General features: G+C 47.9%; 2 protein-coding genes across 4 annotated transcripts; one reads left to right on the top strand and one right to left on the bottom strand.

Annotated features, from left to right (window-relative positions):
- Positions 1-29,774: 29,774 nt before the first annotated feature.
- LOC140917569 (BTB/POZ domain-containing protein KCTD12-like) lies at positions 29,775-41,868 on the bottom strand. Of its 3 annotated transcripts, none has more exons than XM_073360686.1 (2): positions 41,794-41,868; positions 29,775-37,566 (listed from the first exon to the last, which is right to left on the bottom strand). In XM_073360686.1, exon 2 carries the CDS (start codon positions 37,540-37,542, stop codon positions 36,664-36,666), a length of 879 nt encoding a protein of 292 aa, XP_073216787.1. In that variant the 5' UTR covers positions 37,543-37,566; positions 41,794-41,868; the 3' UTR covers positions 29,775-36,663. The 3 variants fall into 3 exon arrangements, with proteins under 3 accessions (XP_073216787.1, XP_073216786.1, XP_073216785.1); XM_073360685.1 differs by lacking the exon at positions 41,794-41,868 and adding an exon at positions 41,205-41,783; XM_073360684.1 differs by lacking the exon at positions 41,794-41,868 and adding an exon at positions 41,673-41,783.
- A 4,377-nt stretch (positions 41,869-46,245) lies between these two features.
- On the top strand, positions 46,246-48,052 carry LOC140916817 (uncharacterized). The gene is made up of 2 exons (XM_073358704.1): positions 46,246-46,923; positions 47,511-48,052. The coding sequence occupies exons 1-2, from the start codon at positions 46,341-46,343 to the stop codon at positions 48,050-48,052; spliced, it is 1,125 nt and encodes a 374-aa protein (XP_073214805.1). The 5' UTR covers positions 46,246-46,340.
- The last annotated feature ends 11,337 nt before the right edge of the window (positions 48,053-59,389 follow it).

Here is a 59,389-nt window from a genome sequence, read left to right as displayed (position 1 = left end):
GTTTCCTCGGAGACAGGAAAGGCCCAGCCAGGCCTTGCTAAGCCAAAAGGGCATTTTCACGTAGCACCACAGAACCACAGGGCTCCCTCCCAACTTCAGCAGTGCTTTCTCCCCTTCCCTCCCTCCCCCATCACCCGCTGCCACAAAAACTCCAGACTGTCTGACAAAGAGGAAAGATGAATGGAAAACATTGCTCTAAGCAAAAAAAAAAAAAAAAAAACCCTGGAGGGATGCATATGTAACCCTTCTGCCTGTCAGAGTTCGCAGAAACAAAGGCTGGGTTCAGTATCTAGGGGTTCCGTTCCAATAACACAATGCAAAATTGGCTCAAACCCCCACCCAGTGACCTGGGACAAATATATACCACCCCTGCTAGGTGCCTCCCAGAGGCAATACTTCCCCTCTCGCAAACACAGAGTCTGAGTGTAGCAAAAAGCCTTTTAATAACAGAGAGAAACAAGGTGGCATTATGTTGGGGAAACACCACCAACAGGATTCATAACACAACCCATGAGCAAAAAACCCACCCCAAGCAAATTGGGGCGTGCCCTTTCCCTTTGGTTCTTGAGTCCAGCAACCCAAAATCGCCCAAAGTCCCAAAAGTCCAACAACCCAAAAGTCTCTGTCCCTGTTCAGGGCAGCCCCAGAGTTCAAAAGTTTATCTGCAGAGTTTTACCTCCCAACCTGGGCGGAGATTGGGGGCGGGGGGTGGTTTAAGGGGCACCTTACATGGTGCAAGGCTGATGGCCCCACCTCTCCATGGGGCTCCACTCTGCCTGCCACCCCATGAGCTGCTCTAAGCATCCGACAAACTGCTCTGCTCCACCAGTTGCTCTGCTCGCCTTCCTGCAAACTGCTCCACCATATATCTTCAGGCTCCCCCACTACTTAACAGAACACTCAGCTCTAAGTAAGTTTAGCTCTTTTAGTAACTTCAGCTCGTAGTAGGGGAGCCTCAGTGCTGGTGCACCATTAGCCCAAAGCAAATTCAGCTCAGCAGCCTGTAACTAGACTCCTAATAGAATCAAAATTAGCTCTGATATTCCACAGTGGAGAGAGGAGGAAGTGCATTTAGCACGTAAGGCCCTCACCAGGAGGGACACCAAATATTAACACCTGTCCCCAGCCTTCCTCAATTCACAGTTTTGGAACCCATGTCCCTTACCTAGCGAGTGCTACTTAGTTGATGGCGAGTCCCTCCATCATGACAAAAGGCCAAGTATAGTTCCACTGTCCTTGATTCCCATAATCAGGGTAATAACAATTTATTCTTCCTGCCCCAATAACAGAGACACTGGGGATCCCACAGCAGCCAAAGTGACCATTTGGGCCGCTATGGCCTCATTCTAGGCGGGGTGGGGGTGCCTATGCAAATGAGATCAGCCCCTGAAGTTCTTTTCCACAACTTGCCACACCTCGCCACCAGATGTCAGGGCGGAGCTCATCCTGACTCTGCTTACACATAGCAGAAAGAGGGGGCTGTGGGCTGTGCAGGCAGCACCATTTATTTAGTACTGCTGGCAATATTACCAGCAGGGTTCCCCAGTTCCAGGGCCTGGAGCACCTTGGAGCTCTGCAAACTTACTCTCTCCTGCTGAGATGTAAGTGCCACCCCAAGGAAAAGAGATGAAGCAAAGTTAACCAAGCATGCAGGGGTGGTCCCTGTTTAACCCCTGCCAGCCTTAAAGGGGCACAATTCTTGTCCAGCTAAACAGACGCTACGCAGATATCCATCACCAGCTGTGTGCAATTTCATACCACTGTATCCTTTTGAGGCCCACAGAAGCGTTATCAAATCAGATCTGCCCCCAGAATTCTCCATCTGTGCGCAGTTGCAGGTGTGGTTTGGTTGAGCGGTCTCCCGTAGGATTTCCCAGCCAAGCCCCCTCATGGGCTGATCAGACAAGACCGGGGAGTCGTACAGGGCACAGGACAAAAGGCTGTTGTGTTAGGAGCAACAGGAATTATGAGTCTGGGCATAGGGGTGAGAAAGAAACCCTGGAGCTTTTCATAAAAGGTGGGCTGAGCAGGATAGAGAAACTTCTGAGTGCCCAACCCCTGGGAGCCCGGGATCGCTGTATCCTTTCACCACTGACCTAACCTTGTCCTCTTCTCCTTTTCTGACTCGTGTCTAGCTGCCGTCAGACCTCACTTCCCTTTGACTTTCCCCCTCCAAAAATATACATCTATCTAGCACTGATCCAGAGCAAAGCCTTCCACCTTCCGGCTTGGGTCCCAACCAACAGCCCTCCTTCGTTACTCCCATTCTCACACATGATGAGTGGATTCCAGAAACCAAAACATCATTTTGGCAGGCACTTTTGTCCTTTAACCTCCTTATCTAGGATCTGAGCCATAAATCAGTGAGGTGACGCAGACCAGCATCAGGGGCCAGGGCCAAAGGACACAGGCAGCCTCCCTCACACACAGCTCTGCCAATTCATGACAGTCCTAGCTTTCAGCATACGCTGAGAACAACCCCAGCTCTCATGATTTTATTGTGAATCTCACAATAATTGGTGTTTAAAGCCCCAGCTGCTGGAATCATGGGAATATATAGGAATCTCAGCTTTCCTTCTGAAAAATAAGGAAGTTTCTAGCTCTCAAGGTTTCAGAGGAAGGCATGAAAACGTGATCCCAGTGAATTTCAAAGCTCAGAATCAGAAGGCAGAGAAAACATACCCAATATATCTTTTGAAAGCTCATGACTTCTAAGCCAATCTTGTATTTTGGGGGAGCTGACTTGCGATTTTTGAACATTCAGGGTTGGCAGAACTGTGAATGCACCTCAGGTCTTATCTGCATCACCCCACCCACCACCTATCATTTCGCTCCTATGACCCCAGACAGCTCTGCTAATGCACCTCAATGCTAACCTACAACATTGCCTGATGTTCCACAATGCTCCTCATCCTGAGCTCAGCCCACACTGCAACTCTAGTACCAGGCTTCCATTACAGCTCTGCCCATATCCCTCAGTCGCAGCACCCTGGGGCTGGTTCTAGGGGCAGGCAAGCAACGTGGTCACCCTGGGTGCCAACCTGCTGTGCCACTTGGCTCCTGTGCCCCTTGGGATGGGTGAGGTGAGAGAAACATTTTCTGCCCTGGCCAGCAAAATAGCTAGGGCCGCTTCTGCAGCATCTCCTCCCTGCTCTCCAGTGCTGGGCCCCCAAAGCTCTGCCAGTACATCTTGTCCTGATGTGCAGCCCTCTGCTTTTCCACTACCAGGCTCTGCTGATACGCCTTAGTCCTTACCTGCAACCACCCACCTCACAGGACTCTGTCTCTAAACAGAGACTCCCAATGGCACAGAGGTTAGCAGTCAGCATTGCAATGTGTGACCAGTCCCCTGGGGATTAGATGCAGACCAACAAAATCCATTCCATCTGTGACAACCTTTGAACTCAGGCCATCAGATTACAAAAGGCTCAACTTGCACTGAAACCTGCTAGGCAAAGCAGCTTTCTTGGATCATGCCTTCTTGGAACACTTGGCTTCTCCCAAAATAAACCTTCCTGGCCAACAAGAATGACACAGCCTGCAATCTCATGTTTGCTGTCTGGAACACAGAAACCAGAGACAACAGGGCTCACGTGTTTCCCAAAGGTTAAAACACAGGGTACAGATGTTATCTTAGTGGCTGTCTGAGCCCTTTAAATCCTTCTGATAAATGGATACGTCCCTCCCTCCAGTCTCAGCCCAGGTTCAGTGCCACCATTGCTAAGAATGTCTCCTCCCACGAGAACGTCTCTGTGCTGGGGACAGATACAGAGGGGCTGTTTTGCAGGGGGTGCAGTATTGCTCTGGACCCGCTGCCGTAATAACTCTGCTAATGTAGATTTATTTCCTGGTGCGCAACATTGTCTGGGAAATACGGTTGGGAAAGCGAGTCAGGCTGCAGCTGAACTCTCCCCGACCCCACCAGGGTCAAGTTTTGTTGATGCAGAACAGACCGCCAGCGCCCAAGGTTTACCTTGGAATGGACGCAGACAAATACCTGGCGAGGAGGAGGAATGAACTGACTTTGCAAAGGAATAAATCAGCTGCAGGCGCCCAGCGCTGTCCGAGCATAACCAGTACAGGAACCCAGGCCTGCAGCTGCCTGGAGGGGGAAGCTGAAGGGTAGAAGCTAGGCTAGGTGGTCCCTCAACAGAGCAGAGAGGAGCTGTCACATGGCACAAACTTCTGCTGAAGCTGCCAGTGCTGCCATCCACCCCTGGCAGTGTTGACCCCAGCCCTCTGCATTATAACAGGGCCCATCCATTGGGAAGCCAAGACTGGGCTAGGACGCAGGGGAGCTGGGTTCAATTCCCATCTCAGCCACAAATGTTAGATGTGACCTTGGATGGGTCATTGAATTGACCCTGGGCTTCAGTTCCCCCAGCTGTAAATAGGACCATCCTTCTCTCCCTCATTGGGCAGTTGTGAGGAGAACATCCAGGACTGACTGTGAGGTGCCCAGACACTACCCTAACAAGAGCCGCAGAAGTATCTAGCGTGATGGACTCTGTTATGAGCCAGGGCATGTATCTTAGAGTCCCTATGCCCCTCCACCCATGCTAGGTCTCTTCATCATGAAGGATGCCTTTGGATTGAGACCCAGACGACCAAAACAATTGTATGAGGGGGTTGCTTGTGATGGTGGGCTCACTTCCCATTTAAGTCTTATGTTCCTAAAGTTCATGCTTCAGCCAGCCACCTGCAGGGGATCAGGAAGAGATTTTGTCCACCCCCTATGTATTCTGAGAGGGTCTTTTTGAAAAATCTCCTTCATCTGAAGCATCAGAAATAATCACAGCTGGAGATGTGGACGGGGCAGGCCAGGCCTCTGCATGGCACCTGCTATTGTCTCAGGTGCTTGGCTGCCTCGTTCTTTCTCACATGCCATGTGGGGGGCCGAGAAGGAGTTTCCCCCAGGGCAGCTTGGCAGTGACCTTGGGGGTTTTCACCTTCCTCTGCAGTGTGGGATGTGAGTTACTTGCCAGAATTATCTGGGTCTCTCTCACTTCATCGTTTCCCTGCCTTGCAGGGGCCTCAGGCACTGGTATCTCTCAGTCCCTCCTTTGCTCTGCCTGTGGCACAGAACAGTCTGATCTCCTGGGGCTGAAACATTGTGGTCTCCTTTCTGTGGCTGGATTTCAGGGGCAGGTGCTGGGTTGTGGTGGCATCCTGGACTATAGAAGAGGTCCCGCTGGATGATCTGCTGGTCCCTTTTGCCTTATATCCACCCCTATGAATCCTGGCTCTGCTGCAGCCTTCTCCTGTGATTTAATCTTTCTGGGCCTCAGTTCTACACCAGCACAAGGGGACACTAACCCTTCCTTTGTCTGGGTGGCTTGTGAGCTCTCCAGGGCAGGGCCTAGTGCAATAAAGCCCTGATCTCAGCTGGGGCCTCTTGGTGCTAGAGATCCACACACCAGGGTGGGGAGAGGAGAAGGGGGTTGGGTGGTGGGCAGTTTCGGGAGGTGAGCTGGTAGGTGGAGGAGGGGCTGGTGAATGGATTGCTCTTAGGGGAGGGTGTGGAGTGAGGGATATGGTGACTTTGGGTCAAAATTCCATGAGATGTCCCCTGGCTCCCGAGTGAGAGCTTGAATCCACAACCCAGAGCCCCAGCGGTAGTTGCTTGGGAGTGAGGGGGAGGCTATTCCCCACAGCCTGTGCACAGGATGAGGCTGTAGATCTATCTCCCCCTTCTGTGACTTGTACAAAGTCTTTTACAGTAGAGGCCACTGCTTCTGGAGTCCCAGTCCTAGACCATGCAGCCTGTGAGGCAACGGCATGCTCAGCCACTGAAACATGGTAAATGGCACACGGAAACATGCTCTCCTCTCTCACACACAAACTGATGTGACACAGACACATGCACATACTCACACACAGGCCCTGTGCACTGTATGAACTATACACTGCGCACCGGTCTGCCTAGAGACTCGCATTTGAGCTGTGCACCAACAATCTTCTGGAATCCAGAGATTTCAGCTTCTCACACCAACACTGCTCGCTCAATAAATAAAGTGAGAAGGCAAGAAATCTAGCCACAGCAAATGCCCTCTGGCAGCAGGGCCCAGGGAAAAAGGGCCTCCTAGCACTGTGGGGTTTCAAACAGGCCCCTTCACCTTCTGTCAGTGATCTTCCATCTGCACGCGGGGCCATGTTCTGAAGAGCTTCCTGGGCAGTTCATTTAACAGCCTTGCAAAAAAATCCAGCCAAGTATGGACCCACTTGTCACATGTGACCCTCTGTTTTGCAGTCCTAACACACTCATGAATGGTTGTGGTCAAGCCAAACCTTCTGCTCCTTTCGCCCATGAGCATGGAACATTGTCAGGCTTAATCAGGATTCTACTGCTCTTTACCGGTGAGTACTCTCTGAATGCGCAATAGCACTGTGGACACATAGGACTTGATGCTTTTGCCCTTCTAAGATGCATCGTGGTGCAGGGTGAACTGCAGTGATAGCCTGACAATGGCTTAGCAGCTGATGACTGTAATAAGCAGCAGCCACATTTTATGGCTCATGGGCACCTTGTGTTCCCTCATCTCTGTGGTATATCCACCTCTGTTGCGTTTCTCATGATATACACAGGTTGTAAATGCTTTAGAGTAGTGACTATTAAAGGTAGGTGAATAGCTGACTTTTCAATTTGGCCACCGCTCTGATAAAAAGCGGGGGGTGGGGAGAAGTGTTCTGGATCAAACCAAAATGTTGGTTTTTTTTTTTCAAATTTCTTGGTAAAGCAAAGAAGTCAAAAAAAAATTTAGTTTTGGGTGGAATGAAGTGTTTCGTTTAATCCACATTGAAGTGTTCCATTGCATTGGCTGGGGAGGGGGTGTGGGGGAGTTACTCAAAAAAACCCCAAAATCCTGTAGGGAAATTCTGAAATGAAACGTCTTTCTGAAAAGTCAAACTACTTCAGTGTTTCTGAAAAGTGTATATTTTTAGTTTACTGAAACTATTCACCATAACGGACCTGAATTCATGAATAGTCTTTGTCGCCTCAAATCTGCATTTTTGATACAAAAAAAAAAATTGGATGAAAAATGTCACCCAGTTCTAGTGACCATCCTTTTGTTTATATGTTTGTCCAGCACCTACTGCTATGGATTACACTATCCTTAACTCAGGCCACTAGTTCTCAACCTTTTTTCATCTGTGGACCTCTACAAAATGTCAAATGCAGGTGCATACCCCTTTGGAAAGCTGTCTGTGTATATAATTGTATTCTGTTCAGTCAGTTTGCAGACTAAGTCTGTTGCAGACCCCTTAGATGTCGTCCGGGGACCACAGGTTGAGAACCACTGCACTAGGCAATACTATAATAATTATAATATCACAGAGGAATGTGACAGAGCCCTGGGTATTTGGTGCTTCTGCAACTATGGAAATTGCCACATTATTCCCCGCTTTTCCCCAGAACTTTGCTTTAGAACAGTGCTCTAATGCTGGCAGCAAAGAATGCCTTCAAAACGTGGCTGCAGCATAACTGATGCAATGATACCTACCTCAGCCTGCAGCCAGCCTGAAACAACAGCTCTGAAAGCAGCTGAACAGCTCCATGCATCTCAGCGGGGTGGGGAGACTGAAATGGGCATGCTGCCAACTATTTCACTGCTTACTGTTGTAGCAGAAATATCCCCATCTCAAACTGTCACCTCCCCACCTCCCCAAGTGCCAACGCCTTCAACCACCTTCCCTCTCCCCACCCAACACAACTTAGATTGGGCAGTTTTGCACAGTTGTTGCAAAAAGGAAGTGACACATGCAAAACTGCAAATGTGAATAGCCCATTACTGCCAACGCCCAGCATTCAACTGCTAGCTTGCTTCCCTTCCCAGCCAAAACCATCAGATTTTGAAGAATGAGAAGTCTGGGATTCTTTTACTTGCATTCTGGTGGCTGAATCTTTAGGGTTCGTATTTTCAAGCTTCACTCTACAACAGCAAGCGTCAGAAACTCCCTCCCCCCTCCTTTTTTTTTCTTTTTAAACGAAATCTGAGATTCTGATGACTCCAGGACCTGGGGCTTTGAGCAGGAAATACAAAGAGAGAGCTGAGAATGCTGAATTAGCATAAAACAGCCAATGAAATATCACAGGGGCTGCTGTCCTGAGTATTAGGACTAGGAAAAGCAATGTGACCTAGTGGAGAGAGCCTGGGACTGGGGCTCGGGAGAGGTAGGTTCTATTCTGCAAGTCCCTTTGCGCTTCAATTTCCCTATGTGTAAAACAGGGATAACGCTCCTGCCTTCCTTTGGGAAGCCCTTTGAGATCCACTGATGAAGGGTCCTATGTAAGTGCTAGGTAGTATTAATCAGCTCAGTCTTTCAATTAAACCCATCATTTATTCAGTTAAATGCAGCTGCCTTAAATGTCCCAGTCTGTTGCCCCAGGAGGGCCTTTTCCAGAGTATTTCGGGCCAACTTTCCACAGTGAACATAGGGTCTCGACAAGAGGCATCATTTGCAGTTGCCCCCCACCCCAGACCTTGGTTTGCTCCCCTCCCCGACTTTGGACATGGTCATTAGGACAGCAATAGTTGCCTAGTTTCTAATTTGTGATGCTTTTCAGGACAGAGAATGTTCTAGATGCTGACACAGTTTTACCCCCATGCCCCCTGGCCTTGACTGGGGCACTCATTCACTTTGGGGCATTTGTAACTTGGAAAGGAGGCATCTACCCTTCCCGGATTGCTCTCTGAGGGTGCAAGCACAAACACAAGCATTATGGTATATTGCAGGGAGCACCTCTCGAGGCTAGAACAGGGCCTGAGAGGTTACAGCTGAGGAACTGCATTTCTCAAGGCTTTGCACTAGCGTATGGAGTGACATGCAGGCCCAGCACGCTAGTTTGAAAAAAGCAGGGGATGGTTGAGTGGAGAATGCGGCACAGTTCAATGCCTCTGCAGGGCAGCCTGCACTCCTGTCAGCAGAGCTCTGATTAACACCTCTGCTAGGGTCCATGCAGCTTAACGCCTATCTCAGGGCACTTTGGTAAGAAGCCCATGCTGCATGTAGCTAAGGGAGACAAAAAGCAGAGACGCTCTCTGCCCGGCCCAAGTCCCCCAGCTGCGAGGCAAACAACTCAGGGCCTCCCACTTCCTTTAAAAAGGAGGTCCTATCAAATAGCTGCGTGCTCTGCTGCTGACAGGCAGCTTGGTCCACGGCACAGGAGTGATTTCTGTAGCCTTAGGAAGGGAAAGCGGATGTAGAAGACGTTGAGCTGGGGTAGTTGAGCTAAAGGGAATACACTGATGGCAGTTAGACAGATACCGGTGAGAGGGAGAGGTTAGCTAGACAGCCTGGTTGCTCACTATGATTTGCTCATAACTGCCGACACAGAGGCCCTCAAGTACCCACTTCTGTGGCTTCGTCCTGACAGGTCCCCTTGGCATACACACAGCCGCCCGAGGCAGAGGAAAGACAGTTGGAGTACACGTGGTGAAAGACTCAGGCTGAGTCCATACCCCTGCAGCAGAAAGTGCGTTTAAATCTTATACCACGGTTGTACAGGAAGTAAAGAAAGGTCAGATTGTTTCCACACAGTCCCAAGGAGCGGTGGACCTGTTCTTGGTGGTGGATGCCTTGTGAAACCTGGCTGTCTGCACCGGTAGCATAACTGAATTTCAGCTGTCGTGGGGGGCTTTCAGCTAAGACCCCTCCGATTAAGAATGAGCTGTCAGCGCCCACGAAGGGGACAGCTGCAAGCTCTTTTGAGCATCAATCTAGATTGCTCTAGGAAGTTCTGGCGGTCGCTGCTTCGGGCTGCCACATGCAAAGTTGCTCAGCACAGGCAGGAGCCATGCCAGCTTCTTCCAAACCATGAGTGCGCCACAACCCTGCTGTGGACCGGGTCACCTCCTGAGCACAGAGGGAGTGCCGTCTCCAATGCCCAGTCAATACTTGGCCTCCGTGCTGAGATTGCTCATAATGGACCTGTTACGGCCAACGGTGGTGGGTCTTGTGATGACCACTGGGAAATGGACTGAAACAAAAAAATTGTGTTAAACCTTCAATTATTCAGTGTTTTGAGCATCTAAATATTGAAGGTCAAATAAAACTTGTCAGGTGGACTCATCATTGTATGCAATAATTCAGCAGCTATATGTGAGCTGTGTTGGGCCTCTGTTCTCTGCGTCATCTCATTCCGCGACTGATGAGTCCACAAAATGGATCATTAACCCCGATTTTCTGATCAGTTTTGTTAACAGAAAGACAATCAATTATAATTACAAGGGAAACCCTCTGAACAGCTTGCTATGATGCACCAATATTTTATCCTTCTGATCAGGGCTCTTCTCACAGAGCTCTGCTATTCTGGTCGGGCTCCCCAAACTTTTGTTTATTTTATGGTTCTCTTTGTATCTCCCCTGGTGTGGCACTAAAGCTGAGACCACTTTGTGCTGCTACAGCACCCTCCAGCTGCACTTTGCAGATGCTCATTGACTCTCTCCACATGGCTGTGAAGGTAGAAATGTATGATTATTCCCATGATAGACGTGGGGAAACTGAGGCACAGAGCCAATGAGTGGCTTATCCAATATCACACAGGAAATCAGTGGTAGAACCATAATGAGATCCCAGGCCCATCCTCCTAGAGCAGTGGTTCTCAAACTTTTGTACTGGTGACCCCTTTCAAATAGCAAGACTCTGAGTGTGATCCCCTTATAAATTAAAAACACCTTTTTATATATTTAACACCATTATAAATGCTGGAGGCAAAGCGGGGTTCGGGGTGGAGGCTGACAGCTTGTGACCCCCCCATGTAATAACCTCGCAATCCCCTGAGGGGTCCCGACCCCCAGTTTGAGAACCTCTGTCCTAGAGCATGGCGTTGGAAAACCGCAGCCTCCATGAACAGGACATATTTCTATTTCAACCTCCCCTGCCCAAGTTTGGCTCCAGGGGACAAAAGGGAAAAGTTCTTCTGCCAGCATGGCAGGCTATTCCTCTAGCGGGTCTGGAGGAGGGACTCAGAGGACGAGAAGGTTGCATCCTTCACTGAAAGGATTGATAGTGACCTAGAAGTTACAGATAGAAACATCCTTCTAGATGATCCAGTCCATCCCCTGGGCTGAGGTAGGCTTGGTCCCATAAGTAAGTTCTCCATGGCTTTGTCCTGGCTGCCTTGAAGTGACTGGAGCAATAAGGTCAATATAATTTCCCTAGGGAGACAGTCCCACTCCCCAACTGCTCTCATTGTTGGGAGCTGTCTCCTGATCTCCAGCCTACATTGCCCTTTGCTTAGTAGCATCCCATAATGATTGTAGCCTCCTTGAATGCCTCTTCTCCTTTTGTGCTGCTAGCATCCAGAGGCCTGCAGACAGCTGCAAGCTTGGCAATAAGCTGTGTCGCTCTTTACGCCTTCCCTTGTCAATCAGCCTCTCCAGCCCTTTGTTCCTCTCTGAACTCCTTCCATCCCCAGCATTCCTGTCCTCCAGGGACTAGGCACAGATTTCGCTGGGGCACATGGCAAAGGTGATTCTTTTAGCAAGTGTCCCCTGACTAGGCTTGCAACCCTCCAGGATTGGCCTGCAGTCTCCAAGAATTAAAGATTAATATTTAATTACAAATTATGTCATATGATGAAACCTCCAGCAATACGTGCAATCAAAATTGGCAACCCTACCCCAGAATCAGGCTCCCCAGGCAGCCTGAGGGCTCCTTTCAGCCAGAGGCCTCACCAGCTTGATCAGCTCCCTCTCTGTGCAACTTTTGGCCATCTGTTCTCCTCCTGATTACCGAAGCAAAGCAAGCAGAGCTAACAGCTTTGGAAAATAAAGGAAGAGGAAGGAAAGGCGAGTGAGTCACAGGCTATTGGCCTGCCTGTCTAGGCTGCTCAATCCAGCATGGCTGCAATCCCCATAACTCAGGCCTGAATCAGGGGAGCAGCTCCTTTGTGGAAGTAGAGAATTCCCTGACAAAGCACATACCACTGAGGCACAGATGACCTCAGAAGGGGAGGCCAGGCTAGTGGAAGTAGGTGCTCAAGGCCCACTGGGATCCAATCAAAGATGGATGCTGAAATCCTCTAAATTCCTTTAAATCTGAATTCCTTTGAAATTCCACCCCTTAGTTAGTTAAGGAGAGGGAAGAAAGAAAAGGGAGAAGACCCAGCCCTGCTTTGAAGTGGTAGGTGAGGATTGGATGTGGATCTAGAGGTTTCTCCACACCACTAGATGCTCCGGACACTCCTTGTGGCATGGCGCCATACACGGTACATGTCTCAGAGGAAGTGCGGAGGCTGAAGAGATGCGCTTGAGGCCCTCTCTGAATGAGACGTTGAATTCTGTCCCATCCCTCGGGCTGTTGATATAACAGTTCAATTAAGTCCCTATTAGTCCCACTGGAGACACCTTGCTACCTGGAGGCTATGGCAGTTTGGCCACAGGAGGTGGTTTGGTGGGGCTGGTTTTGCTGGGGCCATTTAGAAGGCTAGTGGTATTTAGGATGTGGTGGATTGGTGGCGTTGAGTTGATGCAGGACAGTGGGTGGCATGGTGAGGTGATTAGATATAAATGACCTCCCTCATACCATGCCTGACTGCTGCAAACCCCCAACTCTGCCAGCAGCCATCTTCACCCCCCTCCTTCTCACAAAAAACAGCAAACTTAATGCTTCCCTCTCCCCTCCATTTGCATCAATCTCCCTCACAATATCATTTACTGCCATGTCACACGGTCTCGCTCGTGGATTGTAAACCACCCACAGCTGTTCAAATCCCCATACGAGTCGCTGTTGGTGGCCTGGCCAGGGATCAAACTGGTGTCCTTGGAACCCAAACACATGGATCTTTACTGCTTGAGCGAAAAGATCAGATGCTTTAGCAAGGGGACACTAGCTGACTCCAATGTCTATATGTAGGCCAGCCACTAGTGGGGGACATAGAGCCACACAGGTTCCCATGGGGTACAAGTTCTTCATGCCAGGATCATGTATTTAACCTTTGTACTACACCATGAACAGCTGTAGGGCTACATTAAAATGTTAAAGGCAGGTCCCCCAAGGTGGGGCCTTTGGCTCCGAATCTCTCACAGCTGCTCCCTGCCTCCCAGCAGCCGTCCCCTCACCTGTCTCATCTCTTCCTCTAAAAAGGCTCTCCAAGCCGCTTAGTTTTCAGCAGTGGGCAGGTAATTCCCAGCATCCTTTGCATCCAGTGGTGCCTGTTAGCTCAAAGCATTCTGGGATGCCTCTGGGCTCCCAACAGGCCACTTTCGTATGACTGATGAGCTGCAACCAGGATCCCCTAAAACAGGGGGGCATGAGGGAACCAGGCAGGCAGAGCAAACTGCGAGAGACCGGTCAATGCGTGACCGTAGTGGACCTTGTACAATTCCAGTGTCTCATCCTCCACTACCACATGGCACTGCACAGCCCATCTCACTCTACGCTTGGACACAATGGAAGAGGAGCGAGGGAGGTAATAATTAATTCAGAGCCTCCAGTAGGCGGGAATGTGGCTCCCCGTGGAATGCTTCCATTTTCCTTCACCAGGCGGAGAAGAACCCAGGGGATTTTGGACAAAGCTCCAGTCTAAGCTGTGTATGTGGTACAGGGGGGACTAGAATGCACCAGACTGTGCTATGACCAGGTCCCTTTCCTCTGCAGCCTGTGGGATGAGCCTTCCTAGGGTTGCCAAGTCATGGCGGGCTGTCAGGGATCACACTGTGGCCAGGGCTGGATGAGGACATGGGAGACTCCCAGTTGTGAGTCTCTTTCTCTCTTCTACACCCAGCCCATTGCTGTGTGTGCTGCACCCAGAAAGGAGGGGTGTATATGGAAACAGCTGTTCCTTTGCCAGGCCTTCAGAAGAGCAGAAGGAGGGGGGTGTAATTCAGGAGACCCTGAGCAGAAACTGTACCTGTGGTTTAATGGTTCCCATGTTGGGGATGCAGCATGGGGGATAATGCCTTGAGTGGCTCCTATGGGACTCTCTGCTGTAGATTCCATGACATCCAGCAGTGCTATCCCTTTGCATCTCTTTGATTTAGGTTGAGATGCAGCACAGTCCACTGAGGAGAGCTCCAGCTGGGACTCAAGAGATTCTGATTGGCCATGACGCCAGCCTCCATTGCCCACTTCTTACATCTTCAGACAAGCGCCTTCCTGCTGTCTCCCCTGCTGCCCCTCACCCGGGAGAGTTGCTCCCCATAAACCTCAGCAAAACTACCTCGTTATCCCATCAAATCCCTCCTCAAAACTGCCCTTCGCCGAGAGGCCTCCAAAAAACTTGCCAGCCATTCGTCTGCTGGTGTGCCGAGATCACAGCCCAGCATGCTGCCCAACACTGTCTAGTTGTGTTCCCTTTGTCTGTGTCCGTCTGTTGTCTCTTGAAACGCCTGACTTTAATGCTATAACCTCTGTTGCCTAGTTACCCCGAGAGTGCCATGAGACCCCCTTGAAGTCACCAGTAGAGCTGGGCTGGAATTTTTTCCGACCAAAAGGACATTTCTTCCAGAATATTTTCTTTTGGATTGAAGTTTTCTGGAGTTTTGATGATGAGCCAGGCATCACAAAGAAAAAAAAAAAAACAAAAAAAAAAACAAATTTTGGGGCGTACAAATTTTCAGTTTAGGGTAAAATATTCCATTTTTCCCCCTCTTAAAAAAAAGTCATTTTTATTGAAAGCAGTTTTTGAAAACATAAAAGTTCTCCATTTTGTTTTCCATTAAAAAAGTTTCATAGAAATTTTGGAAATTAAAAAAAGTCCTGTGAAAAATTAGCATTTTCCAACCAGTTCTAGTTCTCACCAAGTTTTTTCCACCCTGTGGGACTGGTAGACTAGGCCAGAAGGGATTCAGGGCAGAGGAGACAAAGACTGGAAGACAGGAGTACTACCTTACTGTCGATCTACCCCTGAATTGGTCCACTATTGCAAATATACTTCAGTATATGGCTGAAGCACTGGGCAATTCTTGGAGACCCCACCCCACTCCTTGTTAGGACCTCCTGTGTGCAGTGCATTCTCTTATCTAATGCATGTTTCACCCATTTCCTGAATTCAATGCCAGCACTCTTAGGGGGTGAGCATGGGAGGCAATGATCTAATTTCCTGCCCTGCAACTTTCATTTCTAGGCTTTACTCAGGGCTCCAGGAAGGGTTATGCCCTTACAATTCATTTGGGGAGGGGGGCAGCGGAGAAGAAGAAGAGGGACTCCCAGCTCCCTTTCTCCTGCACAATGGAGTTTTAGAGCTTGTTTCAGTATGTTGCATGAAACAAATTGGAGGACTCTTCTCTGCAGGTGTGCCGCATCCTAAAAGAATCAGATAATTTGGCATTATCCGTCGATCACAATTGGTGATCCCTGCTCACAAGATGGCCAGGACTGAACCAGGAAGGGGAATGGTGCTGCAGTGTTGAGTGAGGAGCATCAACAGAACTCTAAGGGTCCAGGACTGGAAAAGCAGGGGATAATTTTGATCAGGAATGAGGGGCACTGTGCAGAGACTAAGACAGATATTGCAAGTAAACAGAGCAAGCCAAGACCAACATGCATATGGGTTGGTTATGGGTGCCAGGACCGGAATATGCATGCTAAGTGTGAGTTACATTTGCAGAGCTCATAGAGGTTGAAGCTTTCTCAACTTTTGCCACCCTCAGTCCAACTCAGGACAGGGCTATGTATCAATCATGTGCATAAACTAAAATATGAACTAGACTCATACAAGCAGAGAAGCGGTAAGAAAGATGGAGAAAGATGTGTATGCTTGTGCATTTCTCCATTGCCAGGAACTCACCATTCTTGGAACTCATCTACTATAATGTTCTCCTCCATATGGAAAACTCTGCTTTCCAATGTCTGTAAAAGCCGTATTTTGATGGAACGTGGCAGTAGCAACAATACTAAATACAGGGTAAGAACTATTCCAGAGACTCTGGTTAAGTGGGGCTGGAGGTATTTGATATAAAAACAAACAAATGCTGATTGCAATGCTGATGCATTGGGTTGGTATGTCTTCAGTTTTCTGCCATTTTGAGAAATGAATTCACAGTTGGTTTTGCTGTGACTTCTCTACAAGGCTGGGAATTCTTCCAAATTAGGACTTGGGGAATACTTTAGTTCCACTGAAGAGAAAAAAAAAAGCATATATTTCAAGAGTTGCAGCTTGGAGTCTTCTTGTTGTTTTCCGTTCCTTTGTAATTTTGCTCTAAATCAAATCCATGAATTTAAGGGAGAGCTGCAGGAATATTGTGGAAAAGGCATTTACAAAAATATAAGGCCAGATGCTCAGTTGGTACAAATTGGAGTGGCTAAAGTGACATAACTGGACTCAGACTAACATCCATTTACAGCAGCTGAGAGTTTGATCCCTAAAGGCTAAAATCAGAAGTATGTTGTTTGAAGAGATAGAAACATAAACAGGGTTTTGCAAGACAGTTACAAACTTACAACCTGTTCCTCTTCTCTCTGCTCAGAGTAATTGGAAAGCCAGCTTCTCTTGCTACGCAGAAGATTCCTCAGGTGGGACAGGGCTGTATTGTGGCTCATGCAGTGCCAGCCTCTGGCCTGGTCCCTAGTCCAAGGGGTGGGGTGGGGGTGTCTGAATCAAAGGGGGCAGGTGCCTCCAAAGCAAAGGCAAGACATCCCTGGCTTTCACAGCAGCTCTTTGGGGCTGTGACCAGGCCAGCACAAGCTAGTACAGCCCTGAGCCTATTCTAAATGATTCTGGGGCCTGGCCTAGTCCCTGACTGGGCACAGGATCAGGGACTGTAAATGTCTTAAAATTACCTTTGCTCCTGCCTCCACTCCTGAGCCAAAGGCAGCCAGATTACATCCCAGATACATGGTTTACGCAACAGATGGTTTGTCCTGGTATGTTACTTTTTAAACACAGCTCTCGGTAAAAGACTGGGAATCCCAGGAGCAAAGAAAGTGGAGAGAAGCAACTAATAGTTCTCACAATCTTAGGGTGGAAGGAAAATCCATCCATTCCACGTGTGTAAGAGGTTTCAGGAGGAAATTCAGTGGGTGGTAGTGTATTTTCAGTGGGGTAGCTAGGCAGGGTTAAGGTGCTGTAGCAGAGTTGTGGTGCATGTAGATATCTTGGCAATGTGTGTGTGTGGGGTGGGGTGGTTCACAGAAGTAGCAGAGAGCCCAGTGGTGTGTCCTTGGGCCTTCTCTGTCTTGCTGCTTCCCCTCCCACCCAGTGCCTTTGTTGTCTACTCAGATAGTAAGATCTTTTGGGAGGAAAGGCTGCCTCCTACTGTCTGTACAGGGCCTGGCATAATGGGTGCCTGCTCATCTGGGAGCTCTAGGTACACCAGTCTGCAGAGCTCTCTTCAGGGTAACCCTGTGCAGCACCTTCTCAAACTATACAAACTAGTGCACTTTGGGCCAAGCGAGGTCATTACAAAAACTCCCATGACTCCAATGGCCTTGGGATCAAGCCCTTGTTTGCAAGAATAGTGCACAGGTTTGATCAGAGCACAAATGGCAATGAAAAGTCAGCTGAGCATGGTGTAGGGCAGGCAGCCCTCTGAGAGGAGGGTTGTGAAAGAATTTCCTGTTGACACGCAATGCTTCCTCTGTGAATGAAGAAATCTGGGCAGCAAACTGCTCCCTTTACAGAGGACATTTTGGGAAACTGTTTGCAAACAACCAGAGAACAGAGACTCCCTCACCCCCCACGCAAGATCTACCCACAGGTGGATTGTACATGGACTTGCCTTTACAGCCACCCCCTCCACCCCCCCGATCATTTCAGGAAGTCCTGTAGCTTGTGTGATACAGCAGGTCAGACTAGTTCCTGGTCATCCCTTCTGACCTTAGGATCTATGAATCTCTCTTCCAGTTTGAAGTAAGGGGAGGAGGCTGTTGTAGCTCTAGGGGGCCATTAATGGATTTTAATCCCTTTGAGTTGATTAATACAGTATATCAGAACCCCTGAATGTAATGGGGATCTAATAGACACACTGACAATAAATGCACAGAAAGTCATACTTTAGTAATGAGCTGTAATCCATTGTTCAGATGCAAAAGGAAGGATTAAAAGATTGTGTATTTGTGTATTTAAGGGTGAGAGAGAGCCTTACAGGGTCAGATCCTCGGCTGGTGTAAAACTGTATATCTTTGTGCAAGTCTGTGGGTGGACATCTGCTTAGGATCTAGCCTATTTTAAGGTAGGTGGCATTTCTAGTGCGTTTCCATGCTCACTTCATCGCTCTCCCAGGAGAAGAGAAAGTCACAAATAGGTCACAGGCCTGCCCATGCTGAGTCTGGCATTTGGTTAAAGGCTACAGGTTCCCCGCCCAACCCTTTTTTTCTTTTTTCCTGTTTCATGGTAACCAGCAGTACTTGGCCCCGATTGGCTGCAGAGCCATCCACAGATGTCAAGGCACTTTTATAAATACTCATTAATTAGGGTTCAGGGCAGCCCTGCACAGTGAGAAAGAATCATTATCCCTATGCCACAGATCTCGGTTTCATAGCATTTAAGGCCAGAGGGGACAGTTAGATCATCTACTCTGACCTCTGGCACAGAATTTCACCAAATACACCTGTGCTGAGCTCAGCAACTGCAGTTAAACATTTCGGTCCTCAAGAGGCTAAACTGATGTGTGCTACAGGCAAACAGGGGAGACTGTGGTACCACCAATGGCCACATTGAAATATGATCGTGCTGGCGATCCATACCCCGCAGTCCTGTGCGGCAGAAGAAAGTGGAAGAACTCCCAAGGCCCCTGCCAATGTAACCCAGGAAAATTCCTACCTGATCCCGAAGCTGGTGAACAGAGGGGGAAGTGGCGGCACAGAGTTGGGCAGGGACTTGCCCAAGGTCACATAGTGAGTCAGTGGCAGAGTCACTAGCCCTACTGGACACAGATATGAAAAGAGGAGCTGTGTTACTTCTATCTGCTCCAGTTTCTTTTCCTCAGCCAGTCGTGCTGTGCAAGTTAGAGCCTAGGACCCCACTGAGGCACATGACTGGCTTGCTGGGTGGGCTGAATTCACTAGGCCAGTTGTTCTCAACCTATTTACCATTGTGGGCAGCATATGTGACTCTCTCTGTGTTATGTGGACCACATCCACACAACATATACACACCACCTGTGTGGCCCTGGGTCGTTGTGATGTTTAGTGTGTGCGTGCACTGAGTTAATCCAATGGCAGGATTGTCAGAAAAGGCACCAAGGAAGGGGGAGGTGGAGCCAGATCTACCCATCTCAGCAGACACTTGAGATACAAATGCAAGAGCCATTCACTGCGGTGCCATGTCCCAGCACCTGCTGGACCTGACAGGTTACCCCAGGAGGGATTGTAGGGAGGGGGAATCAAAGGAGCCAGGAAGGTTTAGAAGACAAGGTTTTGAGCTAAGGAGACCCCAGAGCCTGCTGGTGGTGTGGGGCTGGGGGAAACAACCTACCAGGGCCCCCTCAGGAGGATGGTTAGACTATGTAAAAGACAGGTATGTAGGTATTTTAAAATCCTTTTCCTCTCAGGCTATGCTTTGTTTCTGTGCTTAGCGAGTAGGGGTGCAAGTTGCACCTAGCTCAAATAATGTGATAGTGTGCACCCAAAAATGGGTCTGAACCAGAACCCCAGATGCAACCTTCCAGCCCAAATCTTTGGGAAAGGCAGAGCTTCTAAAACTACAGAGAGAAAAATGACAATGGAATGCGCAGGACAAGCAGCCAACCTACCTCTTCAAACTGCACAATTCCATGCTGCAGCCTTCCCCTCTTCCCAGGTCATTTATTGCCCCTCTTACATTGTGTCATTTTGTAGACGGTTTATCCGTGGTAAACGGCAGACACCAACAAACATTCTCACCAGGAAAAAGAACAAGAAATGCGCTGGACAGAGCATTTCAAAGAATTGCTGAACAAAGAGCCACCTAAAGAGGAAGCAAACATCCAGGAAGCAGAAGAAGATCTTGATATCAACACAGACACCCCAATTAAGGAACAGATCACTCAAGCTATCAAATCCTTAAAAAATGGGAAAGCTTCTGGCAAGGATAACTTGAATGCAGAATCATTCAAAGTAAATCCTAAATTAGCAACATCTATCCTGGCCCCCCTATTGACATCCATCTGGGAAAGGGGAAAAGTGCCAGATGAGTGGACCAATGGGGTTACAGTGAAGATACCAAAGAAAGGAACTCACAGTGATTGTAATAACTGGGGTGGTGTCACACTTTTATCTGTGCCAAGCAAAGTATGGTGTAAGATCATAGTCCAGCGTATATCAGAGGCAGTTGATAGCGTTCTCAGAAAAGAGCAAGCTGGTTTTCGGAAAGGGTGTGGATGCACAGACCAGACTCTATGAAACATAATAGAACAGTTCTTAGAATGTCAACGGCAACTCTACATAAATTTCATAGACTTTGAGAAGGTTTTTGATAGTATTCACAGGACCAGCCTATGACGCATTCTGAGTTCCTAGCTTACTTACTGATCTAGGAGGCAGGCTGGCTTTCTCCCTCTCCCTTAGACAACAGCTCAGGAATGCAGCAATTTAGCCCAGTTCATAATCCTTATCCCAGCACAACCAAACTTGCAGTTAGAAAACAAGGTTTCTAGGACCTGCCTTAGGCTGGTCTCCAGGGAGCCCAAAACAGCCAGCTTCACTCCAACTCCTGCCCCTCAACTGCCTTTTCCTGTTGTGACACTCTGTACCTCAGGGGAACACCCTGTACCCCCATGTTCATCTTTATAAAATGATTGTGTGGTATCCAATGCAAAGTTTGTCATGTTGGGTGTCTTCGGAAGGCTCATGATGCACTGAGCACGGTTGTTATAGTAATTGTTAACATAGAATCATAGAATCATAGAATATCAGGGTTGGAAGGGACCCCAGAAGGTCATCTAGTCCAACCCCCTGCTCAAAGCAGGACCAATTCCCAGTTAAATCATCCCAGCCAGGGCTTTGTCAAGCCTGACCTTAAAAACCTCTAAGGAAGGAGATTCTACCACCTCCCTAGGTAACGCATTCCAGTGTTTCACCACCCTCTTAGTGAAAAAGTTTTTCCTAATATCCAATCTAAACCTCCCCCACTGCAACTTGAGACCATTACTCCTCGTTCTGTCATCTGCTACCATTGAGAACAGTCTAGAGCCATCCTCTTTGGAACCTCCTTTCAGGTAGTTGAAAGCAGCTATCAAATCCCCCCTCATTCTTCTCTTCTGCAGGCTAAACAATCCCAGCTCCCTCAGCCTCTCCTCATAACTCATGTGTTCCAGTCCCCTAATCATTTTTGTTGCCCTTTGCTGGACTCTCTCCAATTTATCCACATCCTTCTTGAAGTGTGGGGCCCAAAACTGGACACAGTACTCCAGATGAGGCCTCACCAATGTCGAATAGAGGGGAACGATCACGTCCCTCGATCTGCTCGCTATGCCCCTACTTATACATCCCAAAATGCCATTGGCCTTCTTGGCAACAAGGGCACACTGCTGACTCATATCCAGCTTCTCTTCCACTGTCACCCCTAGGTCCTTTTCCGCAGAACTGCTGCCTAGCCATTCGGTCCCTAGTCTGTAGCTGTGCATTGGGTTCTTCCGTCCTAAGTGCAGGACCCTGCACTTATCCTTATTGAACCTCATCAGATTTCTTTTGGCCCAATCCTCCAATTTGTCTAGGTCCTTCTGTATCCTATCCCTCCCCTCCAGCGTATCTACCACTCCTCCCAGTTTAGTATCATCCGCAAATTTGCTGAGAGTGCAATCCACACCATCCTCCAGATCATTTATGAAGATATTGAACAAAACCGGCCCCAGGACCGACCCTTGGGGCACTCCACTTGATACCGGCTGCCAACTAGACATGGAGCCATTGATCACTACCCGTTGAGCCCGACAATCTAGCCAGCTTTCTACCCACCTTATAGTGCATTCATCCAGCCCATACTTCCTTAACTTGCTGACAAGAATACTGTGGGAGACCGTGTTAAAAGCTTTGCTAAAGTCAAGAAACAATACATCCACAGTATTACATCCACAGTAACGCTATAGTGAGGTTATAGGTTATAATTTCATGTATATAGTTATGAGGCTGAAAATGTGTTCTCATGGCTTAAAGCAAGCCCATGCAAAAACTCTTCAAGAACAGAGAGGCAGTTCACACCTCGTCAGGGCATGGATGGGACAAACCCAGCCCAGTCTCACAGGAACAATGGACACTGGCTTAGGCAGCAACAAAAGAATCTATTAGACCCTTGAGGGAGTAACCCCCTTCCTTTGGGCAGTTTGGGACTGCGATGAGGTAATGCTCACCTGACTCTGAAGAGCGGGGGAGGGGGAAACCAAAGAGGAAAGAAAGGACATGGTAAAAGGGAGAGACATTTTGCCACCAAGCGACTGAAACACTGATCAAAGGAGAGAACCTGACTGAAAAGTAACCAGCTAGTCTGTGGTGAGAAGCATCTAAGTTTTTAAGGACATTGAAAGTGTTAAGATCAGCTTAGAATGCGTTTTGCTTTTATTTCATTTGGCCAAGTCTGACTTCTTGTGCTTTGACTTATAATCACTTGTAACTACCTTTATAGTTAATAAATCTTTGTTTATTCTACCTGAAGCCGTGTATTTGGTTTGCAGTGTGTCAGAGGCTTCCCTTGGGATAACAAGCCTGGTACATATTAATTTCTTTGTTAAATTGCCAAATTTATATAAGCTTGCAGCGTCCAGGGGGCATAAGTAGACACTGCAAGATGGAGGTTCCTAGGGTTGTTTCTGGGCCCAGAGATATTGGCTATTTTAATTGCTTGCAGGTAGCTGGGAGCAGCTTACATGCCAGAGGCTGTGCGTGAACAGCCCAGGAGTGGGGGTTCTCACAGCAGAGCAGGGTAAGGCTGGCTCCCAGAGTCAAGGACTGGAGAGACCTAGCAGACCACCGGTCCAGATAACACCAGAGGGGAACGTCACACCTGTTTATATAGCCCAGACCAAGGTGCTCCTTGATTGCCCAGGCTCTTTTGGCTGTAACTCCAGATTGTCCCTTAAAGGTGTAGTACACCCCACCACAGATACACTGTGGCCTGAATTCCCAAATGTCAGGGCCTGATTTTCAGAGAGGCTGAACCCGCACAACTCCCGTGATTTCAGTTAGACCTCTGAGTCTTGGGCCCTGATGTTTTAGCTGCCTGAATTGAGTCATGCACCAGTTTCGCTAAATTGACTTACGTCCACGTGGGATTCAAGGGATTCCCTCCTGAGTTACAGACCCAGGAGGGCTAATTTTCAAAGGTCTCTGGCAACACTGGCTGTCCAGTCCTGCGCTTGGCTGACAGATTGGCATGCATGCTCATACATGGTAGCTGGGCATTTGGCTGCCCATGTGACTCCTGCAAATGCAGGAGGTGGGTGCCTAGTTTAGATACGATGGCCAAGCTTTTACAATGTGAGTAGTGAGGTGGGGAGCCTAACCTGAGAACTGTAAAAGGAAGACAGTGCTAATACCAGCAGGAGAGCGGGGGGCGAGGGGAGGGTGAGGGATATATATGTATGTGATATATACATGCCATCATGTGCCAGCAATGCCCCTCTGCCATGTACTTTGGCCAAACTGGACAGTCTCTACGTAACAGAATAAATGGACACAAATGAGACGTCAAGAATTATAACATTCAAAAACCAGTCGGAGAACACTTCAATCTCTCTGGTCACTCAATTAGAGACCTAAAAGTGACAATTCTTCAATAAAAAACTTCAAAAACAGACTCCAGCGAGAGACTGCTGAATTGGAATTAATTTGCAAACTGGATACAATTAACTTAGGCTTGAATAGAGACTGGGAGTGGATGGGTCATTACACAAAGTAAAACTATTTCCCCATGTTTATTGCCCCCCCCACACACACACACACTGTTCCTCAGACGCTCTTGTCAACTGCTGGAAATGGCCCACCTTGATTATCACTACAAAAGGTTCCCCCGCCCCACTCACCTGCTGGTATTAGCTCATCTTAAGTGATCACTCTCCTTACAGTGTGTATGGTTTCAGAGTAACAGCCGTGTTAGTCTGTATTCGCAAAAAGAAAAGGAGTACTTGTGGCACCTTAGAGACTAACCAATTTATTTGAGCATGAGCTTTCGTGAGCTACAGCTCACTTCATCGGATGCATACCGTGGAAACTGCAGCAGACTTTATATACACACAGAGAATATGAAACAATACCTCCTCCCACTCCACTGTCCTGCTGGTAATAGCTTATCTAAAGTGATCATCAAGTTGGGCCATTTCCAGCACAAATCCAGGTTTTCTCGCCCTCCACCCCCCCACACAAATTCACTCTCCTGCTGGTGATAGCCCATCCAAAGTGACAACTCTCCACACAATGTGCATGACAATCAAGTTGGGCCATTTCCTGCACAAATCCAGGTTCTCTCACCCCCTCACCTCCCTCCCAAAAACCACACACACAAACTCACTATCCCGCTGGCAATAGCTCATCCAAAGTGACCACTCTCCCCACAATGCGCATGATAATCAAGGTGGGCCACCCCCAGCACAAATCCAGGCCTTCTCACCCCCTACCTCCATACACACACAAACTCACTTTCCTGCTGGCAATAGCTCATCCAAACTGACCACTCTCAAAGTTTAAATCCAAGTTAAACCAGAACATCCGGGGTGGGGGGGGGTAGGAAAAAACAAGGGGAAACAGGCTACCTTGCATAATGACTTAGCCACTCCCAGTCTCTATTTAAGCCTAAATTAATAGTATCCAATTTGCAAATGAATTCCAATTCAGCAGTTTCTCGCTGGAGTCTGGATTTGAAGTTTTTTTGTTTTAAGATAGCGACCTTCATGTCTGTGATTGCGTGACCAGAGAGATGGAAGTGTTCTCCGACTGGTTTATGAATGTTATAATTCTTGACATCTGATTTGTGTCCATTTATTCTTTTACGTAGAGACTGTCCAGTTTGACCAATGTAAATGGCAGAGGGGCATTGCTGGCACATGATGGCATATATCACATTGGTGGATGTGCAGGTGAACGAGCCTCTGATAGTGTGGCTGATGTTATTAGGCCCTGTGATGGTGTCCCCTGAATAGATATGTGGGCACAGTTGGCAACGGGCTTTGTTGCAAGGATAAGTTCCTGGGTTAGTGGTTCTGTTGTGTGGTATGTGGTTGTTGGTGAGTATTTGCTTCAGGTTGCGGGGCTGTCTGTAGGCAAGGACTGGCCTGTCTCCCAAGATTTGTGAGAGTGTTGGGTCATCCTTTAGGATAGGTTGTAGATCCTTAATAATGCATTGGAGGAGTTTTAGTTGGGGGCTGAAGGTGACGGCTAGTGGCGTTCCGTTATTTTCTTTGTTAGGCCTGTCCTGTAGTAGGTGACTTCTGGGAACTCTTCTGGCTCTATCAATCTGTTTCTTCACTTCCGCAGGTGGGTACTGTAGTTGTAAGAAAGTTTGACAGAGATCTTGTAGGTGTTTGTCTCTGTCTGAGGGTTTGGAGCAAATGCGGTTGTATCGCAGAGCTTGGCTGTAGACGATGGATCGTGTGGTGTGGTCAGGGTGAAAGCTGGAGGCATGCAGGTAGGAATAGCGGTCAGTAGGTTGGTATGGTAACACCCATTGTTTCATGTTCTCTGTGTATATAAATCTCCCCACTGTATTTTCCACTGAATGCATCCGATGAAGTGAGCTGTAGCTCACGAAAGCTTATGCTCAAATAAATTTGTTAGTCTCTAAGGTGCCACAGGTACTCCTTTTCTTTTTGGTAAATTCTCTGTAACTTGAAGTCTTTAAACCATGATGTGAGGATTTCGGTAACTCAGTCAGGGGTTATGGGGTCTATTACAGGAGTGGCTGGGTGAAGTTCTGTAGCCTGCGAGGTGCAGGAGGTCAGACTAGATGATCACGATGGTCCCTTCTGGCCTTACAGTCTATGTGTCTGTGAGACTGAAAGGGCCTTCCTGAGTCATTCCCTGCCCCCCCCCCCCACCAGGTTCCAGCAGAGAGCCCCCTGGCCAGGAGCTTATCAAGCTCCATCTTCACACTAGTTAGGTTGTTTGCCCCCACTCCTTCTGCTCGGCAGCTGTTGCAGAATCTCCCTCCTCTGATGGTTAGAAACCTTCTCATCTGCTGGCTATATTTATTCCTGGCCAGTTTATCCCCACTTGTTTTTGTGCCAACTTTGTCCTTTAGCCTCCATAGCTCTTCTCCCCACTTGGTGTTTGCCCCCTGATGTATTTATGGAGCATAATCACATGCCCTCTGAGCCTTCATTTGGCTTGGGTAAACAAGCCTAGCTCTTTCACTCTTCTCTTGTAAGACAGGCCCTCCAAGCCCCTGCTCATCCTCAGAGCCTTCTTTGCACCTCTTCCAGTTCCTTTAAGGCGTCTCTCAAGTTGGACACAGGAAAATGGAGACATTCAGACTCACTGGTCACTTCGGAAACCCTTGAGCTCCCTTTGAAAATGGCCTTCACACTTCATACTGCATTTCTGACTATTATTAATCTCTGCTTGTCCATTCGGGTTGCTCAGAAGATACCTGTGCTGTGCAGCCCTGAGGAAAATGTATCATATTTCCTGGAGGGGAAAGGAATCTGGTGGCTTTTTTCAGTCCTGTAAGTGGGGCTCCAGCTGCCCTAGCTGAAGGCAGCGATGCTGCAGACTAGAGACTGGGGCAGCTCCTCTTCCCAGCTCACATGCCCCTGAAATGTTCTGCCAATGTCCCTTGCCTCTGAGCTGCAGAATCCTGGTTTGGCTAGTCCTGGGCCTCACCTGAACTTGAGACAGGCTGGGGAAGATTTTCCAAAATGCCAGAGGGATTTCAGCTCATTCATCCAACAGAAAGTCAGCAGGACACACTCCTAAATCCCCTGTGGTGCTTCAGAAAATCTGCCTTTATTGATTGCGCCAGAGTACAATAGTTTTGAGGTGTGGCCGAAAGCACGACACAGTTTAGCCTGAGACCTTCAGACTCATGTTGGTTGTCACACTGATCAGAACCCACATTTCTGGGGCACGGCACTATTCCCATCACCCTCTTGGTCTGGCTAAGTCAGCCTTAGTTGAGGCTTGTAAGTTGAAGGGAGGGGGGCAGGTTTCTAAATTCCCTCTTGTTGCCCCCTATCAAACAGGTGATCTGGGTTTCTATACAAACGCTCTCCCAGTTCTCTTCATCCTGCAGGCAGAAGAGGCTTTTCATGTCCCTGATTAGAATTTGGGGTTACTATGGCACTCAGTAGAGCTCTACAAAGAGCTGTGTTTACTCACTGTAATTGCTGCATATTCCTCTACCTCCTGCCAAACTGCATCATCCAATCACAGGCAAAGGCTCAGGAACCACAGGACTGACTTAGGTTTTCTATGCTCCAGTGCAGGCTGGTACTGAGCAAAGAAATCACTAGTGCAGGCAACAAATTGTTGTCTAGCTCTGGGCTTGTCCAGAAAGTCCTGCCACTCTGGAGAGGCTCAGGGGGTTAACACACCAGCCGGAGTCCCCTCTTGGGCTGGGAGAGTAAATCTGTCCGTGGCCAGGAGCACGATGCCTGTGGTGGTCTCGTTCTTACCCCAAGGGAAAATGTGTTCATATCATACAAATGAGTCAGGGTGAACATAGGCTGGCACAGGGGAGGCCAAGCACTGGAATAGCAGGGAGGCTGCAGATCAGGATCCTGGCCACACTGAAATCAATGTGAGCTGTGCTACAGGATTGGATCACACCCCTAGTTCTTATCCTGTCTCTCCCACAGAGTCAATGTACGATCTCAGGCAAGTTGCTATGCCTCTTTGTGCCTCAGTTTCCCCATCTATAAACAAGAAATAATGATAGTGAGCCAGGTGCTTGCCTCACATTTGGAAAGTGCTTTGGAGGTGCACAGTCCCAGCCCTTTAGAATTCCTCTGCATGGGCGGGCAAATTCCAGGGAATATGGAGCTCAGCTGGGGTGCACAGCCTGGCTGCAGGTCAGGCTGAATTTTAAAGGGCCAGGACTGTAAGTATGATCATGGCAATTAGGAAGACATTAGGGGACGGAGAAGCACATTTCTTGCAGCGTTGTGAAAGTCGAGTTGGCTAGATTGGCAAACTCTTCACTGCAGCCTGTGTCTCGGGGGTAGCTTTCTCCAGAAGCCCTACCCAGATGGATCAAGTGACAGGTTGCACTTGTGACACTGGCCACCAGGAGCACTGGATTCACCCCAGCTTCTCCCTGCGGAGCCTAGAAAGCCTGCTGAGGAGTGAATACCTTTGCTTTTGGAAGAGAGCAGATGGCACCAAATGGCGGGCGGACAAGTGGTAAAAATTTCCCAAGAGATGATGCACTGAGCCCACCCAACCACTCTCACCCCACTTCACAGCACACAGGGGAGGCACCCTGTTATATCGTCACTATGTGCTGGACACCACCCCTGCCCCAGCAGTGCTGCTGCCTCCAGCCTGGCTTGTAGTTCCAAGAAAACAGTTTGGCCTAACAGCCAGAGCATTGCACTAGGCATCAGGAGACCTGAACTCTATTTCTGGCTTTGCTGCTGTATGACCTTGGGCAAATCACTTTTCCCTGTGTGTGCCTCAGCTTCTCCATCTGTGAAAGGAGGATAATGATACTGAACTGCTCTGTACAGCACTTTGAGATCTAGGGAAGATTATTATTAAATGGACAAACACATGAATAGATTCCCCAGCCCTCTCACCTCTCCTCTCACATATCCTTGTGCTTTATCACAGGCTAAGGAAACCTTGAGTTACAGTGTAAGCAGCAGGTCACTGGAAGGGAGGTTGCCGCTATCTCCAGACATGCTCCTTGTTGGACTGAGAAGATACCCTGCACCAAACCCAACTCCCTTGGGACCACAGCTGGTTCTTCCACAACCAGGAAAGCAGGAGATGCATCATCCATTGACCATCCCAGCAACATACCAGATTCACTACCCCCCTGTCGGTCTCTGGACAAGGCACTCGGTGGTGATAGGAGATTCTGAGAGGCCTATTTCTTCTTCTCCGGCTATCTAATCAGCTGAGTTCACTCTTACAATCATTACGGCCCTACAGACTGCATGTGCAGTACCTAGAAACACACACCCGCTATCACAGGGGTGCCCAACCGATGCCCAGGAGGCCACCTGTGGCCACTGAGGGTCTAAACTGTGGCCCTTGAAGGTGACTGTGAGGAACACAAAGTGTGTTTGATGATGAACTGAAACTGTGTCCTTGAACTGCCCCCCACCCCCGGGGGGCTTTTAAACTGGCAAGTTTCAATCCGGTTTGTCACCATGAGAAGGGACATGGGGCACCATTTCCCCAACTGGCCCCCCACTTCCCCTCCAGCCCTGAGAGCAGCTCTCCTGGGAGTAAGGCATGTTCATAAAGTCCCAGATCCATAGAGTTTAAGGCCAGACAGGACCATTAGATCATTGAGGCTGACCTGTATAGCACTGGCCTTTCCGTTTCATCCAGTTACTTCTGCCCTTAGCCTAGTGACTCATGTTTGGCTAAAGGATCTTCCAAAACCACATCTGGCTTGATCTGAAGATATCAAGAGATGGAGAATCCAGTACTCTCCTGGGTAGTTTGTCCCAATTGGCAGTCAGTCACCCTCACCGTTACAAATTTGTGCCTTATTTCTCATTTGAATTTGGCTGGAGTCAAGTTCCAGCCACTGGTTCTTGTTCTGCCTTTCTCTTCTGGCTCCACTAAAGTGCTCTTTAGTTCTGCAATTTTTTCTCCCGCCAAGGAACTTATACACTGTAATCAAGGCCCCTCTTGACCTTCATTTTGATAAGCTAACCAGATTGAAGTTTAGTTTCTCCCTGCAAGACATTTTCTCCAGCCCTGAAATAATTTCTGTGGTTCTTCTCTGAGCCCTCTCCAATTTTTCAACATCCTTTTGAACCTCCCTCCTCCCCTGTTTATACATCCAAGGATCTCATTAGCCCTTTTCATGCTGAGCAGTTGCTGTGACTTCCCTCCTGTAGCTACTTAGTGGCACCCCCACGGGGTGCCTGCTGCCTCACAGCAGAGGGATGACAAAGCTGCTCTGGCTGGTCCATTGTCTGTTTCACTGGCTGGCTGTGGGAGCCCCAGATAGGGCATGGGTTGGAGCTCGACTGGCTATGCCTGCAGCTAGGGAAACAGTGAAAGTGTTGATTGTGGCCCCTTGACATTTCTGAGATAATACGTTTGTCCCTCAGGGTGGGAAGGTCAGACATGACTGCTCTGGAGCTGCATTTCCAGCATAATGACTATAACTGTAGCGAATGATGTAACCCTGATAGAAAAGCAATTGATAGAAACCTAAGCACTGGAACACATGGAAAGAACTAGTTATGGTAATGTACATAAATGTGTCCATTACTATACTTAGAGGGGGTTGTTGACTTTGTAAATGGCTCCATTTTGTCATGCGGCAACCTTAATTTTAAATCAACAAAGATTTTGTCAGGAATTACCAAGCTTTTTTTTTTTTTTTAAGAAATGATAAAAAGTGAGCTGTAGCTCACGAAAGCTTATGCTCAAATAAATTAGTTAGTCTCTAAGGTGCCACAAGTCCTCCTTTTCTTTTTGCGGATACAGACTAACACGGCTGTTACTCTGAAACCTGCATTAATAATGTCAATCTCCTTCATCCACATACATGCCAACAGAGGTTTATATGCTGAAAAGAGAGAGCAGAGCATTCAAAGTTATATGCATAGGTCTTTAGCACTAAAATATTTATACATCTATAGGTACTTGATTGAAAGCCCATTGCAGTGAATAGAGTTCATGGAAGATAGGTCCATCAATGGCTATTAGCCAAGACGTTCAAGGACACCACACCATGCTCTGGGTGTCCCTAAACCTGTCACTGCCAGAAGTTGAGACTGGATGACGGGGATTTATCACTCAATAATTGCTCTGTTCTGTTCATTCCTTCCAAAGCATCAGGCCCCGGCCACTGTCAGAAGACAAGATACTAGGCTAGACGGACCTTTGGTCTGACCCCATATGGCCATTCTTATGTTCTCATAGTCGTTCCATTTATATCAATGGGCTTTGCATCAGGCCCTTAACGCATAAGGTTTTCTATAGTGCCAAAATGCCAGGAGTTTGTAGAACAGCTTTATGGCCTGGTCACATAGCATTTTCTATGGCACCAGGCTCCCAAAAACTCACACTGAGGAGCTCCCTACATGTACATATCCAGGTGCAACGGAGGAACTTTCGTCTCCTGCAGACACCTAAGATCCGCAGAGGAGGAACTGCTACTGAGCCTCTAAGAGGAGGATGATAGCATGATAGATCCTTGTGGCCTGGGGCAAGCTTCAATCCGGTCTGTCACCATGGAAAGGGAGAAGGGGAACCACTTCCCACCCAGAGGTGCCTGCCCAGTATGTAGCGGGATTGCAAAGCCCTACATATCCTTTGGGATGTGAGGTGCTGCAGCAATTACTATGATAACACCCAGCAAGCAGACAGAGAGGCAAGCAAGCATTAGAAGACTGAGAACAAGTATGAATGTCTAGCACCGCCTCCCCTGAAGCTCCTACCTCTACCTCCCTCAAGCTGTATCTGACCCACTGCCACCTCCCCTCTTAGAGCCCAAACCCATCTCCAGCCTCCTACTCCCTGCCTGCAAGCTCTCTGCCACCAGCTCTAGCTCCCTGCTTGCTTCTCTCCTCCCCTGGCCTTGACCTGTCTCCCTTCACTGGTTTCTGGGCTGAGGGAGGAGTTGGGATCTGGTGGGGGAGGCAGGGGAGGTTAGGAGAGGCCAGGTAGGGTGTGCCTGGGATTGCATCCCAACCCTGCCTTGCTGTGCTCAGAGATCTTCCTACCACAGTGCCCCCTCTGGCTGCCCTAAAATTCAGGACATCGCCCACTTCCCAGGTATGTCTCTATGTTTTAAATCTCATGACCAAGTTCAGAAGGGGATCCTGCTGCCATGAGCAGAGCTCTCCCTGGAGACCAGCACCACGGAGGACGCCCTGGGGCGCAAGACAGATGAGGGGAAGGGGATTGGATTGTCCCTTGCCCTGAAGAGCAGTACCATGTGGGGGGAGAGGTGGAAGGAGCGAGGAAGGGAGGGGGAAGGGAGGTGCTGGCTTAGGAAAATAACCCTTTGATTGTTATTTTTTTTCGTAGTCACCCAATTAAAATGACTGGCCCCTCCTGTGGAAGTTGGATCTCTAGCTGCCCTTAGTCCTCAAGTGGCAAACACCTCCCCTGCTTGTCATGACAGGAGCCTTCCCAGCAAAATATCTGAGCTCCATGTCCACACTCTCCCCTCCACTCGTAGGCTAGGAAGGCATCATTCTGGGTCTGTCTGCATCAAGTGTGCATTAGTCTTTATCACCAGGCTGCTTTCCACCTTGCACAGGTCACGCTCTAATGGGGAAAGGCTCACCTTGCAATTATTAAAGCTTCCTGTGCTCATTATGTTCCCATTAGCCAATGAGACAACAGTACTAACAAGGGGTGAGCATGGGTATTTGTATCTGAGTTCTTTACATGCTGTGTTAACGGCTCAGGGAGTCGTTGAGGGAGATGGGGTTCAAAATAACAAGAGATAATAATACTACCTCGATCTTTTCCTCAGTAGATCTCAAAATACTTTATAAAGGAAGTCAATATCATTGACCCCATTTTACACCAATGGGGAAACTGAGGCACAGAGTGGTGACGTGGCTTTCCCAAGGCTACCCAGCAAAACAATGGCAGAGCTGGGAATAGAATCTAGTTTGAACCAATAAAGGCACAGATTTTTAACAGCAAGAGTAATGAACCAATGGGATACCATACCAAGGGAGAACAGAGCTGGTCAGAAAACTTTTTTCCATTGACACTGAAGTCTTTCACAGAAACATATCAGTGTCAAAAAATATTTAGTCAGGAAGATATCTCAGGTTCAGGATGGAATTACAGGTCAAAACAAGAGAGAAAGATCCACTCCAGAATAGCCTGGTGCTTAGGGCTCTCACCTGGGATATGGGAGATCCAAGAACTTGAACTTCTCACATCTAAGATGAGTACCCTAACCGCTATTGGTGGGTAGAGCTCTCTTTCTCTCTCGTTTTTGGCAAAACATTTCAAAAGGTCTCAGTTTTGGTGTGCATCAGCATGAAAACAAATGTCAAAACTTCATAATTTTACACAAAGTGGACCTGCTGTTTCCCAGCTCGCTTGAGTGGTGGCTGTTTTAAAATCAAGATTGGAGGTTTTTCTAAAATATCTGCTCTAGTTCAAACAGGAATTAATATAGAGAAGGCCCATGGCCTATGCTATGCAACAAGTCAGTCTATATGATTGCAGACATGGTCCCTTCTGGCTGTATACTCTATGAAGCCAGGTCTCCAAGGCTCTGTTAACATACTGCCTTCCTATGAAGCTATGTCCTTCGGCTGGTATTTCACTTCCTGGCTGCTGGAACTATCAGGAGACCAGAATTCATTTTGCTTTGGCTCCAAAAGATCTCCCTTATTGGGCAGGGGAGCAGAAAGCTCGTGAAAAATGTAAGCAAACATGTCTAGATGAGTTTTTCCAGGTTCCTCTGAAACAGCAGTGTTTGCCAGGCCATCCACTAAATATTTAAAACACTGCACTGAAATGCAGGCACAAACCCTGTTAAAGAGGAACTGTCAATAAAACATTCATTCTGTGTTGTTTTTTTAAATTACCTTTTGTCTCTGTGTCTTTTCTCCTTAGGTGATGAATACTGAAAGCATCTTCACATCTTACTTTCATCGTTTACTTTGCTATTTTGTCTTTGCACTTTGCTGAGCGTGGCCCACTGAATTTGCTCACTAAGAATTTAATGAAGGATGAGAATGTTGCAATGGATTTTCTGAGTTCAGCTCTGGAATTTAACATAGAGCTACTTCCTTTCTGTAGTATCATTCAAAAAGCCTATAGAAAGGATCCCATTCTGTGTTACATCCTATCGGCTTGTAGAGTCGTTTTTAACAACCTTATGGGTTTTCAAACGTGCCCATCTCCTGTTGAAAGTCTCACTCTTCATCCCCATGAAATTCTGTGGGAAGTCTACAGAAGGGTTAGATTAGCCAGTTCCACCTTATGGTTCTCTGCACTAGTAAGATTCCACTGTTTGAAATAAAATATTTTTAGTGGAGCAGTTTCTCCATTGGAAAATGCTGCTTTCTTGAAATCAAAATGTTTCATGGGGACTTGTCAATTCTGAGGAAATTTTTGACATAAAAGTTGCAAAATGATTCCAAATGGAGTCTTTTATTTTGTTTTTACATTCTCACTTGGTCTTGTATGTTGTAATATTAATTTTATATGACACATATCCAATCGTTTCACCCTTGTTAAAACGTTTCATTTTAATGTGGTCATTTCAATGCTTCCAGACTGAAATATTTTGGAATATGCTTTCCATGAAAAATTTGGAGATTTTGACTTTTCATACCAGTGGGGGGACAAAAACAAACACCACACATGTTAGTATTTCCCACGGGATGAAAATTCTGTTTTCTGATCAACTCCAGTCACCAGTGCTCTAGAAGAATGTTTAAATATTACAAAAGCAAACAAACATGGACATATCTCTATTAATTTAGATCTTGTGCCCTCCACCCCTGCACTTGGCCTCATCCCTCCCTTCCCTGCACCACACACAAACCCTTTTGATTCTGAGATTTAAAAAAAAAAAAAAACAGAGCTTAAAAGTAGATAACTGTGTTTGCCTCAGCACAATTCTGGACTCATGAAGCACTCACCATTTTAAAAACAATTCTCATAGCTCCCCTTCTTCAACGAGTTTTCAGGATGGAGAAGATTTTGCTGTTATTTTTACCCCAAATCCCTACTCTTGCTTTTTTTTCTTCTTTCTAGAACATTTCACAGCCCCCTCCCCCTTAAGAAAGTACTAGGAGTCCACCCACATCTGCACCCACACCAGTATCCATGTAGTGTGATTATCTCACCCATACACCACACACATTGAACTAGCAGCAGTGGCTCTGAATAGCAGGGTGGACTGCAGGTCTGGTGTCTTGGCAGAGCTGTGTGGGAGCCCAGGACTGGATTAGCAAGGAGCAGGGGCTGTGGATCAGGATTGAGGGACAGTGGTAGAGCTGTCTGGGGAAAGCCAGGTCTGGAATCGCAGGGACTGAACCTCAGGACTGAGGTGCTTTGCCAGAGCCGTGTGAGGACTGCAATCACAGGGGGTGCTTCAGGCATAAAGCACACTGGCAGAAGCTTTCACAGTGCCTGCCTGCACAATGAAGTTGGATCCATAGCCTGTTTGCTGGCAATCAATGGGAGAATTTCCATTGACTGAATGCCTCAGTCCAGAGCCATTGGTATCTCTCTCATGAGCAGTAACACTCATTCCTAGTAATAATTTAACAAGTGCAGTTGCAGAGAGAGGGAGGTTCAAAGAGGAGGAGAATGGGGCTGGAGCAAAACACAAGGGAAGCGGCCAGGTAGGAAGGGAACTCTCTAATTGCGGAGATCTTCAATATCTGCATTCAAAGGAGAGAAAAAAATGCTCCAGAAAACAGACCCCTACCCCCATCAAATGCCTTTTGCGTGGCTGATTCTTTTACTCTAAGATCCTTGCACTCTAGACACGAATCATTTCCGGCTCCATGTGCTTTCAGTCAAAAAGGGGCACCAGCTTTTTTGCCTTTCATCTCAGCCCATTAACACAAAAGCAGGTCTTTTTTGTTCCTTTATTACATGTGGCCCAGGCATGGTAAAGCAGCAGCCAGCCAGCCTCAGGCCCGTGAACAGAGAGTGGAGCGCCACAATTAGAAAGAGACCTAGCAAGAGGTTGCTAATGAAGTGGCAAAGATTTTTTTCCCCCTCCTTTTTAGCTAAGATTCTCTTTAATCTATAAATATATAGTTGTAGCTGTGGGCAAACCAGAATATCATTCCCTGTAGCAATCAAAGCCGGTCCTCCTGGAGTCTGATTACCTTCTTCCTACTCTAAGTGACGGAACGATGAAAGTAAATTTGACACTGATATCAAACTGTCCTAAAGGTCTATTATACACCCTGTTGTGTGAAACTACCAGAAAGGTCTTCCCCCCACCCCTGTCCTACCCAGGTATATACACAGGAGCGTGTGTCTCTCTCTATTAGCCCATATCAAAGAATCAAGAAGCATCTCAGTTACGGTAGCGTAAATGTTTTGAATCCAGAGCTGTAAACATGTGTGGCATGTCTCTGTCTCTCTAACCTTTCCAAGCACTGGCAGTCTAAATGCTAAGCTGCTTACATAGGCTATTGGCAATATATCTACAGTATCAGGATCTCTTTCCCCTTTGCTCCCTCTACCAGCCATAACATGGAACTTGTATTCCCCTTGCACGAGTCACCCAGCAAATCAGGTATAGCATACACAGCACGTTCCCTGGGTATACACATTGTGAGGCTGGGAATCGGTTCTGATTACAACCTGGCTGCAGCTCTGCTCAGTGTCTCTTCACTCGTTAACTCTGGTGAGCTTATCCAGCAGCAAAAATCCCCGAGCAGTTTGCCCCCAACACAAAGATATTTGTTCCCCCCACACACCCCGTACAAGAACAGCCAAGTCCAGGATCCAGGGAGGGTTGGGAGCTACTGTTGGAAGTTGGAGAGAAGGGGGTTGGTGTTATTCAGTAACCAGTACAAGAGGAAGTCAGAGAGGGTTCAACTTGGAAAAACAAATGTAAAGGAAGGAGGAAAAATACCAAGGTTCAAGGGTCTGATGTCTAAATTCTACAGAAAACAGCCAGCACAGCAGGTGGGGAGGGAGAGTTGGCATTTGGTGTTTGTTTTTTGGTAAGTGTCACTCACGGTAGAAAACATATTCGGTGTAAGAGGTCCAGATCTTGTCGTCTGTCTGGTCATGGGCAAAGGCGCAGGTGCCCGTGGAGTTGCATGCCACCATGTGGAAGCCGGCATTGGCCAGTTTGTCAAAGGCTTGCTCCAGGAAGGTGAATTTGAGGTAGTACCTGGAGGTGTATCTCTCCGGGGGCCGGTCAGGGTCCCTGCTCTCGTTCAAGGTGTCCCCAAAGACTTCTTTGGCGAGCGAGGTCTTGCCGCACACCATGATCCGCGCCACCCTGCGGAACTTGGCATCCGTCTGACTGTCTCTGCCCAGAGTGTAGGTGCCCCGGTAGCCGATGGTGATGAAGCCTGACCTTCGGATGTCTGGGCCAGCACCGCCCCCGCTGGAGGCAAAGGAGCCCCCAGGGGCATTAGTCAGGGCGGCGCTGGCAGAGGCAAGGTTGCGGGCCATGTCCGCATTGGGCGACAGCTCCTCTGGGTCACTTTGGCACGGGTCATCCCCGATGGAGTTCTGCTTGCTGAGCTTTGGAGACAGCATCTTGACCAGCTCTGGTAGCTTGAAGTACTCGGCTTCCCGCTGCAGGCGGTTCCTCTCCGGGAAGTGGTCAGGCAGCACCAGCTGCTGGTCCCTCATGTAATCCAGGATGTAGCGGAAGAGGAAACCATCCCGGTCCACGAAGAAGCGGCCCTTGCTGTCCCGGGCCAAGGAGTGGATGTTCTTCTGGGTGAACATTTCCCAAAGCAGCGAGCCAGGCACACTGACCAGGGTGAGGTGGCGTGTGATGTAGACCTGCCCACCCACATTAAGCTCAATGATCTCTGGGAAAGGGAATTCATCGCTGGGTTTGGCACAGCTCGCATTGTCCACCAAGGCCATGGTGAGCCACCTCCTCCTTCCCACCTGCAAAAGCAAGCAACAGTCCACAGTGATGTTAAACTCACCAGGCAATGCAACACAGTTCTCTTATCAACACCAAGGCCTGCATGGGGCTGGGCCTGCAGACCTCACCCAGCTGAGATACTTCAATGGGGTACCTCAGATGATTAAGCACTGCAGGATCAGGAACATGCTTAAGGTCCTGGCTGCCTGAGATTCCACCTCTCTTCCCTTTGCCTCTGGGACCCTGAGGTCAGCGGGGCAATTTACTACAGTCCCTGGATCACAGCATCTGTGGCACGATAGGTGGGACATCATTACTGAGGGTATCCTGGTCTCTAGACTTGGCTTCCCTTCCATGGTCTGACAGGTTAGGGGGCCCAACCTGTTGACCTTCAGGACATATTCTAAGTCCATCTAGTTCCTCCAGCTGTTACCTGGAGGGTTATTGCAGTTTACTCCATGGGCGGGAAGTTTAGCATTTTTGCTGACATTAGTCAATTAAATTCTGTATTGTTTAAATAACAGGAACAATAGGAGTTGCCACACGCTGCATCTGATCTATGGCCCATCTGGCCCAGCACCGGGCAGTGGAAAATGCCAGCTGCTTCAGAGGAAGCAGTAAAACACCCATAAGGGGGCAATACTATACCCATGGGGTAGGGTTCCACACAACTCCAGGCAGTGAATGGTTGATTTGCGCCCTAACGCAGGAGGGCTGGTGGTGTTCCTCACAGATATTTATCCCAGGCAGTGTAACTGCTGCTGATGTGTCTTGGGCTCATAGAAATAGCCAGTCCTTTTGGACTCCTCATTCTGCTCTGGGCACAAAGAGGGTGTGATGGAGACATGATGACCAAATTCAGACTGGGTAGAAGATGGCACAACTCCACTGAAGTTCCTGGAGCACCAACTCCCCCCAGCTCTGAATTTAGCCTTAGGAATCTAAACACATTCTAAAGCCCAAAACATGCTAAAGCTGTAAAGGTTTAAGTGGGTTTCCATATCAAACTGGATGCCTTTTTTTAAAGGTCCTGACACCAAAACCCAGCATCCAAATACCCTGGAACGTTCCGGGGGGGGGGGGGGGGGGGGGATTGTTTGAAATCTAAGTCTAGACTGAACTTTACCAACATACCTTAGAGATCTAATGATCAGTTCTGGCTGAACTATGCTCATTACATGAGCTTGTGGGGAGCACAACCTTTGTGCCTCTCTATATTCTGGGACTGGCCTTAGGCTCTGCCCAGGCCCTGGGGTAAATTAAGAGCAGCCTCAGGGATGCTCTAACCAACGGCAGGCTGCTCATAAGTCCGAAAGAGCCATTGTGGCAGTCAAGAATAGCCATAGCTCAGCAGCACTCTAGCAGTGTGCTGCAAGGGGGTGTGACATAAAGCTGTCACTCAGGCCTTATGGCACCCATGGAATTACCCTGTGTTGGGTATAATCCCCAGTGGCTAATTCTGCTGTCTGAATGTCCCCAAGAGTGCTGCAAAAGGATCATAACGCAATAGACAGTTGGATCCCCCCTCTCTGAAATGATCCAAAGCAAACCCTTAGCTCTCTGGACCCCCTCCCTTTGGGAATCCAAATCAAACTCTGAGATTGGCAGCATGCTCCACCTCTAATTGTTTTCTAACAAAATTATGCCAAAAAATTGTTTAAAGTTCCTTTGGCTCCTCCAGAGTGCAGAGCCCAGAGCCACAGCCCCTAGCCTGCTCTCCAATGGGTAATGGGACCTCTGCAATGACACCTAGCTACGGTGAGAAAGGTGACCAAGTAAAAACAACTGGCCGCCTTTTACTTTCCAGATCTGCGCCCTTTGTGACTTTGAGTGACAGCGGCTGACTTTACTAATACCACAAGTTACTCCTCTTAGCCCCGCACAGCCGATGGAGTTACGAGAGAGTAAGCAGGAGTCCGCCTCGCATTTCATTCAGCAACAAAAACAAACCCTGCCAGCAGAGTGCCAATTACAGACTCTTTATTACAGGCGATGGCAGCACCGGCAGAAGGAGCACAGCCGGATTCCTACCGCACAGCTGGAGCTTGCAGCAACGGCATGCCAAAATAATACGCTTCTGATCTGTAAAGTGAGCACATTTGCTATGGAAGTTACAGAGACTTTAGGGGCCGAATCCTGCTCTCAGCCCCGTGTAAATCCCGTACACTAGGGAGGCAATGGAGCACCTCCGCATTAATACGGCTGTGATAGGAAGCAGAGTGTGGCCCTTTTTATAGTCACTTCACTGATTGCAACCACACTGTAACAGTTGGATCCCAAGCTCCCTGAACTCAATGGCGCTGCACTGATTTACACCAGATGAGGGTTTGGCCCCCACTGACTTCAAGGGGTTTAGGAGCAAACCTTAAGAGAATGCTTTTCAATTAGAAGCTGCCAGCCAAGTACAAAATCCAGAGCATCGCAGCCCCATTTCCAGGATCCAGATGTCTGGAAAACAGGGGAAGAGGTAAAAAAAAAAAAAAAAAGCTCCTTTAGCCACAAGTGAGAATTCCCTTTAACAGCTGCCTTCCTCCACCGGCAGGCTTCTAGCCCCGGCCAGGTCACTCCAGTCCCTCTTTTTGCCAGGGAGGGAGGGAGGAGAGCATTAGTTAATGCCTTTACCAGTTTGTGCAATGCACACATCTCCGGATAGGAACGCATGCACTGCTGGAATCTATGGCATCTTTCCCTTCCCCCATGAGAACACTTCCAAACACTCTGCCCTGGGCCCTATCCTGCTCCCACTCAACTCAACAGCAAAATCTTCTCCTGAGCAGGATCAGGTCCGCTGCTCCGGTGCCGGCCAGCAGCAATACAGACATAACAAGTAATAACCACCCACTTCAAAGACTGGTGCTAAGATCCCTGCTCCGGTGAGGCTGGCTGCAACTCAGCCCCGTCCAGGCGACCCTGTCCTGAGCCCCACGCTCCCCTGCCACAAGGGCAGCAGAGGAGGTGATGCCCCGGAGAAGTTGGGACAACGCTGCTTCTGACAACCAGGCTCTGCTCATTGGCGGAACGTTTCCCTTTACACTGATGCAAAGTAACTTCGGTGCCGTGGAGTGTGAAAGACCCTGATTAGCGAGGACGTGCGGTCCCAGCTCGGGGTCTTTTTATAAAGCAGCTGGCTGCCAGGCCTTTCAATTATTTAATAAGTATTTTTAAGGCGATCAGGCGGCTTACAAATGACCAATTAGGCTAATTGGGGAGCGATTCTGTGCTAAAGCAATACTCTCCCTCTATTTGTGGGACAGATACCTAGATAGATAAATTGCTTTGTTTGTGCCTGGGCTCGCCAGGGCTGAGCCCCAGCACCTTTGGGCTTAATGGTAGTTCATAGCCCGGACAGCTCTGGGTTCGGTAGTTCAGAACCCTGGCAGCTCTGGGCTTGGCAGTTCATAGCCCCGGCACCTCTGGGCCTGGCAGTTCATAGCCTGGACAGCTCTGGGCTCGGCAGTTCAGAACCCTGGCAGCTCTCGGCTTGGCAGTTCATAGCCCCGGCACCTCTGGGCTTGCTGCATCAGTTATGAAAGTAAAAAAAATTGCTTGAGCCCCGGCACCTAATTGCTTGAGCCTGGCACCTCTTTCATTACAAATTAAGCTTGGGATAGAGAGACGGTCATGCATTACAAATGACAATATAGAACTTGATCCCCACCTTTCCAGCTGCTCCCTTTCAAAGCGACAGTGGCCAAGGACCCAGACAAAGCTGGCAAAGGAGGCAAAGGGCAGAAGCAATGACAATGTCTTCGGGCTCTTTGGTGTTTCTCCCGTTATGTGGCTTTCATTCCTCCGGGGACAGACAATCCTTCCTTGCCAGCAGGTCCCTCAAGCGAGCCTAAAACAGCAGCCTTGGTCTGCCCTCCAAAAAATGACCATCCATTCCCAGGTGAGAGAGACAAGAGGAAAGCCACCCACGCGCACACAAAACCGGCGTGCCAGAGGAAAGGGCAACCTGCCGCCTTCAAATCGCCAGCCCCTGGGGGTGCTGTACATCAACATCCACTGGCAAGCTGTCCTCGAAATGAAACCAGCGAGCGCCTTCCTCTCTGACTACAGCAGCTACTTAGCATTAGGGAAGCAATGCTCTCAAAAGGGAAGGCAGAGAGATTAGGAGATCAGTTACCTTTTAATCTTTCACTGTAGCCAGTGCAGTATGCCCTCCTAGTGCCTCTGTATTGTGGCTGCCCTCCCCTGCTCCAAGCCTCTCTTCTTCCCTGTCCTGCTCTCTCTCTCACACTGCTTACCTTTTTATTGCTGGGAAGCTGAGCGAACCCTTCTCCTCCCCTTTTACGACACACTCACTCGCTTCACTCCCTGCCAGCATATTGCAAGAGCTGCATCCTGTACAGCTAGAGAGAGTGGGAGGAAGGGCAGCACGTGCAGTGTTATTCACTCTCTTTGCTACTTTTATTTCCCGCAGGAACTGGGATGGACAAACTCTTGGCGCTTGGACGATGCAGGGCCACTAGATTCCAGCAGACCCTTTAAGATGCAGGATTTTCTATTACTGAGCAATTTCGTGTAGCAGGACAATACACAATAGGACAGCTCTAGCTACAGTGGTTACACTCTAGCCCTCACCAGGCAACCCAGGGGAATACAATCCCCATTCAGGGCAGATGAGGTTTTTCAGGCACCCCACATCTGTCCCAGGGGACGTGCTGTTGGCAAGAGAAGAAAGGGAGGGGTGTTTCTGGCGGTAACTCTCTCCAGGTGGAAGATTTCCATTTACTTGTCATGTTACATTAAAATATTTTGCGCACATACGGCGAGTCTGTGGGACATGGGAATAGAATGCACTGGCCCAGTTTCTGAGAGCACTCAGGGACGCACAGCCAATCAGCTTCCCAGCTTGTCTGAAAACGCCCAACCCTATTATGCTGCACATAGCCTCAGGCTGTGGAGTTAGCTGCATTTCAATTGTTCCAGGCTAAGAGCTGGGCTGCTCTGCAGGATGTTCGGCACCTATACAGGGCCTAGCATCTGAAGATTTCAAAGCCCCTTACAAAGGTGGGTATTCTTTTGCCCCTTGCCCAGATGAGGAAACTGAGGCCCAGAAAATGTTGGCCCAATCATGAGAATGGCTGAGCACCCTAAACTCAAGCTACCTTGTGCAGTAGATATCATTGTCCCCATTATACTGGTAGAGAAACCAAGACACAGCGATGAAATGATTTGCCCAAGGTTAGACAGAGACACAGAGGCAGAAGCAAAGTCTCTTCACTCTCTATCCCTGTTCAAATCACCTCAGCCTGTGCCAATTAAATAAACACCTCAACTCAGCAACTGATGTCTATTGTCTTTATTGAATTCCACAAGAGAACATTTTTGGGGCTGCAGTTAGAGTCTATTTCCCACAGGCATCTAATACCAATCCTGGTGTGAAAGAATTAGGCCTGTAGTTATTATAGTGGCATATTTGTTAGAGCTGGTAAAATAATGTGGGGGAAGCGGGTAACTTGCAAAGAATAAACCTATTTTTTAGTTGAATTTTCAAGGTTTTTGTCAAAAGCCAGGGGGGGTTGGGGGGGAATCATGAGAAAGTCATTAAAAATTTCCTGATTAAAAAAAATCTTTTAAAATTTGAAAAATGCCAAAACAGCTCTCGTATTTGTGTTTCCCATTTTCTGTAAATACAGATCACATCAACCCAGCCACATAATAATAACTGGAGACAGAGAAGAGAGCCTGGGTTAGACTATTGGTTTGGCAAAGCTTCTTCATCAATCAGATTTTGAAACAGCTTGGGATCCAGTTTCTACTTTCTCTAAAGCACCAAAACTCTGAATTGGGCAGGTCAGGTCTACAGTTCTGGTTTTGCCCATTTCCTGGCCGTAATTTTGGTCAGATGTGCAGTAAGTTTCTCCACCATGTGCAATTTCCCCCTGGGAAGATACACTCCCGTGCCAGGAGCTGTGCTGTGTGCATGTGTTCAAGGAATGAGCAATGCCATTAATGGGGTCTCTGGCTGTTTCTAAGAAATCAGTCCATAGCAATATTAAGAGCGTCAGCCTTGCCATCACAAATTAAAGGCTGCGCAGAAGCAATGCCTCTGGCACTGAATAGCAAACACAATGTTGCTAGGTGGGGAGAACCCACAGAATGAGACCGCTTTAACAGTAAAATTGGCTGGCAGATTGGGGTTGCATTGGTCCGTATCAGCATAGTTTGTTTCTTCACTTTTCATGGATTTCCAGGACCATGGGGATGTCAGTCAGCAGTGTTATTTATAGCCCCAGATTAGTGGGAGCTGCCTGAATTAATACCAGGTTTCAGAGTAACAGCCGTGTTAGTCTGTATTCGCAAAAAGAACAGGAGTACTTGTGGCACCTTAGAGACTAACCAATTTATTTGATCATAAGCTTTCGTGAGCTACAGCTCACTTCATCGGATGCATACTGTGGAAAATACAAAAGATGTTTTTATACACACAAACCATGAAAAAATGGGTGTGTATTACTACAAAAGGTTTTCTCTCCCCCCACCCCACTCTCCTGCTGGTAATAGCTTATCTAAAGTGATCAGTCTCCTTACAATGTGTTAATCAAGGTGGGCCATTTCCAGCATAAATCCAGGTTTCCCCCCCCCCCCCCACAAACCCACTCTCCAGTTGGCAACAGCTTATCTAAAGTGATCACTCTCCTTAATACCCCGAGACTAGGCAGACTCAGTGTTCAAGTACAGTAATTTCTCAGCTTTACTGATCACATCTGCACAACATGGGTATTCACATAGCATGAACTAAACTCCCAAAGTTCTGCCCAGCATGGACGGAGCCTGATGTAAAGCCTGGGATGGATTCTTTGGAATATAGCTCAACATTTTCAAAAGCACCATAGGCTTCTAAGTGCTTAAGCCACTTTTGAAAATAGTATTTAGGCTTGGTGCTGGTGTGACCCCTGCTGGAATCCTGTGTCCAGTGCGGATGCCCATCATTTGAAGAGAATGTTGATAAACTGGTTCAGAGAAGAACTACAAGAATGATTAGAGGATTAGAAAGCATTCCTTATAGGGATAGACTCAAAGAGCTCAATCTGTTTAATTTAAGGAAGAGAAGGGTAAGGGGTGACTGGATTACAGTCTATAAATACCTACTTGGGGAACAATATTTTATAATGAGCTCTTCAATCCAGCCAGGAACGGTCTAACACAATCCAATGGCTGGAAGTTGAAGCTAGACAAATTCAGACTGGAAATAGGGTGTAAATTTTTAAGAGTGAGAGTAATTAACCATTGGAACAACTTACCAAGGCTCATAGTAGAGTTTCCATCTCGGACAATTTTTAAATCAACACTGGGTATTTTTGTAAAAGATCTGCTCCGGGAATTATTTTGGGGAAGTTCTCTGGCCTGTGTTTTACAGGACATCAGATCAGATGATCACAGTGGTTCCTTCTGGCCTCTATGAAAGACACTTAAGCACTTTGGAAAATTTTACCCATGGTCTCCTTGACTGTTCCAAAGTGTTGGCCTCCCTAGCATCTCCTGCTTCATACTCATTCCCATTCAGATAACTGGATACTTCTCCTCACAACTGGTGCATTTAAAGTCACTCAGTTTCTGAATGTTCCCAACACATCCAACTCTCCAGTGATCCTTCTCAAATCACTCCAGCCCCATGATACTCCTGACAGATGGCACAGGCCTGTACGACATCAACTGTCTCCATCAGTAACAATCCTCCTCACATCTAGGTCAAGGGTGCCACTGCAAGGTATGTGGTAAATCCTAGGACTTTGAAGACAAAAGTGCTGGAGCATTAGAGCGCTGTCAAGAAATGGAATTCTCTCTTTTCGCAGATCCTAATGTAAACTGATTAGTATAAGTTGGCTACCAGACCAAGGCCAAATCCTGTTTGTATGGGACACAGGCCTTGGCACACAGCTGCCTAAACGACAAAAGCGGGGAGCGGGGGGTGAGAAGCTGCTGGCTTCCTCAAGACCATGACTCTAAAGAGAACTACATTAAGCTCATTTTACTGAAGGGGAAGCTGAGGCATAGAGATGGGAAGTGACTTGTCTGAGGTCACATAAAGTTAATGTCCCTGGCTTCTACATTCATAGATTTTTAAGTCCAGAAGGGACCATTGAGTGATCTAATGTGACCTCCTGCATAACAGATCATGGAATTTCACCCAGTTACCCCTGTATAAAGGCCTCTAGCCTTGACTTGAAGATGCCAAGTGATGGAGAATCTACTTCTTCTCCTGGCAGTTTGCTCCAGTGGTTAATCACCCTTATTGTTAAAAATGTCTTATTTCTAATTTGACTTTGTCTGGCTTTAACTTCCAGCCACTGGTTCTTTTTCTGCCTTTCTCTGCTAAATTAAAGAGCCCTTTACCACCTAGTATTTCCTCCCCATAAAGGTACTTGTACACTCTTGATCTTCTTGTTGATAAACTAAACAAATCAAACACCTTAAACATCTCACTGTAAGCCCTGGTCTACACTAGGACTTTAGGTCGAATTTAGCAACGTTAAATCGATTTAAACCTTCACCCGTCCACACAGTGAAGCCCTTTATTTCGACTTAAAGGGCTCTTAAAATCGATTTCCTTACTCCACCCCTGACAAGTGGATTAGCGCTTAAATCGACGTTCCCAGCTCGAATTTGGGGTACTGTGGACACAATTCGATGGTATTGGCCTCCGGGAGCTATCCCAGAGTGCTCCATTCTGACCGCTCTGGACAGCACTCTCAACTCAGATGCACTGGCCAGGTAGACAGGAAAAGAACCGCGAACTTTTGAATCTCATTTCCTGTTTGGCCAGCGTGGCAAGCTGCAGGTGACCATGCAGAGCTCATCAGCACAGGTGACCATGATGGAGTCCCAGAATCGCAAAAGAGCTCCAGCATGGACCGAACGGGAGGTACGGGATCTGATCGCTGTTTGGGGAGAGGAATCCGTGCTATCAGAACTCCGTTCCAGTTTTCGAAATGCCAAAACCTTTGTGAAAATCTCCCAGGGCATGAAGGACAGAGGCCATAACAGGGACCCGAAGCAGTGCCGCGTGAAACTGAAGGAGCTGAGGCAAGCCTACCAGAAAACCAGAGAGGCGAACAGCCGCTCTGGGTCAGAGCCCCAAACATGCCGCTTCTATGATGAGCTGCATGCCATTTTAGGGGGTTCAGCCACCACTACCCCAGCCGTGTTGTTTGACTCCTTCAATGGAGATGGAGGCAATACGGAAGCAGGTTTTGGGGACGAAGAAGATGATGAGGAGGAGGAGGTTGTAGATAGCTCACAGCAAGCAAGCGGAGAAACCGGTTTTCCCGACAGCCAGGAACTGTTTCTCACCCTAGACCTGGAGCCAGTACCCCCCGAACCCACCCAAGGCTGCCTCCTGGACCCAGCAGGCAGAGAAGGGACCTCTGGTGAGTGTACCTTTTAAAATGCTATACATGGTTTAAAAGCAAGCATGTGAAAGGATTACTTTGCCCTGGCATTTGCGGTTCTCCTAGATGTAGTCCTAAAGCCTTTGCAAAAGGTTTCTGGGGAGGGCAGCCTTATTTTGTCCTTCATGGTAGGACACTTTATCACTCCAGGCCAGTAACACATACTCGGGAATCACTGTAGAACAAAGCATTGCAGTGTATGTTTGCTGGCATTCAACCAAAATCCGTTCTTTCTCTCTCTGTGTTATCCTCAGGAGAGTGAGATATAATTCATGGTCACCTGGTTGAAATAGGGTGCTTTTCTTCAGGGACACTCAGTATAGCCCATTCCTGCTGGGCTGTTTGCCTGTGGCTGAACAGAAATGTTCCCCGCTGTTAGCCACAGGGAGGGGGGAAGGTTGAGGGGGTAGTCACGCGGTGGGAGGAGGCAAAATGCGACCTTGTAACGAAAGCACATGTGCTATGTATGTAATGTTAACAGCAAGGTTTACCCTGAAAGAGTGTAGCGACTGTTTTATAAAATGTGTCTTTTTAAATACCGCTGTCCCTTTTTTTTTCTCCACCAGCTGCATGTGTTTCAATGATCACAGGATCTTCTCCTTCCCAGAGGCTAGTGAAGCTTAGAAAGAAAAAAAAACGCACTCGCGATGAAATGTTCTCCGAGCTCATGCTGTCCTCCCACACTGACAGAGCACAGACGAATGCGTGGAGGCAAATAATGTCAGAGTGCAGGAAAGCACAAAATGACCGGGAGGAGAGGTGGAGGGCTGAAGAGAGTAAGTGGCGGGCTGAAGAGAGTAAGTGGCGGGCTGAAGACAGGGCTGAAGCTCAAATGTGGCGGCAGCGTGATGAGAGGAGGCAGGATTCAATGCTGAGGCTGCTGCAGGACCAAACCAGAATGCTCCAGTGTATGGTTGAGCTGCAGCAAAGGCAGCTGGAGCACAGACTGCCACTGCTGCCCCTCTGTAACCAACCGCCCTCCTCCCCAAGTTCCATAGCCTCCACACCCAGACGCCCAAGAACGCGGTGGGGGGGCCTCCGGCCAACCAGCCACTCCACAACAGAGGATTGCCCAAAAAAAAGAAGGCTGTCATTCAATAAATTTTAAAGTTGTAAACTTTTAAAGTGCTGTGCTTAAAATGCTGTGTGGCATTTTCCTTCCCTCCTCCACCACCCCTCCTGGGATACCTTGGTAGTCATCTCCCTATTTGTGTGATGAATGAATAACGAATGCATGACTGTGAAGCAGCAATGACTTTATTGCCTCTGCAAGCGGTGATTAAAGGGAGGAGGGGAGGGTGGTTAGCTTACAGGGAAGTAGAGTGAACCAAGGGGCGGGGGGTTTCATCAAGGAGAAACAAACAGAACTTTCACACTGTAGCCTGGCCAGTCATGAAACTGGTTTTCAAAGCTTCTCTGATGCGTACCGCGCCCTCCTGAGCTCTTCTAACCGCCCTGGTGTCTGGCTGCGCGTAACCAGCAGCTAGGCGATTTGCCTCAACCTCCCACCCCGCCATAAACGTCTCCCCCTTACTCTCACAGATATTGTGGAGCACACAGCAAGCAGTAATAACAGTGGGAATATTGGTTTCGCTGAGGTCTAAGCGAGTCAGTAAACTGCGCCAGCGCGCCTTTAAACGTCCAAATGCACATTCTACCACCATTCTGCACTTGCTCAGCCTGTAGTTGAACAGCTCCTGACCACTGTCCAGGCTGCCTGTGTACGGCTTCATGAGCCATGGCATTAAGGGGTAGGCTGGGTCCCCAAGGATACATATAGGCATTTCAACATCCCCAACAGTTATTTTCTGGTCTGGGAAGAAAGTCCCTTCCTGCAGCTTTTGAAACAGACCAGAGTTCCTGAAGATGCGAGCGTCATGCACCTTTCCCGGCCATCCCACGTTGATGTTGGTGAAACGTCCCTTGTGATCCACCAGAGCTTGCAGCACTATCGAAAAGTACCCCTTGCGGTTTATGTACTCGCCGGCTTGGTGCTCCGGTGCCAAGATAGGGATATGGGTTCCGTCTATAGCCCCACCACAGTTAGGGAATCCCATTGCAGCAAAGCCATCCACTATGACCTGCACATTTCCCAGGGTCACTACCCTTGATATCAGCAGATCTTTGATTGCGTGAGCTACTTGCATCACAGCAGCCCCCACAGTAGATTTGCCCACTCCAAATTGATTCCCAACTGACCGGTAGCTGTCTGGCATTGCAAGCTTCCACAGGGCTATCGCCACTCGCTTCTCAACTGTGAGGGCTGCTCTCATCCTGGTATTCATGCGCTTCAGGGCAGGGGAAAGCAAGTCACAAAGTTCCATGAAAGTGCCCTTACGCATGCGAAAGTTTCGCAGCCACTGGGAATCGTCCCAGACCTGCAACACTATGCGGTCCCACCAGTCTGTGCTTGTTTCCCGAGCCCAGAATCGGCGTTCCACAGCATGAACCTGCCCCATTAGCACCATGATGCATGCATTGGCAGGGCCCATGCTTTCAGAGAAATCTGTGTCCATGTCCTGATCACTCACGGGACCGCGCTGACGTCGCCTCCTCGCCCGGTATCGCGTTGCCATGTTCTGGTGCTGCATATACTGCTGGATAATGCGTGTGGTGGTTGATGTGCTCCTAATTGCCAAAATGAGCTCAGTGGCCTCCATGCTTGCCTTGGTATGGCGTCCGCACAGAAAAAAGGCGCGGAACGATTGTCTGCCGTTGCTCTGACGGAGGGAGGGGCGACTGACGACACGGCTTACAGGGTTGGCTTCAGGGAGCTAAAATCAACAAAGGGTGTGCCTGTACATCAAGGAGTATTTCAGGCAGGACTGCACGGAGGGTTCCAATAAGAAATGGTGCACCAAAGTTATCGTTGTTATTGGAACAAGGAGGTTAGCCTGGCCTCTGATTGATACATGGCTAGATTAACCTCGCTGCGCCTTCTCTGTGACTGACTGCAGTGTGATCTAGACAGGGGAGGAGGAAAATGAGTACAAAACAAATCTGGTCTATTTCTTGTTCTGACCCACTCCATCTATCCTTTACATCTTTGGCTGGCAGCAGACAAAAAAGGCGCGAAATGATTGTCTGCCCTTGCTTTCACGGGGGGAGGGAGGGTGGGAACGGGGTCCTGACGATATGTACCCAGAACCACCCGCGACAATGTTTTAGCCCCATCAGGCATTGGGATATCAACCCAGAATTCCAATGGGCAGCGGAGACTGCGGGAACTGTGGGATAGCTACCCACAGTGCAACGCTCCGGAAGTCGACGCTTGCCTCGGTACTGTGGAAGCGCTCCGCCGAGTTAATGCACTTAATGCACTTAGAGCATTTTCTGTGGGGACACACACACTCGAATATATAAAACCGATTTCAAAAAAACCGACTTCTATAAATTCGACCTAATTTCGTAGTGTAGACATACCCTAAGGTACTATCTACAGCTCTTGAATAGATTTTGTGGCTTTTCTCTGCACTGTCTTCAATTTTGTTGGATCCAGGATCTTGCGAGCCAATAAACCAGGCTTTCCTTCTATTAATTAGATTATGACAGAGCTGGTCAAAAAATAAGAAATGATTCTTTTTGGAGAAAAAACTCTGAGTTTTCAGAGAAGCAGGCCCATATAGTTTTCCGCAAATTATTAATGAATTTTAAAAAACAACAACAAAGTTTGTATTGAAAATAGTATACAAGATGTTCTGGAAATGGCCATTGACTTCTTTTTTTTTAAATCCCGCAAAAGACCACAACATTTTTCACACTCACACACAAAAATCACGTTTTTGACAATTTTTTTTGCAAAATAATCCATTTTTTAAAAAGCCATTTTGCCTTGAAAGAGCTTTTCATTCAAAAATTTCAACCAGCTGTAGATTGGGACCTGGCCTACACGCTGGGCACAGGAGTAAGGGGTGAGAACCCTCCCCCCAATAACCCCTGAGGGAGATACCAGGACTTTGGGAGTGGGTGCAGGTTCATAACCATTACTCTACCCCTGGAGAGCTGGGCGAGGGGGAGCAAAGAGAGGGGAGAGCTTTGGCTCTGCTCCCATGGCCAGCATCACATTACAATCCCCTTGCCCAGCAAGGAGGAAGGATAGAGGGGATGTGCGTTGTTGCTGAAACACAATCTCTCCTAAAGCTACTCCTGGGGTGATGCTGCTTATGCATCTCCCCTTGCTCATGGCTTTGAGCTCAGCCAAGCTCCAGACCCAGACGGAAGTTAGGAGTCTAAGCACCTTTGAGGATCTGGGTCTAAGCTAGCAGTAACTCAGCCCTTCAAATTGACTTCCTACCTGATTCATGTCTCCTCTGGTCTGGCATCAATACCTGCTCAGTCTCCCTCCCCCTCCATCACACACCATTAGAGATCTACTGAGCATATAGAGCAAGGCTTATTCGTTAGGGATTTGTACATATGCCAAGGACACGGAGCTGTCAGTTCAAATCCCTCTGCATCACACGGCCTGCAGTCACTCCCACCTCAGCAGCCATGTATGGGGGAAACTTGTACGAGGAGTCAGGACTGCATGCAAACCTGAGCGCAATCTGAGGAGACTTATAGGTCGGATACTACCACATTCACGGTCAATTTTCATAGTCATAGGATTTAAAAAACAGTAAATTTCATTATTTCAGCTATTTAAATCTGAAATTTCATGGTGTTCTAACTGTAGGGGTTCTGAACCAAAAAGGAGTTGGGGAGGGGGTCACAAGGTTATTGTAGGGGAGGTTGTGGTACTGCTACCCTTAGTTCTGCGCTGCTGCTGACAGCGGCGCTGCCTTCGGAGCTGGGCAGCTGGAGAGCGGCGGCTGCGGGCTGGGAGCCCAGCTCTGAAGGCAGAGCCACCGCCAGCAGTAGCATAGAAGTAAGGATGGTATGGTATAGAATCATAGCATATCAGGGTTGGAAGGGACCTCAGGAGGTCATCTAGTCCAATCCCCTTCTCAAAGCAGGGCCAATCCCCAATTTTTGCCCCAGATCCCTAAATGGCCCCCTCAAGGATTGAACTCACAACCCTGGATTTAGCAGGCCAATGCTCAAACCACTGAGCTATCCCTCCCCCCAATTGCCCCCCTTCTGTGCTGCTGCCTGCACAGCTGGGCCCTCAGTCAGCTGCTACCACTCGCCAGCACGGTATGGTATTGCCACCCTTACTTCTGCACTGTTGCTGGTGGGAAGCTGCCTTCCGAGCTGGGTGCCCGGCCAACAGTCACCGCTCTCTGGCCACTGAGTTCTGAAGGCAGCACAGAAGTAAGGGTGGCAATACCGTGACCCCTCCCCCTAAAATAACCTTGTGACCCCCCTGCAATTTCCTTTTGGCAGGACCCCCAATTTGAGAAACACTGATCTCCCCTGTGAAATCTGTATAGTGTAGGGTGAAAGCACACAAAAGACCAGATTTCACAGAGGGAGACCAGATCTCACGGTCCATGATGTATTTTTCATGGCTGTGAATTTGGTAGGGCCCTACTTATAGGGAGCCAGATAACAGGGGTAGGATGAAGTTATGCTTTTGCATTAATGTCTCCATGATAAAATACAGACTGTGGTCTCAGAAGGCTCCCTGGGTGTAAAAATAAAGTTTACACCCATACGTAAAAGGAATGCCATTAAAGAGGCCTGTTTCCTGTCACTGCCAGCTGGCAAGGGGTGCTCCTGGCCATCAGTCACTACTGGTTTGATCTGATGGGAAGGACAGGCAAGTCTGCGGAGAGGGCTAGTTTGAGGTCTTGCATCATCCACAAAGCAACAAGTATTTCAATATATGGGTGTGGATCAGAGGTACCTGGCTGACATGGATTCCACTCCCAGGGCTCGCGCCAGGGGAGGTGCTCAGAAAAGGAAATGTCCTGGACAAAACATGCATGCACAGACCAGAAACTCAGGGCTTGTTCCAGCTGCCCCTTGCGCTAATGGGAATTTTCCAGCAGGCACTGGGCAGGTGCGGGTGGGCAATATGTCCTTCCACACAGGCAGGGCCCATTCGAGGCACACCCAGGAATGTCTGCTTCTCTTTAATGGAGAAATGGAGAGTGACTGCTAGAGGCAGACAGAGCCTTCTCTATAATGGAGAGTGAGCGTTGGGGAGAGTTTGGTAAGAGAGGGTTGTGACACTGACAGACCAGGTGCCAGCTCTTACCAAGGCTTTAGGCCTCAGCCGAGCACTGACAAATTCATTGCTGGAAACCAGTCTGTGTCAACTGTGTGTTTGTGTGGCTAAGATGGGTATTGGACTTTTAACAACATTTAGCATTTGGACTTTATGAAATGCTTGTAAGATGCTGCATGCATTAATCTTCCTTATCATTTCTTTATCCCCTGCTATAAGGTAATATTTAAGAGGCTACGTGCAAAAGGGCAAGGAAATAGAAATAGCTGACAAGAAATTTTCTCATCTCTTTTGCTGTTTGGACTCTCACAGAGCCAGAGCTATGAAACAGAAGCAGTGATCCCCAGGGTCAACCTGGCTTAGCTCTAAAGACATTCAGAGCTGGCAGATAACTACAACTCTATCACTTTTAAAAACCATACATAGACTGTAACTCATTTGTATATATATGTTTGCTTGCTTTAACCTTGTAATAATGCTCTCATTTCTTTTTCCTAGTTAATAAATCTTTAGTTAGTTTACTATAGGATTGGCTACAAGTGTTGTCTTTGGTGTGAGATCTAAGGTACAAACTGATCTGGGGTACGTGACTGGTCCCTTGGGACTGGGAGCAACTTGAAAATGTTGTGATCTTTGGTATATAGCAACCAACTATCACTAAGTCCAGCTTGCCTGGATGGCAAAATAGACTGGAGTGCCCAAGGGGACTGTCTGGGAGTCCATGGTAAGGAAGTTACAGTGCTTTAGGAGTTCACATTGTTACTGGGTTGGTAAAATCTAATGATAGAACATACAGGCATTTTGGGGTCTCTGCCCTGCTTTGTGACAGTCTTCCCTAAGGTCGTGAGCATGACAAGGGTATTCTTCACTTCCCGTACAACATTTCTGTGCAGTGTTGCTGCATTCCTCTCCTGAAGTGGCTGCATTTTAGAGATGGGCAAACTGATTCCTGTGCTCTGGGATCCTTCTGGTCAGAATGAATGTGGGGGAAGGCAGGGTGCAGTCTGAGGAAAAAGAGCATCCCCTGCTGGCACAGTGGCATTTCCTTCTTAGGGAGGGGCCTGTACTGCTGCTGGCATGGAGGAAGGGACTGAGTCAGTGGGGAAAAAATCCCATTTGACCATTTAAATCCACTGACAATCCCTTGTACAAGTATCATCAGGCACAGCCCCACAATATAATTATCCCATGCCAGTAGATAACCCCATGCAACCCTCATCCCACTCCCTCCCTAAATGCCTGAGGGGAAAAGCTAGAAGGCTAACAAATCAGGGGTCTGGCAACCTAAGGGGAAAGTGCATTCCAGTGGCCAGGGGCCTTCCCAGAGAGCAGCCTGTCAGCTGTGTGAAACCCACATTCTACACTGGGGGTGCAGCATGGGGCACCGTTCATTTGCAGGTTTAAACTAGTGTAAAAGGCGGTTTCTTTGTAATTTGAAGTCTTTAAGTCATGATTTGAGAACTTTGAGTAACTCAGCCAGAGGTTATGGGCCTTTTACAGGAGCGAGTGTTTGAGGTTCTGCGGCCTGCGATGTTCAGAAGATCAGACTAGATGATCATGATGGTCCCTTATGGTCTTAATGTCTGTGAGATGCCTGAGCAGAGCTGTGTGGGGAGCTCAGGGCTGGAATAGCTGGGGTGTTGCAAGTGGGGATTGAGGTGCATCAGCAGAGCACTATGGGAGACCAAGAATGGAAGGGCAGGGGGTGTTGTAGGCCAGGTCTGAGGTACACTGGCAGAGTTGGGTAGGGGTTGAGGACTGGAATAGCAGAGCAGGGAGGGAGGCAGGGGGAAGCCCTGCGGGTCAGGACTCAGATGCATCCGGGGGGAAGTTTTACTCTGCCCCAGCCTGCTCCATGCTTGTGGCTCAAGCCAGTGTTATTCAAAAATTGACCCTCACTGTTGTTGTACCAAGCATGTCAACCTCTGTTGCCAGGCTGCTATTGCATCTCTGTCAGCTCATGAGCGATAAAACCCAGCCCCCATCTCCCCGGACCAGGGCTAAAGATGAATAATAGAAAGCACTTTCATCTCCCATTGGTTGTCAGCTGAATTAGCCTCATTCTGTCCCCAAGAACCTGTCTGCCTTAATCTTACTGAAAGTTCTGCCCTTCAAAATTCTTAGGCCAAACTCTGCTCCCAACTACAGCGGTGTAAACACAGAGAAACTCCATTAGCTTTGGGTGCAGACGAGAGCACAATATGCCCCTCTGACCCCGATATTAGTCGTCAGCATCGTTACTAAGTCTTGAACTGGGGGAAATATGTCAATGAGCCGCAGTGAAAACCTCCATCCCAGGACTGGCCTTTCTCCACACAGCAAAAATATAATCTCCTGGGAGGAGGAAAATGATGGTGACCTTTGAAAAAGGAAAAGGGGATCTGGAGCCTCAGAAAAGGCGGCCCAGGAGATTTTACTAAGCAACTGTAGACTAGCCCAAATAAGCCACTTCCAGAATTGTACGTACTAAGAACACAATTCCATCTGTGAGTTATGATGACATCATCAGCCACAAACAGAGGGAGAGTCACAAGAGCCCCACGAGAAGGATGGAATGGACCTAATTTGTGGGTGTTTTGGGGACAGTGGTTTAAAAACAAATCCACTCTGTTGTTCCATGAGAATGTGGTCAGCTGCAAAGGATCAGCATAGCTTCCTGAATTCTATTTCCAACTCTGCCTTGGGCCAAGTGTGACACTCTGTCCCTCAGGGAATACCCTGCCCCCCCCCAAGTTCATCCTTATAATATGTTATAGGTTGTAATTTCATGTATATAGTTATGAGGCTGAAAATGTGTCCTCATGGCTTAAAACAAGCCCAGGCAAAACTCTCCAGGATCAAAGGGGCAGTTCACACCTCATCAGGGCATGTATGGGACAAACCCAGCCCAGCCTCACAGGAACAAAGGACACTGGCCTAGGCAGCAACAAAGGATCTGTTGGACTCTCGAGTGAGTCACCCCCCTTCCCTGGGTCAGTTTGGGACTATGATAAGGTAATGTGCACCTAACCCTGAAGGGGGGAGAGGCGGCAAAGCCAAGAGGGAAGAAAGAACATGATAAAAGGGAGAGATGTTTGCCATGCTTGTCCTCTCTCTTCCACCTCCATCTACAGACATCACCACCAAGTGACTGAAGCACTGATCAAAGGGAAGGGCCTGGCTGAAGGGCAACCAGCCAGCCTGTGGTGAGAAGCATCTAAGTTTGTAAGAGCATTGAACGTATTAAGATCAGCTTAGAATGCATTTTGCTTTTATTTCATTTGACCAAATCTGACTTCTTGTGCTTTGACTTATAATCACTTAAAATCTATCTTTTATGGTTAATAAAGTCATTTGTTTATTCTATTTGAAGCAGTGCATTTGGTTTGAAGCACGTCAGAGACTCCACTTGGGATAACAAGCCTGGTACATATCAATTTCTTTGTTAAATTGACAAACTCATATAAGCTTGCATTGTCCAGCGGGCATAACTGGACACTGCAAGACGGATGTTCCTAGGGTTGCATCTAGGACCGGAGTTATTGGCTAGTATCATTCAGTTGCACAATCCAAGCATCTTACATGCCAGAGTCTGTGCATGAACAACCCAGGAGTAGGGGTTCTCACAGCAGAGCAGGGTCAGCAGATCGAGGGACGTGATCGTTCCCCTCTATTCAACATTGGTGAGGCCTCATCTGGAGTACTGTGTCCAGTTTTGGGCTCCACACTACAAGAAGGATGTGGAGAAATTGGAGAGAGTCCAGCGAAGGGCAACAAAAATGATTAGGGGACTGGAACACATGAGTTATGAGGAGAGGCTGAGGGAACTGGGATTGTTTAGTCTACAGAAGAGAAGAATGAGGGGGGATTTGATAGCTGCTTTTAACTACCTGAAAGGTGGATCCAAAGAGGATGGATCTAGAATATTCTCAGTGATAGCAGATGACAGAACAAGGAATAGTGGTCTCAAGTTGCAGTGGGGGAGGTTTAGGTTGTATATTAGGAAAAACTTTCCCAGCCTTCTTTAACAATTCTAACTTGTATTTTGGTGCCTTACCCTCTCCTACCTAGTGGCATTCCTTGTATAGCAGATGATACGGGATGTCACCATGGCACCCAACCAACAATATGGTCCAGTCAGCTTGTTCAGGAACCTAATGCAAAGTGGTATTAAGTCCTCCGTGATCAGTGGATGATCATTATGACATTGTGACGTATTGTGTTGCAATGACAGTCAAAGAGATAGAAGTGACAACATTTTCTATCTGTAAACTCTCACCACTTGGTGTGATGCTCTGTCTGCCTCTAGCAGTCACTCAGCCACACAGAGGGTGAAGAATCCCACTGCTGTCAATGACAACGCCGTCCCCCACAATTGCCTTCAGTGGAGCCAGGCTTTCAATCTCATTCTCTGACCTTGCACCTCCAAATGTACCCAGATAGGTAGTATCCTGTAGCCCCACCTTTTCGCTGTGGCTAAAAGAACCAGATATTTTAACTCAGGCAGTCGAGAATTAAGATCCAGATGTTGAAAGTTCAAGCCCTGCTGCTGATTTCTGACCCTGGGGACATTGGCATTACACATACAGCAATCTATTAAATAGACATAAGAAGTAGCAATGTGTTGTGTGGAATATTTATATAAGGAAGTAACTGATGGTCCAACCGCAGTCTAGACCAGAGTGTCAAACGCATTTCATGGAGAGGTTAAAATTCCATTTTTAATTAAAATTCATGGGCTGGATGTCAATGTAGGACTCTAATCCCCCTTAATCTACAGTACAGCTACAATTGCTCACTGACAAGATTTGGATAAAGATCGAAGATGGAATTTAGTCTTTATGTTGTAACCAAACATTTAGTTATTAGCATTATTTGTTAAGTATCTTATTGCATCCAGCATCACTCAATGGGGAAATCTGTTCCCCTTTAGAACCTCTGTTTCTCTTCCTCCCTCTCCTCCTTTCTCTGTTTCTCTCCCTCTTTTGTGTCTGCTTCTGTCCTCCTTTCTTGCCTTTGCATGTCTTTCCTTCCAGCATCTCCCAGTCACCAGCTTTTCTCCCACTGTCCTCACTATGATTAGCAATGAAGTAGTTAATGCTGACATTTAAAGTCCCATCATTACGTTTCAGAGTTAACACCCCATTGAGATTCCTATGTGATGGGAGAGTTCTCACCTCTCAAAGTTACTGTTAGACAGCCTACAGATTCTGGGTGATGAAACCATACTGAGCTTATTGCTTGGTTATAGGCACTTGGGGGTCAAATCCCACTGCTGTCAATGACAATGCCCTTCCCCCCAACCCTAACTGACTTCAATGGAGCCAGGCTTTCAATCTCATTCTTTGACCTTGCACGTCCCAATGTACCCAGATAGGTATATCCTGTAGCCCCACCTGTTGCTGGTTAGTGTCACACACACAGACAGTGCGCATGTGGAGTTAAATAAAAGAGAAAAGTGTGTGTATTCAGTCTATCTTTTGACCGGTAACATCTGCCTGATCTTCTTCCATCTTTTTAAGGACGTACTGTGGTCAAATGAGCAGCGTGGAACATTCAGGTTTTGTAAAAATGTAATTAACCCCCGGCAGCTTGGCTAGGAAGGTAATTTTCCAGTCTATGGGAGCAGAAGGATGTTACCAGCCACATGCATTTGACTCAAGCCTGTGAGATCCCAATCTCCATCTTGCAGGCCTGGCACATGTTGTATAAATCTAGAGGCTACCCAATGGCATGAAGCAATGGGTGTGCGGTTCAATTATTTACTTATATATTTAATCTTTCTCATTCTTAACATGCCTGCCAGTTAGTCTTCCAAGTGCTCAAACAGGTTAGCGCTATACAATCCTTACCGCTACCCAAGTATCCACTCCAGGGCCTGGGTGATTTCGGACATAGAATCAGAGAAGGCTGCACCTAGTGTATCTTTTCCCAGCTTGTCACTCTGAAAGCTCAATTCTAACTCCAGCCAACTGTGTCTGGAAAACAGCAACAGGCCATAGCCACAAACTGGGATCCAGATTTCAAATTCCTCTCTTCTATGTGCCCAAAGTTTGGGGGTTTTCCAGGCTATAGATTTTGCTTCAGTATCATCTCTAGAGTATTCCTGAGAGTTATCCTCGTTTTGCACCCCTTCCAGCTTACTGAAACAGACATCATTAGTGACACCGCTGACTCTGGAAACCTTGCGTCAGAGACCGAACGTCAATGTCCATCCTGCTTCAATACTGGTTAACAGTAACAAGAACATGTGCATCTGCTGATCTCACATCACCAGATGGTGTCAGGAACCAGATGGCCACATTATTGTATGACTTGTCTCTGATGTTCTCTTGATGCTGTGTCATCCCACTG

This window comes from Lepidochelys kempii, chromosome 9, assembly GCF_965140265.1.
Source record: "Lepidochelys kempii isolate rLepKem1 chromosome 9, rLepKem1.hap2, whole genome shotgun sequence".
Lineage (NCBI taxonomy): Eukaryota > Metazoa > Chordata > Testudines > Cheloniidae > Lepidochelys > Lepidochelys kempii.
This window is presented reverse-complemented; position numbering and strand designations above follow the sequence as displayed.

Excerpts from the sequence above, each read along its gene's own strand:
- LOC140917569 (XM_073360686.1), bottom strand. The coding sequence starts at position 37,542 with ATGGCCTTGGTGGACAATGCGAGCTGTGCCAAACCCAGCGATGAATTC.
- LOC140916817 (XM_073358704.1), top strand. The coding sequence starts at position 46,341 with ATGCAGAGCTCATCAGCACAGGTGACCATGATGGAGTCCCAGAATCGC. Across the intron at positions 46,924-47,510 it reads AGGCAGAGAAGGGACCTCTG|CTGCATGTGTTTCAATGATC; the intron begins GTGAGTGTACCT and ends TTTCTCCACCAG.